This window comes from Lagopus leucura, unplaced genomic scaffold (assembly GCF_019238085.1).
Source record: "Lagopus leucura isolate 7727_CA_CO unplaced genomic scaffold, USGS_WTPT01 Super-Scaffold_100016, whole genome shotgun sequence".
Classification (NCBI taxonomy): domain Eukaryota; kingdom Metazoa; phylum Chordata; class Aves; order Galliformes; family Phasianidae; genus Lagopus; species Lagopus leucura.
In genome coordinates, this window is record NW_024962270.1 from 2,438,008 (window position 1) to 2,498,198 (window position 60,191).

The 60,191-nt window shown below is 46.7% G+C and overlaps 3 protein-coding genes and 1 non-coding gene across 5 annotated transcripts; 1 reads left to right on the top strand and 3 right to left on the bottom strand.

The window, feature by feature from the left end:
• Nucleotides 1-3,069: 3,069 nt before the first annotated feature.
• Nucleotides 3,070-7,274, top strand: CD40LG (CD40 ligand). The gene is made up of 6 exons (XM_042876602.1): nt 3,070-3,271; nt 4,359-4,496; nt 5,297-5,342; nt 5,593-5,640; nt 5,829-5,891; nt 6,738-7,274. Exons 1-6 carry the CDS (start codon nt 3,116-3,118, stop codon nt 7,103-7,105), a joined length of 819 nt encoding a protein of 272 aa, XP_042732536.1. The 5' UTR covers nt 3,070-3,115; the 3' UTR covers nt 7,106-7,274.
• A 2,975-nt stretch (nt 7,275-10,249) lies between these two features.
• Nucleotides 10,250-40,833, bottom strand: ARHGEF6 (Rac/Cdc42 guanine nucleotide exchange factor 6). Its single transcript, XM_042876425.1, is given in 23 exon segments — nt 10,250-12,315; nt 12,612-12,666; nt 13,470-13,569; nt 14,275-14,364; nt 14,853-14,946; nt 15,911-15,931; nt 18,150-18,227; nt 18,229-18,276; nt 18,357-18,490; nt 18,643-18,721; nt 19,472-19,558; nt 20,163-20,309; nt 22,062-22,121; nt 23,102-23,240; nt 23,995-24,117; nt 24,713-24,808; nt 25,809-25,903; nt 26,841-26,911; nt 29,049-29,250; nt 29,646-29,773; nt 33,974-34,058; nt 39,562-39,645; nt 40,637-40,833. Coding segments are annotated over 23 exon segments (2,322 nt in total). The 5' UTR covers nt 40,802-40,833; the 3' UTR covers nt 10,250-12,174.
• A 6,294-nt stretch (nt 40,834-47,127) lies between these two features.
• Nucleotides 47,128-57,939, bottom strand: RBMX (RNA binding motif protein X-linked). 2 transcript variants are annotated; one of them, XM_042876427.1, is made up of 9 exons: nt 57,856-57,939; nt 56,441-56,567; nt 56,147-56,253; nt 50,709-50,880; nt 49,521-49,637; nt 49,081-49,195; nt 48,860-48,985; nt 48,680-48,768; nt 47,128-48,181 (listed from the first exon to the last, which is right to left on the bottom strand). In XM_042876427.1, exons 2-9 carry the CDS (start codon nt 56,547-56,549, stop codon nt 47,874-47,876), a joined length of 1,143 nt encoding a protein of 380 aa, XP_042732361.1. In that variant the 5' UTR covers nt 56,550-56,567; nt 57,856-57,939; the 3' UTR covers nt 47,128-47,873. The 2 variants fall into 2 exon arrangements, with proteins under 2 accessions (XP_042732361.1, XP_042732360.1); XM_042876426.1 differs by having other exon boundaries at nt 48,680-48,783.
• On the bottom strand, nt 56,326-56,390 carry LOC122183111. Its single transcript, XR_006180101.1, has one exon. It is a non-coding gene; the product is annotated as a small nucleolar RNA SNORD61 (small nucleolar RNA).
• Nucleotides 57,940-60,191: the final 2,252 nt, after the last annotated feature.

Here is a 60,191-nt window from a genome sequence, read left to right on the forward strand (position 1 = left end):
TTTGTCAAGTGTAACGAGCTGGTGAGGTGAGCAGCATGTTTTAAAGAGCTAGTTACAAGAAACCGCAGCAAGCACCCAAAAAATTCACTCTCTTGTCATCATCTTTCACCTTGCTGTGTTCAGAACTGCTCCTGGCCTTTGGCACATCACCAGGGCTTGCAACCGGATATTTTCTCAGTAAACAAAACCGAGTGCAGTGGAGACGATTTGCTGATCAGCGGAAATACTGCAAGTAGGTCAATAGGAATGCAAGCGATGGATCACATTTTCCCATCGTCTCACCCGGGTTGGAAGAACTTCACTCGTTTGGGTGCCCGAGCAGATGGGCATGGTTATGTTCATGGGGGCTGGGGGTGAAAGAAAACCCTATTGGTTTCCCAGTGGTGGGATTGTCTCCAGGTGCAAGTGAACTTCATCTTCTCTGGGGGAATCCCACATAGGTAGGCACTGGGTCCTCCATAATCCCTCTGTGCCTCTCTGCTCAGTCCCCCAAGTTTCTACAGCAGGAAGTGGCCAACAACGTGCAGCCATGAGACAACCTGGCTCTGGCAGGAGCTAACGTGGATTTTGAGGGTTTTGAGCCCCTCATCCCACAGGTGTTGTGCAGAACAACCACAGGACCTGGTAATGGTGCCAGAGGAGATGGTTGGGGCTGGATTGCCAACACAACAAAATGTTTTCCTGAAGAAGAGCTACCAGCCTGCCCTCCTAACAAGGCACGCTGATGAATCTCTGCTGGGATCCCCACCGTCGTATTTTCCACACCATCTTTTTCATCAGGGTGCTGGTGATTATTGAGGCTGTGTTTCCTGGTTTTCAGAGCAAACCAGAGAGCCTCCATCAACATTTTGTGTTGGGGACCCCAAAGCGAAGCCTTTCCCTATCCTCACAGAGCTGCAGGTTTGTGCTATGGGGCTGGGATTTCTGGCATTCCCTGCACGTTTCTCTCATTTTTGTGAGATGGTGACAGGTGGCTATCCAGAAACATCTCTGAGAAGATTTCATCTGCTGAGGATGGCCAGGGCTCAGGGATTGCTGTGCAAAACCTTATTTGCTGCTCTCTGCATCACTCACTGCTGTGGTTTCACACTTTATTGACTGCCTCTGGGTCCCAACACTGGGGATTCGGGGAAAGTATTAAGTAACGACTTCTTGTGTCATTTTGTTTCTCATATGAAGACTTCCTCCAAGCATGAGTATTAAATTTGGAGGAAAGTCTGAAGTGCTTTGGAAAATGTCGCTGGTTGCCCTCTGGCTGAGGCATGGGGTGAGGACTTAAGAGCGTGCTGAAGGGCTGCTGTGGCCCCCAGTGCCATGGGGTTTCCCTGGGGGCAGCTTCTTGATGATGCAGGTGGCAGACCCTCCATGGCAGGGACAGTTCTGTCAGCTCAGAGCCCTGCCAGGGACCAGGGCTGGTATTTCCAAAGGTAATACCGACTACAGCATGAGAGGGAAGGAAAGCACTGGTCAGTAGTGCCCACAAACTGCATGGGGGCTGCAGTCCCATCCCAAACAGGGTATTCAGGAAAGTGATGGAGTCACCGTCCCTGAACATGTTCTAGAAACACAGAGATGTGTCACTGAGTGACATGGTTAAGTCAGCCTGGTGGGGATGGGTTGATGATTGCATTTGATGACCTTAGAGGTCTTTTCCACCCTCAATGATTCCACGATTCTATGATTCTATAATTCGGTGCTCCCCTCTGTGCAAGAAGGTGGCAGAGTCAGCATGGCAAGGGGGCACAGGACCCTGGAGATCCATCAGCCACTGAATTGCTGCCAGCAAAGACCCTCACACTGTCACGCATTTGTGATTTGGGTTATATTTGGGTTATTTGGCTATATTTAGGAACACAGTGACCTGCCAAGGTCAAATACTGACTGGGTTGCAAAGATGTTTGTGCTTTGCTACCAGCACTTGCATTTGTAGCTAAGAGCACCCTAACCACACAGGACAGGATGCGAGAGAGTGGGTAGATAGCAAAAGCGAGTGCTGGAGCCTATCCTGCTGTGCTGTGCAGCCCCATGGCGCTGGGAGCCCTCCTCTGCTGTCACTGTGGGTGAGAAGCACTGCTTAGCACCACCCTGATTCTGGCAGGATCCAGCCCTTTATTTGCTGCGTGCACATCTGATAAGAGCATTGCCTTCAGCCTGTTACTTTCAAAACAACTTTGCACGATAGTTTGATCGACCCAGCCCCCCATGCAGGCAGCCCAGCTTCATCCTCTTTGCTCTAGCATGGAGCAAAGCCAGTCTGTGGCAGAGGTCTGTGACTGGTAGCAGTGCCCAGAGTCCCCAGCAGCCCTTTCCATGCCCAGATTTGTGTTAGTGGGGGACACAGTCTGAAGATGCTTGTGCCTGTGGTTGCAGGGTGAGCACTTCACCACAACAGTGGAAAAGCTGCTCAAAATGTGTCTTTCCAAACTGATGGCCAAGCACAAAGACCCAAAGTCTTGCTGTCCAGGAGATGAAGCCATGCCCACACTGCGGTCCCAGTGCCCACAAAGATGTCCATTTCTCCAGGAGCACCCATCCTCGTTCTACCTGGGGAGACTTCACCTCTGGAGGGCACAAAGGAAGGACAGGAACCAGCACAACCCATCTGCCTCCCCCAAGTATCACAAAATCGTCCCTCTCACAAAGGAAACAGAGTAGAAAGCCTTTCTTCCCATTTTGAGAAATGAATGAGTTCCAAAAAGCTTCCCAATGCCTGGCAGCCCCCACCACAATTCGGCGATACTGCCCACTGTCTCATGGTCTACCTTGCTCTGAAGATGACTAGTCATGAGGCATTCATCCACAATAGGAAAAACCAACACTGGGGAAAACCAGGAGTGTTTCGGAGGCAGATATGAAAATTCAGAATAAGAATTGCTACCTGCTTCTGGTAGGACGGTAGGAAAAAGTATGGAAGTGCACCAGAGAAGAACGTCTAAGCAACCTCTTTTTTGCTGTGGGAGATGGTGGTGAACAAACCTACCCACTACGAAGGTTTTTTTCCAGGAAGTGTAGGTTGCTGCAACCTGTATCCCTTGAGCAGCGGCTGCTCACACAACAGTTCTCATGCTACTTGCAAGCAGCTCATTTGCAGGAGCACCAGCACCGTGCCCGGAGGATGAATGAAGCCTACAGCTCTGCAGCACCCCGACCCATAAGCAGCACCTCTCCCAGCACCATGAAAATGTTTATGTGCTTCCTTGCTGTATTCATGGTGGTACAGACCATTGGGACCGTACTTTTCTGCTTATATCTTCACATGAAGATGGATAAGGTAAGTGTTGGATAAGATAAAAGTTATCTCTGCTGGACTGGTGAAACCATTTGCCTTCAGCATGGAGAGGGCTGGTCACCCAAAGGAGGAACATTGGGCAAGATGTTGCTGACCACTGGACTGATGCAGGAATGGGGTTTATACACCATTTTATAGGTTCTCATTTCTGCTCTAACTTGCCACTAAGAGAAGATGTATACAGATGAAGAGAGCTGTTCCTTTTGTTAACGAAGTGAGAATGGATTGACAAAGAGGAGCTGCTAAGAGCAAACCTGGCAGAAGTAGGCAGTCAGGGTGAACCAGGGTGCTGTGTTAGCCTTCGGGTTCCTGGTGGTCGTGCTGGTGCCACAGCAGCACTGGGACCCTCATCAGGGGGTAAGAGAGTCCAGAAATGAAGTTTTTTGAGGTCAGGCTGGACAGGGCTCTGAGCACCTGATGGAGCTGTAGATATCCCTGTTTATTACAGGGGATATGCACTAGATGACCTTTAAAGATCCCTTCCAATTCAAAAAGTTCTATGATTCTGGGATCCTTTCTGCTTTGGGAAAATAAGCAGTGGATCTTAATACTTCACCCTTTTTGATGGAAGGTGCGTAGTATCCATAACCCTGTCCCACACGTGGGACTTCACTTAGCAAAAACAGAAAAGCTGAAAAGCTCTATTTGAAGTTGCTGTGACTGCAGCAGCGCCGCACAATGCTTAAAATCACCGATCTAAAGCTGTTTCCCCCAAAGCAGAAAACAAATAAACTACAGAAATGGAATAGATCTTAAACCCAGAATACAGATGCAAAGATAAGACTGGTATTAGCACCTTTTAAATGTGTTGTCTTGATCTAAATTAAGATGTAAGTGGGTGACAGCCTGGGGCGTAAGCTTCCTGGCCGAGCAAAGTGGGGCAGCTCCGGGTTGGGGCACCCAGCAGTGGATTTTGCTGGTGGATGGTGGGAGCATTTGGTGTCCCTCTCCTCCCCATGCTGAGTGAAGACCACTGACCTTCCCAAGCTGTGATTTGGCGAGGATGCCTCTTATCTGCATTCCCCAGCAGCAACTCACTGACCCTCTCTCTTCTCTCCCCCACCGGCAGATGGAAGAAGTGTTGAGTTTAAATGAAGATTACATCTTCCTGAGGAAAGTGCAGAAATGTCAGACGGAAGAAGGTCAGAAATCGACATTATTGGACTGTGGAAAAGTTCTGAAAGGCTTCCAGGACCTTCAGTGCAAGGTAGATTGCTGCTGGGTGGATACAACCCCTGCTGAAGGTGGAGGGAGACTCCTAGGCACACACAAACCGTCACCCAAAGCCTTCTTGAAATCTTGGGGCTACAGAACAAGTGCCCTTTTTTATACCTTTTTTTACATGATAATTTTACACTATTGACATCAATGAAAAATCTCATCCACCTTTTCCCCCAAAGCTTGGCCAGAGCAGGTCCAACTTCAGCATGCCCAAGGCAGGAGGGGATGGAGCTTCCATCCCGGCCTGAAAAACACTGATGTTCTGCTGTCTTCCATCTCTCTCAGTTGCTGTGCAGTGGGAAGGAGGATGTTAGGAGCACTTTCAAGCTCAGCCATTAATGACAGTGCATGGCTTGGATCAGCTGGAGTGAGTCCAGTGAGGCGCAGGAGGAGGATGCCATTCAAATGCCTCCCCATGGCTTAGGAACATCACCTCCACCTACTGCAGAAGTTTCTCATGTTTGGGTGCAGAAGAACCACCTTGCAGAGCATTTTAATTGCACAGCATTATTAAAATTAAAGACCTAAGAACAAAAGCTCTGCAACCCTCATGCTGCAAAGAGCAGGGCAGCCCACAGCCATACCCAATTCTGGAAAGGTGCTGGGAGATGTGATGGCTTCTGGTACCTTCTGCTGGTAACAAACAGAACCAATTGAATTTTGTCCAGAGCATCCTTTACGCACAGACTTTAATGGTGTTTGATTCATACATCTTAAAACAGTGTATTATTTTTTAAAAATGTAAGGATACATATCTTCAAGTATATATTTTTGCTGTTGTTGCAGGATAGGACAGCCAGCGAGGAGTTGCCAAAATTTGAAATGCACAGAGGTGAGTGTCATGGTGCTGCTGAAGGGAGGAGAGATGAGTGGCTGCAAGGGGCAGGGGATAGGAGAGAGGGTCGGGTCCTTTGGTCCCCTTGGTGGAGTCTATTGGGAGCAGCAGAGCATCTCCATGGGGTTCTGTGCATGGCAGGGGAGTTGGCACAGACGTGGACACAGTTGTCTTGCCAAGATCCTGCATTGACCAAAGTTGATGAAAACGAACTCAAAATTAAATCCTTCCCTTTTTCTCCTTGCAGGTCATGAGCACCCCCACTTGAAGAGTAGGAATGAGACATCCGTGGCAGGTAAGCAGCGGGCACATCCAGGTCATGTCATTGCTGAGGCCAGATCCTGCCTCATTCAAAGGGGAGGGGGCTTTGCAGACTGCCTCTGGGCTGGACGTGCACCATGGAGAAGCCTCAAGCTGGGAGTTCCAGGTTGTGGGGGTAGAGCAGTGCTGGGCCCCAGTAACACCAGTGTTTCCAAATTGCAGAGGAGAAGAAGCAGCCGATTGCAACGCACCTGGCAGGGGTGAAGAGCAACAGAGCAGTGCGAGGTAAGGTAGCACTTGTGGCTTTGTCCCCAGCACGGCCCTCAGCTACGTGCCATCCTACGTGGCTTACCAAGGCAAATAAGAGTTTGCAGGGTCAGCCTCCCAATCTCGCAAGGACTTCTCAATCAGAGCACCTTTGATTTAATTCTGGAGTAACTGCCGGTAATCGGCAACTGCTCTTTCCATCTCTGACGCAGCAATTCACCCAGAGCTCAGTCTACCTGTGGAAAGCTCTGAATTAGATAAGATCAAAGAATCAAGATGCTCGTTGCATTTTGAAACTCCCTGTTTGAGCACCTGTTGCAATTACAAAGCAGTCCCAACCTCAATGGGCTGCCAGGAGCTCTGCGATTCGGCAGTGGGGGGCAGAGGACATGTCTCCATGAGAGTTCATGTTCAAAAGCTGCTCCAAGGACACCACTCTTGCCCCAGAAGTAATGGCAGCAGCAGGTCTGCGCTGTGGGCAGAGCTCCTGGAGCAGCACCAGATGCTCATCTTTGTACCTCCTTGGAGAAGTCTTACCTCTGCCCCAAGCACTGATCTTTATGGTCATTTCCAACCCAAGCCAGTCTATGATTCTATGATTTCCATATGGTTAGATGAAGGAAGCAAAGCGCTTCTCCATTCACATCAGTGCAAGGCCTTGTGTCTCGCCAACAACTGCATCCCAGCATCAGGGATGGGAATCTGTGTCCCATGGTTTGGGGATGGTGTCATGGGATGGACAGGAACCCCCTTTTGCCCCTCTGGGGCTGGAGGCTGTGATGCCAAATGTCCAAGGGGCTGCCCTGCAAAATCAGCCTCCCGAGCAAGATCTATCCCAGCTCAATAGCCATATTTTCTCCCCAGTGCTGGAGTGGAAGACGACGAGTTATGCCCCAACAAGCAGCTTGATATCCTACCATGAGGGGAAGCTGAAAGTGGAAAAAGCAGGGCTCTACTACATCTACGCACAAGTCAGCTTCTGCACCAAGGCGGCGGCTTCGGCGCCGTTCACCCTCTATATTTATTTGTACCTCCCCATGGAACAGGACCGTCTCCTGATGAAGGGACTCGACACGCACAGCACCTCCACGGCTCTCTGTGAGCTGCAGTCCATCCGGGAGGGCGGTGTCTTTGAGCTGCGGCAGGGCGACATGGTCTTCGTCAACGTGACGGACTCAACGCTAGTGAACACCAACCCTGGCAACACCTACTTTGGCATGTTCAAGCTGTAGAGAGGAGGGGCCCAGCCCGACTCTGTTGAGCCAAGGGGCTTTCCCTGTTTCCCGTATTTATGTTCCCCTGCCTCTTTGTTGTTCTTGTTTCTTATAATGTATATTTTGTTATTTATTGATGAGGGCCAACGGGCCCTGAGAACAGGAAAGGAAAAAAGTTTGAAGCTGTCATTGTCTGCACTTTTCTTTTTTCTTTCATTGGTAGCGTTGCGTGTCTGGTCCACCATGCCCTGCTCTGCTGGCCCAATTACGCCCCATAATTTAGCAAACTCTACCAATGCTCTTTCCTTCCTAACACCGTAGGATGGCTCAGGGTGCTCCAGCCATGCTAAGTTCATGCATATCTCCTGTACCCATCTGCTTACAGAACATCAACGGAAAAAAAACGTTAAAAGGCTGAAGAACGTCTCCTCTAAAGGAATCGATCAGCCAGGCACTGTCCCTGCGTGTTGGCTGTTGGTGATACATTATTGCCACTCTAATCCTATTATGCTGAGAACTCCTTTTTTCCACTCATAACTGCCTACAGGACTCAGCCTTCTTGCTCAACATGGCCAAGTTTGCACTGGTTGAAATTCAACCATCATCAAAAACACTGTTGATGGCTGGGGGTGGCTGCTGCTTTCAACCCAGAGCTCTGGTAAGGCACTGGTGTCGCTCTGCTTTTGGTGAACCAAATTTGCCCAAGAGAATGCTCTCATACCAGATAGAGAGACCCTATGGAAGGGGCTTTTGCCACTGTTGTCAGGTTTGGACATGCTGCCTCTCTCTAGCTGTCCTCAATGGGAGCAGGACCAGGAAAGCACTGAGGTGGCAGGAGCACAAGGTGATGCACAGAGATTGGGAACACTCCTGGAGGCAACAAGTCTGCAAGTGGAGGAGATATCAGATCTGGGTGCTTCTTAGGGTTTGCATGGCATCATGAGGCTGTGGGCCTGGTCCTGCTGTGGCGCTCGAGTGCAGGTGCTGCCAGGTTGGACACATCAGTGGTGGATGCCCATTGCTGCCTCCACAGAGTCAGCGCAGGATTGCTCTGCCTGCTTGGTTTTGTCATAATTTAATTTGCAGTTTTGTGGCTGTTCTCCAAAGCCGCATAACTTTGTCTGAGAACGGAGCGTTCTTGTACCATGCCATGTATAAAAACTATTTATTTAACTTGAGCTAAAACTGCCTCATATTTATGGACAGAGGGACTAGCCCAAAGTGCATGGGAAACTGCACAGTGTGAAGGAGCTGCATGTGGCTGTGGTTGTGTTTTGCAATGCATTTTGATATTTGGGGTCCCCGTTCCTGAGTGTATCTGAAGCATCGTGCAGGCTGCAGAGCATCGCCAAGCCATGCACCCCACAGCACCTGCTGCAACGGGGCTTTGCACAACATTGTGCCCCATGGGTGGGGGTTTTGTCTGCTTTGAATGCTGCAAACCCTTCCTAGTGTGACCTCTTGCTGTCCTACACAGAGTTTGGGGATCAACAGGGCATCAGGACAGTGCAAGGGACACAGTGGGGACAGCTGGCCCCAAACACATTGGGACACAGTGGAGATGCAGGGCAGGGCTGGGTGCGTTTCCAAGCAAGGGCAGGAGAGCAGGAGGGCAGCATGAGGTGCAGCTGGAGGGGCTCATTTAGGGGATTTATAGCACCTGGCTGGAAGAGGTCTTTTGTTTTTGCCTGGGTGATGCAAGGTTCTCCTTCTTGCTTTGCAGCAGGTGGATGGGATGGTGTGGTGCACAAGGTCAGAGCCTGTAAGGATCTGGGTGAGGAGGGTAGCGCCCTCAGGAATAGAGGTGCTGCTGGGCTGGAAAGCTGTTAAATGCTATCTCTCCCTTCCAGCGAGTCTCCTAGCCTCGCACCGCTGCCTTTCCTGGGGCTCTTGTTTCTTGCCTCTGTTTCTTCACTTGCCAAAAATAGCCTGTGGGATGCTGATGAGAGGCTGCACGTGGGAGGAGAGGCGATGTGTGTGTCACCATCCAGCTGTCTGGCTCAGCCCATGGCCTTTTCCTGGGCTGCTTTGTTCTCCTCCCCTCCGTGGTGCTGCAGCTTTCCTCTCCCCGTGGAAAGTTTGAAGGTTATCAATACTCTGATTTTTCCCTCACTGCAGGGCCCCGCTGTCACTTACTGGGCTGTGGAATTTACGGTTTCTAAGCTGATTTTTCTCCTTCCTGAGCGAAGAAGTGAAAAGGGGCCAAGGGGAAGATGAATACATTGTGGTGGCAGCTGCCCTGGCACGTGGCACCAAATGGGCACCTCTCAGGCTGCCCCAGCCTCTCTGGGGGTCTAACTGCACACATTAAGCTGCTTTTTGGGTCTGTTCTCACACTGGTGGTTTTTGATATCCAGCTCTGTTGCCTGGAGGATGCTAGTGCTGCCCGTGTTATTTTGCTTGTGCAAAGGGACCTGGTGTAAGAGAAGGGGATAAAGGGGGTCCGTGTTCAGTAGAGAGTGGGGGGCTCTGGTGAAGACCTGGATTTGGCCCCATGGGGCCGTGGGAAGGCAGGTACTCCCTCCAAAATGAGCTGAGGGTTGCTTTGCGTTTGGTCTCTGGACCATTTGATGCTCAAGGACTCTCAGGTCTGGATGTAGCACTGCTCTGGCTCTGCAGTTTCCTGAAGTACCACTGAGTGTCCCACCAAAGAGTTTAAGATACCAGGGTGCAAGAGAGGACTTGTCCAAGCAGTAGACCAAAGGAAATCCTGTCACCACACCTAATCCCCAGAAAAAAAAAGATAAAGCAGTAACAAAAAAAAAAGAAAAAAAAAAAAGAAAAAAAAAGAAAAAAAAAATTAAAACAGGCAGGAAGTGGCTTATCTACAGCAACCAAGTGACACGATGGAGAAGAGCTTCTCTCCATAAAGCATTCCTGACAACAGGACACAACTGGGGCTCAGGGGATGGAAACGCATCTCCCTGCCCCAGCACCAATGGGAACGACCCCTAAATGCCATGGTGACCATCCACATCAGCATTTCCCTAGTGTCTAGTGTGTCAGAGTGCAGAACGCAGCATTTCAGTCCCTTTTCTCTGAAATAAGAGATGCCCATAGCAAGTGCTGCTGTACTTGCTGAGTGCTCAGCAGGTTCTCATGCTGCACCAACTTGCTTCCCTGGGTGCAGCCCCAGAGAGAGGGGAGATGGACACAAAGGGCTAAGAAGCAATTTTTATCCTTTATTTGTTGAAAATGTCAATTAAAAAACTGTCCAAAATAAAAACATGTTAGAAAAGTTGAACTTGCACAAGTAGTTACAGTAAATAAACCTACGTGACAAAGATAAAGTGGAAGGCAGCTGACACAACATCCATCTAAAGACAGACTCACTGGAACCTATTTACAAAGCACTGTAAACAAAGTAAATATGGAAACATTGCTGTCCATCCGGCATGGCTTCTTTTCCTTTTTATTTTATTTTTTTGGCTTCTAGCTCTTAACAAACGCCTGATCCAACCCATCCCAGTGCACCCTCCGTCACCTTACATCTTACAAACATGCATATATACACAGCACGGGTTTCAACTAAACTGTGGGCAGTGGGGAAACATTCCTACCCTCTCCTAGGTGTACAAATGGCCCTTGGTTTTCCTCCTTGTGCTGACTGCATGGTGTGAGCCCCAGCCCAGCCCACCTTTGGGCATGATGATGCTGGGGCAGACAGCAGTGCAGCCAAGCCCCAGCATACGCAGGAAGGTGGTTATGCTGGGAAATGGCTTACCAGCACAGCAGGGTCCAGCTCTCCCTAAAGACTCTTTGCTATGTTCTGTCTGAATTTTAATTGCAAGGAGAGAACTGTAATTATTGTCTCTGTTATATCCTTCATGACCGACGTAGGACTGTAAGGAGCTGCAGTGTGTCTGCATGCACAGGGACCGTGCTGCCATGTGATACACTGAAGGCTTATAATTAACAGGAGGTTAATTGTAAATGCTGCTAAGGAAGGAAGGAAAACATCAGTGATTAACTAGGGTGTAACACCAAATAAAGTGAAGATAACTGGATACATATGCATGTTGTCCGTGTGCTGTGTTCAAGGAGCTATGCAGGGATCTGGGAGGTGCTGCACGTCCTTGCCCCAGGAGCATTCCAGCTCTTGTCAAAGACTAAATATAAATACCTTTCCTATCCCAAAAGTTCCTTTTTTCCTATAAGAAAAGCCCCTTTGGGGCAATGGGGGAGAAGCGGCCATCCTGGCCTTCAGGCAGGAGCCTAATGTGGGCAGAAGGGAGCAGGGGACGAGCATATCTGGGGGGTGTTTTTGCTGTCAAGCAGTGTTTGCATTTCATATGGAGAAAAGCATATCCTGCGAGGGGAAGCACAGCAAAACTATAAACTCATATAATACGTGGACACTCCAAGTGAAAAGAAAGCAGGGGGTAAGAGTTCCTGGTCATGCTTAAGAAAAGGGGCTGGAGGCATTACCTGTTGTGCTAACAACGAGCTCTTAGGAGGCAGCACTGTGCAACACACCTTCCCGTGTGCTCTGACAGGTGCTCCAGGTTTGACTTCCCCAAGGAATTAAAACGCCTTTGTGTTAATTGCATGTTTTAATCAGTATTGAGGCCACGCAGGAACTGCAGTATTGCTGGGCTGTAGTTCACTACAGTCAATAAATGGGGAAGAAGAAGGTGGATGGGAATATCTTTCCCAGTCGTGATTATCTGAAAAAAGGAGCACGGTGCTTTTTGGTTTCTGCTCATTGCCATCTCAGTAATGTTTTAATTCAATAAATAGGTACTGGTGCTTTTGAAGAGAATGAAAGCATCAAGAAGTGATGAGAAACTGCTGCCAGACCCTCTGTGAGCGGCAGTCACTGGCACAGGCTGGGTTTGCTCCAATGAGGTATCAGCTGCTGCAGATGGATTGTGAATCACGGACCGCTCACTGATGCTTGAGTTGTGATAGACTGCTTGTTTGTTTGATTTCCTTATTGGATGGAAGAAAAACTATTTTTTTTTCTTTTTTTTTTTGGTAACAAAATTCCCCGAACCAACAAAATGAGGAGGAAGAAGAGGCAAAGGATCCAGTTCTGCTTCCCAAAATATACCTGAGGTCACACTGCCAGCAGCTTCTCCTCGAGCTCAGGCAATCAGCGATGATTTGCGTCCCGTCTCCTCCCTGCTGCACTCATCTGTCTGCTTCAGCAGCCGCCGCACCAGCTTCTCCAGATCCTTCCGGGACTTCAGCTCTTCCTCCAAACATTGCTTCATCCTTTTGTTCTCCTACGAAGCGGAAAAATAAAGGAAGAATGGGGTGGTTAACACCCATGTGCTCCACAAGCCAAGGTGCCAAGGTGCCAGGAGCATGTGGCACGTGTGACAAAGTGCCAGGGTTACTGCCCGTCTGGGAGTTGAACCACATGGGCTATTTGGGGTCTGATTTGTTCAAGCAGACCCTCAACACTGGCAGAAGGGCATGGAAGCAGCAGTGTGTCTGCAGCTGCAGGGTGGGACCAGATGAGATTTCTCCCAGACATCGCCCGGCCAACTCAGAGCACAAACAGAACCCCTGCAATTACCTGTTTCAGTTCCTTCACTTCGTCTTTCAGTGCATAAACTGTGTCAACAAGGCTCCTGCAAAAAGAAAAAATGCAAGAAAACAGAAATCAAACGAAAACATGAGCACAAGTGCAGTAAAACAGCAACAGCATTGGGAGCTTGGCGACTGAGGCAATGGTGCTTCCATCTCCTGTTTCCCTCTTTTCTTTGTATTTTCTTTTTCTCCATTACAAGCATTGCATGGCCAAAGGCACTGCTGCCACTGAGGTCACTCAGGAGCAAAAATTCACATCTCTTTTCTCAAAACTTAAAAAAAAAAAACAACCAACAAACCAAACCAACCCTGCTTTGCTGTCTTGAAGTTATCAACAAGGTCTGCGGTTTGGCTTCCTTGTTTATGCTACTGCAAAAAATAATAACAATGGTTTTTAAACTGAAGTGTATCTTGCAGAGCAGCCTCAAATCCATCAGGCTGTGATGCAAAAAGTAAACCTAGGAAGAATGCACTGCCTGGATGAGAGGAGGGGGCTAACACCACCACCCCAATACTGAAGCTATGGAGCAGCCTGGGAGCACTCGGGCAGCACTTCAAGGGGCAGCAGCAGACCACAGTGTCTGCAGTTGGAAAAGAAAAACAAACAACAAAGCCACTTGCTTGGTTCTGTCCTCCCTGACCCAGTTCACTACACCCAGAGGAGCGCTGGGACTCCATATGTTGGCTCTCAGGACCTGTGCGTGGGCTCCCAGAGGGACGCAGCCATCTCTGAGCTGCTGAGAATGCAGCTCTGTACTTAAAAAGGGAGAAAATAGCCACTGGAACAGCCTGGTGCTCTGGGGACAAGGCAGCAGCTTGGCCAGGGGTCTGCAGCCTCACTTACTTTTCCTCCGTGACAGTCTGACCATTGCTCCTCGTTTCCTCAATGATGATTTTCTCCTCCTCGGGAAGAAGGACTTGGGGGATGGAGTCCTTACGGGAGCCTGCATGCAAGAAGTGCTCATCAGGAAGAAAAAGGGAGATTTTTCCTGGAGCTCACAGCAGAGGCTGGGAGGGCAAAGCAGGGGCTGGGTGTGCTGCTGAGCCAGAGCAGCGAGGGACAGCTTCCAGGAGCACTTGGAGCACTCAAAGCTCCATCATTACTTATAAATGAAATGCCTCGGTGAGGTTCAGGAGCTCTCTGAAGAACACAGTCTCCCTTTCACAAACATGCCATTATTTGATAGTTCAGTGATTTAATTTGACATCTTACCAGCAGTGATAAATAGTTTTATTTCCAGAGTTGAAGATGGTAGATAGGTTCTTATGAAGCAGCTCGTTCTTAAATACGCAGCTGATGGAGAGATAATATTCATGCTTCCTTTCTAAAGCTACATGCAACCTGAGATTAGCATCAGGTTTTCAGTGCTGACAGCCACAGGCACTGACTAGGTTGTTTAATTCCTAACAAGTGCTGGTGAAGTAGCTGTGTCTCATCTGCCCTCCTATCTGCTCATTCTCTGTGTTTAGAAGAAAAACAATGGCAACTAAACCACTGAGTAGATGAAGCTCCCTTATCTCAAAGATTGAACACCACACAGTTTCCTAACATGAGCCTCACTGCTCACTGATGTAACAAGCTGTTTTTTCCCAGAGGGTTATCAGTGTCACAGGCAGAAGGAGCATTCAAGAACCTGCTGTGTGCCCACCTGAGCTGAGTGCCTGCTGGAAGCCCGCCCCGGTGCAGTACGCCTCGATCACCTTCAGGATCTGAGCATCTTCCTCCAGTGCAGCAGTACCTGGAACACAGCACAGACATCAGCTGCTGCAAAAGCCAAGCTCTCTGCGTTCATCTCTCCCAGCCTTTGGGCAAGAGAGTGTTGTTTCCTTGACTGACAGCCTTGGGACTTTCCCTAATTCCTTCCTGAGCTCCTTCACATTTTCTGGCCTTTGCAACATCCTGTGACATTGAGCACCATGACTAAATGGTGTGAAGGCACACTTCTCGCTGCCTGGCAGAACTCGGGGCCAGCACAGTGTCTCACTACTTTCAAGCAGCTCCTTGGCTTTGTGGCCACAACAAACCACAGCCATATCGTCTCGTGGTGGGAATCACACACTGAGGGCCATGGTGCTGCCTGGAGCCCCAGCTCAAGGTCTGCACACACCTGGAGTCGCAGCAGCACATGAGCCACGTCCTGCAAGGTAAGAAAAGCCCTTCTCAAGGCCCCGTGAAGATTGCTGAGCTCAAACTTCAGAAAAGAAGAGAGAAAGAATCAGCACTTACTTTTCCTAATAACAAACTCTTCATCTGATGCTTTTCTCTCAGTTTTCCTTTTTGGAAGAAACTTCTTCATGGTTTTTGGACTTTTGCTGGAGTCCTACAGGGAAACAGAGCATTGTGTTTAACCAGCACCAAAGGCAGCTCCAGCAGCAGAGCAGCTCGGGCTGAATGCAGCTATTGGCGTTCTGCACAAAGCATTACAGAACTACAAAGCAGACAATGACAGCACTGGGGGAAATGGTGTTCTTTGCTTTTCCCACGTACAGTTCTGTGTCCTCCGCTCCCTCTCACAGAGGTGGGAATTCATAGAATCATTCAGGTTGGAAAAGACCACTAAGATCCCCAAGGCCAGCCCCAACCCTCCCCACCATGCCCATCACCACGTCCCTCAGTGCCACATCCCCATGGTTCAGGAGCACCTCCAGGGGCAGTGACCCCATCACCTCGCTGAGTAGAAATGCTTCCTAATTGCACCTGCAGGTCTGGGACAGGACACGCTCCTTTAGCAGACATCCCTCAGCTAACAGCCTTTGGCCAAAGAACTCAGCCACATTCACAGCACTTTGGGTTTGCTTATCAGTAATGTGGCCTCTGTCAGAAAACTTTAAAATATTATTTCCTTGACACAGATTTCTAATTAAAAAAATAGCAAATGACATTGCTTATCAATGCACAGCATTTGCTTGAGAGTACAAATACCCCCCAACATACACAGAGAACAAACAAACACACACACAGTTAGTGTTTGCTATGGCTTCACAAGGAAGGAATACAAGCTCTTTGTCTCCTTCACTGAGTTACACGTCTTCCTGATTAGGAATTAGTATATTAATAGGTTACATGCAATTCCAATTTTAAGGAATGATGAGGCATGCCAGGAAGTTTTAGTACCAGGGTCCTAAATCCTTCTTGAGAGATCTCTCAGCATTTGCCAATTGCCACAGACTCTCGTGTTATGTTATGGATACAGCCAGGCAAAACGAGGGTTGCAAGCACAAGAAGCATGAACAGCACCAAGCAGTCTTTGCCACAACAAGCCAAAGAGATGTATCTACCCTTACCTTCAAAATATAAGACATCCTCTACAATGAATATGCAAAGAAAGAGAAGATGAGTGTGAGAGACTGATGATTTTACTGACCGAGTCCTTTAAATCCACAATTCTAAAACACATTTAAATGTTAGTGTTGTGATTAATTCGTCACACCCTCCACACTGCTTCTGCTATCAGCATGCAAAGGAGAATGGCGTCATGCAAAACTGAAAAAGTTACATGGGAAACGCATGGGAAGCGGGCATTAATCCACTCTGAACACATCCAAATAGAGAACATGCTTCCTGGGTTAATGGGAGGTTTCAGTAGATGTTGCTTGTTTAAGAGAATGGTGCTTAAAACGGGCTGACATCCATAGGACTGGTGCCTGGGGATGAAGGGCTGCAGTGCTCTGCCCGACCTATGGCAAAGCCCAGGGCTGTGGCTTCTCAGAGGGCACTGCATGGCTCTCCTGCGGCTCTGACCAGCAGAAGTTACAAATCCCAGTGCTAAAAAAAACCCTTCACCTAATGCAACTGACAAAAAAAGAAATGGAAATCACCTGTAAACCTTTCTCAGTTTGCTAACTAACCTGAATCCGGGCACACCGCTTTACCCACAGCACCTGCTCTGTCATTGCAAATGATTACTGGAAACAGAACAGGAAAAATGACCCAATTTCAATGGAAATAACAGCAGTGCTGTGCAGTACGCAAGCAGGTTCTGGGGTTTCCTGAACACAGCTAGGTATGAGGAAATGCACAAGACTGTGCCATCCCATCCTACACCATCAGAAGCCAATTAAAGTAACAATGGATGTCTGAAAATCTCTCATCTTTTAATCAAACTCCCCCACGCTCTTCCCTGCAAGAGACACTTGAAATGGTTCTATTTGTTCATTATAGAAGCAAGGAGACTTGTGCTGAGCTGTTAGCATCGCTCATTTTGTGCTGCAGCATAATCTGGGGTCAACAACTGCAATTGCCACTGCAGGGCCATGGGCTGCATGCCCAGGGCTATCAGATGGAAGTGGTAGAGAAGCTCTCAGCTATCACAGCGCTCTGCATCACTGCCTGCCAATGAAGGCTCATGAAGGCTGGGGGTGCTGTGATACTCTGCTCCCACCCACATCACATTTTTGGGCCTTCCAAGTGCTGCGTGCAGCCCCTCGGGGCTCCCTGCCTCCCGCACCACCCCTCACCTCCTTTACACCGATGGTGTGAAAGAATCCACGGCAGGGAGTGAGTGAGAAATTGCAAAGGAGACTGCGGTACTAACGAAATCACTCAATCTGTGGTTTTGGCCTCTATTATAAATAAATCTCACTCTTGTACTTTCACGCAGAAAAAAATGCTTCTCTAACTAAAGCCTCTCCCTAGATTTTAGTGCACAGTGAAAGCACAAGGCTGTTTAGTCTACATTAAGGATTTGCAACATGCAAAGCTTAAGGGTGGTTTCCCACCTGTTCATTTGGTTTCGGATTAATTTAATTCCCAAAGTGAAACGCATTGTTTTGTGAATTTTAAGAAATATATCAAAACACATTGAAGCTACCTAAAAATCTCTGCCAGGTACAACAGCCCCACAGCCCTCTGGCTGTTGCCCCTGAGAGCTGGGGGGGCTGAGCTGGCCATGAGCCCTGTACCCACCCCATCTCTATCCCCCTGGGAGCCCAGGCAGTGATGCTCCCATGCTGCTGTACCCAGAAAGGCCGGTGAGTCAGAACTGGAGTGCTCAGTCAGTAAGAGGAACGTTGCTGTGTTACTGGTGAGTAATCCCAAAAGTTTAACGCAAGGTAGGGAAGGACGGTGCTGCAGTTGCAGTGGGGGGTGAGAATGGGAGCGGGGGTTTATTTTGGGTTTCCCCACGCCGCCTCCTACCCCAGGCTGGGGGTTGTTGTGGGGGATGCTACATATCCCAGTGGGTGATGGGTGTGTGAATACGGAATCAAACATCATGGCTGCTGCACTGCCCTGCTCTAGCCACCAAAACAAAGATATAAATCATATAAAACACCAGGCCTGTCTCTCCATCCCTCAGTGCAGCTGTGGGCTTGATACCAGGGATGGGCTGATCCTGCAAACGCACACGCTCATGCTTCACTTGCAGCTCAAAGCCAGCTGCAGCAACCAGCATGCATCACTCATTTGCACAGCATTTTCTCTCAGTATCCCTGTTGTCTAAAGGAGCAGCAAAGCTTCTCTGGGGTAAGATGCCTGAACACAAGTGCTATGGAATCACGGTGCTCACCATGCACACAGCATTACCTCTTTGTAACTCAGCGCTGCCGACGGTCGGAGGGGAGGAGCAGGACGGAGGCAGCTCAAGCTCCAGGGTTTGAGGATTTTGGGGGGGCTCCAGGGGACCACGGATCTGTCCAGTGGAGCCAAATGTCTGAGAAAATGAATGAGAAAAAGCTCAGCCAGCATTGAGGAACAGTGGGCAGCAGGCAGGCTGGGAGAAGGCTTGCTTACCGAATGGGCGCTCCAGGACTGCGTTTTGGACACGGTGTTGCACGTCCCTTTGGTCAGCCTCTGCAAGTGCTCAAGCCACTCGTGCAAGTCCTGGCTGGTGCTGCAGGACACGGTGATGCGTTCCATCATGTTTCCTGCAGCAGTGGGTCAAACAACTGGCTTTAGCTGGGTTAGCACAGGGAGATGCCCAGAACTTGGACAGCACGCAGTACAAGAGCAAAGAGGAGAAGAAGGACTGGCACTGATGGCAACTGCAGAGGCAGCCAGACAGAAGCCACGCACTGACCTGAGATTTCAAACACGTGCTCATTCCCTTCAGCATCTTCCAGCTTTGTCAGTGTCATTCCTGTTAAAGGCAGCCTTCCCTAAGAGAAATGAGCAGGAATCAATGTCTGAGACTGCCTCTTGTGTGGGCATTGTTCTGCTCCTTTCTGCTGATTCCTTTCTTTGGGAATTGTCATTAGCAACTAATTTGTGAAGGCCTCAGATTGCAGGAAGAGGTGCCTCTGATGTATGGATCTAGATTTCCCTGCACAAGTAGGTTAAACCACTGAGCAGAGGCTCCCATGACAGCTGAGTCATCCCCAGCTCACCTGCCACTCTTTCTACTCACCCTTTTTACACAGAAGCCAGGACTACCAACTTCCCCTGGTCCTTCTGAACACCCTCCCTGAGCCTCTGCTTTGCGTGATGCACTGCCCGTTCACCTCCCTCCCACTGCTGGGTGACATCTCAAAACTCAGCCAAATCCTTCCCAAACCTTCAACATCTGCCTCATCACCTTCACATATGACTGTGAGATATCGTCCACTGACAGACAGTTTGTATAGGGAAAAACCCTACAGCGAGCTCAGGACACCCAACACACACTAAATGCTTGAGAACAGCATGCAGGACAGGCACGGTGTGGTTTTGTGTTCTCATTTCGCAGCACTCACACTTCCCAAATGCTGTCTAACCTGCTGGCAGCACAGAGGTGCTCACAGTGTGTTCTGGCACACGTGGCCCTGCTTCCCAGCCCATTTACATCACAACAGAGATTTGAATTTGATAAAGAGATATCTGATATCCTTTCCACGCCTGATGCCTTGCAGCTTCAAATCAAGCGTGCCTACCTGATAGATGAACCCGCTCATCCGTGGGCTTGCAGATAGCATGAGCAAAACATTGGAAAACAACAAGAAATATCGCTCTTCTTTCTCCTGCCAGGACAAGAATGGAGGTTAGGCCAGTCTGAAGCACTTCCCTGCAGCAAACCAAACCTGCCTGCAGTCTGAGAAGGACCAACCCCAAACCACTCATTTTAGCTTTTTTTTTTTTATAGCATCTTATTTCTGCATTGGTTTTTCTGAGCAAACAGTTCCATCTGCATCCTGCTGATTTTGAAGATATTACCGATTTCCCCTCTCCATCAGAACACCAAGATCTCAGGTCCACAGCACTTCACATCCCAAACAGAACTCAGGGACTGGACTCTGCAGGGCTTTGTATAACAGGTCATAGGGAAGCAACCAAGTTGATGCTAACAGGCAGCATCCCACCGAGAAGACAACAAACACACAGTATTAACGGGTCTAACACTACTGGTGGGTGCCTGCTGAAAGCACAGGTGTGACACTTGGGCAGCGGGTTTTGCCTGTTGCAAAATGCATGCAGGACGTGGCAACAGGTGACATTAATATGTGCCATAAAGGCACCCTCATCTCTCACTGCTCAGAGTAAGTCATGGGGGAAAAAGAGGAAAAGTCATGCACCGTGTTAATAGAGCATCAGGGCATGATGTGTTCAAGCAGGAGATGCACTCACCTCGCTGCTCCCGCTCTGCACCATGACCTGGGACATGTAAATGATGTTTCCCATTGTTTTTATGTCCTCTCCTTCCCAGCGCTGGATGGATTCGGAAAGGATCTGCAGCTCAAGTTGTTTCCTCTTCCTCAGCTCCTGGCACTGTGACTGCAAATCACCATGGAGCACTCTGTTAGCAAAAGGGCCAGCACAACCCCAAACCATCCCAACAAAGATGGTTTCACCCATCAGCCATGCTGGGCTCAGCACTCAGGGGATCGCACTGCACCGAAGGGCTACCAGTTCTACTGCTTTACCACAAAAGGAACCCAGAATGATGACAAAAACCCAGCAAAGGTCAATACTATCACTCATGAAAAATAGTTGCCATCTTGTAGAAGCATCGCTGCTTCAGCTCTACTTCACAAATCTTGTCAAAAAATTATACCACGCTGATTTATGGTGTAATGAATACGTTAAAATGTCAAACAAATTGCAAATTGCACTGAGCAAATTTTCTTTCCAAACCAGCCCTACCTCTGAGAGTACAGGGTCACATTTTCCAAACCAAGCGAGCCACACAGCTAAATGTTTCTCATTTTGCTGGTGCTCAGAGAGGTTCGTCCCATTTTGCTGAAGCAGCAAAAAGAGTTATCCCTGCAGTGGTGCACAGCCCCCAGAAATCGGATGTGCAGATATTCTCTTATCAGAATCTGCATCAAGAATTTGGCAAAGCGTTTCAGCAGCGCAGTGGAGCAGCACAAAAGGGAACTTTAGGAGCTGCACAAGGCTGCTGCGATGCTTATAGATGCTCACAAATTCTTACAAGTGCACAGCAGTTCCTCACAGACTAAGCAGAGGCAGCACACAGCAGGGCTCTGCAGTCCCTGCTTTCACCTCTCTGACCCCAGACACTGTGGGACCATGAGAAGCATCCCTGCCCATCAAACCTCAAACCCACACCGAACCCCTCTAGTCCTGCCATCATTACATTGCGTTGCTCAGTGCACAATTCAAGTAAAACCATCTATCACTTATGTGCATTTGTCACGTATGGGCATTCCTAAAGATTTATGACACGTTACGAATTCACAGAATCATTCCCCTTCTAGAATAAATGGAATGGGAGTTGAGTTTCTAAGTAAATGTAACATGATCACCCTTTCCTGTTTTCTATGAACTTTCTCCTCCCCGTCTTTTATCTGCACTGCTAAGCAATGAAACCTGCATCTGCCATGCTAAGGAAGGAAGTTGGACCACATCTGGAGTGGTTATAGTGAAAGGTATTTAGTGACTACAAAGAAAGAGAGACGATAGCTTTTATAATAACTGAAAAAAGCTTTGCTAGATGAAACCTTTGTGCATGTGGATGGCTTTCGCTCCTCTTTTTCGTTTCATTGTACCAAGACTTTGAGGGGAGTAGGTAGCACAGAACACAGAAACAGCACTGGTACGTGCCTGTGACTCATCATTTTGCTGCCATTTGTCCATTCCTCACTGATGGCCACAACACCAGGAGCCACATACACATGCGTCTTGGCCAGGGATGCCCATGGGGCACATCTCAACCAACAGCATCAGGTGGCACATGATGAAGGTGCAAAGCAAAAGGAGATGAAAAGGCCCCAGCACTGCCCACACACAGCTCTGCAGCAGCACTCAGAGCTGGAGATCTCTGTTGCTGTGAGCCAGCACACAACTGCTGAAAGACACGACCAAAGAGGCACGCGATGCTTGCAACCTGAAATTAAGAATCTTTATCAACCATCTTTTCCATCCCAAAAGACCTTTTTTTGTTGTTTTCTTTTCTCTCTCTCTCTTTTTTTTTTTTTAAATGAGGAGACAAATGTCAGGCTTGACTCATTCTTCATGAAATGCACCCGTGAAATGGAGTGCTCTATTTTAAGAATCGCCACCTACCACAAGAGACTTGAAGGATGTGATGGCTTTCAGGACGTCTTCATGATCTGCATGCGCCTCCTAGTGAAGGGAGAGAAAAATCCCTGAGCCATGAGCAGCCACAGCCCTGCACCATATGTGCCCCATGGCCCCAGCAAACCCAGAGGCAGCCCAAATCCCCCAGGTACCCCCACAGACTAACTTAATGAACATAAGGCAGACAGAGTAAGAGGAGAGAAAATCGATTCAAACATGTAGGGTGGATTTCTGGTCTCACATTTATAAAGGAAACTTCTATTTGCATTCTACTGCACCATCAAGCGTGTGATTTCTCCCATGCAAGGGAATTGCCATCAGGGGTGCAATTCAAGCCCTGGGTTTAAGACACATCTTGGGCCAGAGAGGGGGAAGCAGGATGCTGCCTCTTATCTCTGGCTGCTGCTGCTGCATGCTGGTATGCTCCCAGCACCCTAGGCATTCAGGGCCCTACATCGTAAGGTCTTCACCATCTAGATCTCAAGCCAAGCATATCATAAGTTAACCAGGGTGTGATGGAGCCCCTCTGAGCCCAGGACAAGAGCTGCCCTGAACAGACCTGTCCCACCTCCAGCTGTGCAGAAGAGTACAGGGAACACTGTGGTACACATCCACGCTGCATACATCCACACTTCTCCCAGGGCATCACAACTTAAATCCTACTGACTCACGCAATAAAACCTCCACTCCCACAGCTTAGAAGCTAGGAGAAATAAATGACGTCTGTGTCCCCGAATCCACTGTTGACCCCCCCACAGCACCCTGCCAAGAGCACGCAGCTCCCTGCCAGGCTCAGCTCTCCCCTGGCAGCTACGTAGGGGACCTCTCCCACCATAGCGCAGGGTCTCCCAGGCACAGATGTGGATTTGAACAATCACGGCTAAAAGTCTGCTGAGTAATTATCTGCTAATTAACACTGGAAGAGGAAAAAGCCAAACCATTTTAAAGCAGCCTATTGGGTCTGCTTTACTCTTGCCCTGGCACCCAGGGGCACGGCCTGCCTGGTGGTCCTGCATCCCACCTACCTCCATGTGCCTCTCCAGCTCCTGCAGAAGCGTCACGTATTTGTCCAGCCTCAGGAAGGGTTTGCTGAGGCTCGTGGTTAAGATGAGAATGCCTGGGTTGGCCGCACCCTGGCTCTCCATGAACTTCTCCAGCTCATCACTATAAATAGAAGCAACAACAAGAAGCAGGGCTGTGTTTTGCTGCCTCACACGCTCTCCTGATGGCTCCCAGAGCCAATGCTCTGCTCTCAGCTCTGCTTTCTTAAAGGCAGTCCACCCTCCCCTGCAAGGATACCCTGCAATGAAGTGGGGATGCTGCATGGGGGTGTGGGTGCTTGTGCACAGGGCTTTGCCAGGCTGAACTACGTTGGATTTCAGCAGGTAACTAACTATATTGTGAGCTTCCATTACAGAAAGGGAGGAACTACACAGTATGACCAGGGTCTTGGTTGTGACACTGCTGCAGGGAGGACAGCTGAGCCACATCAGGGATGACACAGCTGCAGCCTTTCAGCTCAGCATGCTCTTTAGCAGAGCCTTACACACACTCAGGTGTCTGCTCAAGAGAAGGAAGGTGCTGTTACTGCAGAGCAGCCAGCCAGCTAAACACCAGCTCAGTCATTAAAGTGGGCAACTTGGGGTGATTTAATGAATATCCTCCCTTTGCAACAATGTGCCTAAAGTATTGTAGCACAGGGGAACATCTTCCCGTCTAGGTGAGCACTGCAACCATGGGTCTGAAGTAGCACCCAGATCCTTTAGAATATAACAAGCACAAGAGATGCTATGCAAGGGCTGAGACAGGCAAATGGAAAGCCCAGAGCCCTAGCAGTTTTCCCAGCAGTAGGATCCCATGCTGTCTCCTCACCCTGTTGGCAACACCTGGGGCAAAAGCCATGTCCTCCATCACCCACCTGTGCTGCGTGAGGACATTGACAGCAGAAGGGTGGTTCGCACAGTACGTCAGGTACAGGGAGCGGAACTGGGCCATCAGGTTCATAAAGCAGCCTCCCACACGCTGCTGGTTCTCAGGGAGCCTAAGAACATCAACACGCCGTTATTGAGCTTCTTCATCTGCACCCTGCAGCTACGACACGCTCACCTATCTGCCCAGGAGCCACCTGCTGTGTGGGGAGGCTGTTGGTCACTGCACAGCCAGAGCACCCACACCTCTCACTTCAAGGAGGAGGAGGAGGAGGAGGAGGAGGAAGGTACTCAGGTGGGACTGAGGTTCTGTGGTACCACTGAGCACCAGAGCTCAGGACACGGTGACCCAGCAAATGAGATGCTGCAGCCCACTGCAGCTGGCTCCCAGAGCAAAGCACCACCTCTGAGCATTTGCTCTTTGCTCACCGGCAGCCCCCATCTTCATCCCTTCCAGATCTCATACGCTGCACGTGTCTGCACATTTGGGCTGGTGATGCTTTCTCATCAAGTATTCAGCAGACACCTTAACAGTAGAAACGTCAACTTCCTTTCTCCTTCCTAGCAAAGCACTACCTGCTGCCTTTCTTCAATCCTGCTATTTTCTATATTTAACAAGTGAGGAGGAGTGCCCATGAACGGGTCTTTCTATTATTTTTAGCTGCTATTTAATAGCTTAACAACCCCAGTGCAGTGGCATAAGCTTACTTTGCAACATCTTCCAAGGCTTGGTTCAGGGTTTGCTGAAATGCACTGATTTCCTCCACGTTTCCCAGCAATGACGCGATGTCCACAGCACTGAGCCTAGAAGAGTCAAATCACCAGTCAGCACCAAAGCAGAGCTCTCTGCATAGCCCCATGGTGTCTGCAAGCAGCCCTTCCAAAAAGGACCAAGGATTTGTTTCCCAAGACACATCACAGGGAAACACAAAATCCATGATCCGTAAGCTACAGACCACAGACTCCTAGAGAAGATGTCTGCTGCCAAGGATTACCTTAATTGGATTTTAATCACCTAATCATGCTAATCTTCTCACGTGTTGAGCTGTCTAATAGACACAGACAGATGGGATTTCTTCCAGGGGTGGGGAGGAAGGTGTGTGCGCAGACACAAAGACAGCTTTGTCTTCATAGGCTCATATTATGGGTCCCCTACATGGGGAGGGTCCAACAGAGCAGCCCTACAAGCAGGGATTGCTTTGTTCCTTAAGGTGGGAATTTTCCTCGCCATAAGCAGCACGTCTGCTTTTGTCACCCTGCTTCTGTCTCTCTCACTTCAGCCACTCGCTGCCTGCAGTTTGGGTAGGCTGAGACCACGGAGAATTTCCACAGCTGGAGACATCCCAACATGAAGATTTGGGAAAGGAAGGCAAGATGTGGAAGGAGTTTAAGCAGAATGCTTCTTGCTCAGCAGCAGCTCAGGCTCAGCGAGAGGCAACCCCAATCAGAGGAACGCAATGAGGAGATGACTGGGGCTGAGAAGTCACAAGACAAATGACAAGGGAAGAAGCCATGCAAGGCACACCGCCAGGAAGCATGCACACAGCAGCTTGCAGATGGATGGGAGCAGCCAGCCCTCGACCAGACAGAAATGCCCATCTCTAACAGCTGAGCACCTGCATGACCGCTGGGGAATGGGAAAGAGCAGAAATTTGTACCAATGTTTTTGTTTTTTCTAGTTCAAAGAGGCGTGGGGCTTTATTAGATGGGCAGTAACAATCCCTAAACATTCAAAAGCAGGAAAGTAATGAATTGTGGTTGATTTTACAGAGTTCTATCCATCTCAGATGCCCTTATATCTTACTTATCATAAGACTGGAGGGGTCTTAAGTAAGTTCCCAGAAGTGATTGTAGTTCCTTCGCATAATCTCGTTCTGTTTCCAGAATATTTTGCAACACCTAGGGTGAGAGACAGAGCACTGAGGATCTTGGTACTTGGGACCAGTCAAAGGAACACAGGACATCAGCTTCAAAGTGTGGAAAACCACAGAAGTGTATTTTATGCCCATAAATACATCTAAATTTGTTAACACAGAACTCAGAATGCTCAGAAAAGCCCTGGGGACCCAACTAATGGATTGTGCATTGCAAACTGGGGGAGGCCTGGACAGCAGGTGTTAAGGGTGGCTCCTTCTTCTCTGGCAAGGCATGAAGACAATGTGAATCCAGATCTGAGTTTAAGATTTGTCCCTCAAGAGGCTCATGTCTAACCCTGCATGCATGCAGAACTGGCTGCCAAGGTATGCAAACCAATGGTGTGTGTGTGCACCCTGGGACCACCGCTTGCAAGGACACAACAGTGGCCAAAATACGGACAGTCCAGACCAGAGCACAGCTCAATGGCCACTGCAAGGCCGAGATCAGCCTTATCCTGATGCTCCACCTCAGCAGCCGCATGCAGCACACCTTGTTCATACAACCAACTGAGTTGGAAGGGACACTTAAAGGCCATTTGCTCCAACTCCCTGCACTGAACAGGGACGCCCACAGCTCCATCAGATGCTCAGAGCCCTGTCCAGCCTGACCTTGGGTGTCTGCAGGGATGGGACACCACCACCTCTCTGAGCAACGAGGTCTGACACTGCTCTAAAAGCTGCCACCTCCACTCTGATATCTCAGCTGCCCACTTGAAGTCTCACTTTGTGACATTTTGCAACTTCCATTTGTGGTTTATCGTCTCGACAGCCCCGAATGAAGGAAATGGCAACAGCTGCATTTAAATACAGAGTCTCTTCCTCAATTGTTACAAATTGCTTCAGTGATTTCTAAGGGAAGGAGCAAGAAGATTAATAATATGCTAGTTATTAAAATGTATGATCAGCACTTTAAAACTCACCACAGGGTAATAATTCTTTGTCAGCTGAGTGCTTTCAAGTCCTTTTAATGCTTTGGGAGAGAGTGGTTTATCTGTACAGAGAAAAAAAATATATCAATAAATGATAGAGCACAGCTCACTCCAGCAGGAAAAGTCACTGCTGCATCATGTCCAGCAAATATGACATCACCCATGTAACACACAGTGATCTGTTTGCTTCATAAAAACAGGGAGCAAAGGGACGGACCCTGCAACTCACAGGGCATTTGAAGCCACCAGCAATCAGTGAGCTGAACCCTGCAACACAAGAGCTGTGAACGAAGGGAGATTTGAAGAAACAAAGCTCACACAAACCTGGCAGTCAGTTCTTGTCTTGTATTTCTTGTGCATCTGCCAAATGGCTGTGGATGCCACGCATGCATGCACACACACTCACCTCCGCACAGATCCCTGCTCTGGTGCTTCTCCCCCAGAAAAGCACATTCCCTGCAGCAGACCCACTACTGCAGGCTGCATTTGATCCCCAGAGATGCTGTCCCTGTGCTGAGTCTCTCAGAGGTCCTTTTCCCCCATACACACTTGGGAAGGCAATTACATTCACACCGATAGCAGGAGAGAAGCTGGAACTGATAAATTTAGCTGCTGGGAAACGGCAGCATGACATACTGTCTAATTATTGCCGTTGTAGAATTTCCTGTCACTTCCAGCCAGGAGCTCTGTCCCTGCTTATCTCCACCCAAAGGGCATGCTCAGGACACAGCACAGTGCAATGCAGACACTGCTGAAAAAACAGCGACTCTATTTCGAGTGACGCGTCTCGCACTTTGGAGGCGAGGACAGCAGCTCCCCAGCTCACAGCAAGGGCTGTCCCTGGCACCAGGGGTTAGCTGGTGCTCCCTGCACCACTGCAGTGTGAGCCTGGAGAGAGCATCCTCAGCTTTGTGCCTGCACCCTGTGAGGATCCCACTGCCACCTGAGATGGGAGGGCAGGGAGGGAAAGGCTTTGTCCACCTTCGTGGAGAATTTGTCCTTTGCCTCCATGAGGTGCTGCTATTTCTCCCTCCCAACCTTCCCCATGGAACTGAGTACTGCTCTCCTTTTATAAAACGCTGCTCTTCTCCACTCACGGACTTAATTAGTGATTCCTGGCTTGTGCCAGATGAGCCCTCAGTCTGCTGCAACGTCCTGCTCCAGCTCAGACATCATCTCCCAGAGGGAAATAGCGGGAGATGAGATACCCTAACAAAGATTGTTTCATTTAGAATGAAATAAAAACTGACCTATTTCTGAACACTCACTCATTAGTTTTGTTCTTCCTTCCTTTGCTTTTTTTTTTTTTTTTCGCTTGCAAGAGTGGGAGCAACAATACCTAATGGGGGCTGTGCATTTTACAGCCACTCTTCATACCACTCCTGATGCCTCACAACAGGTCTGCATCTCTGGGAAGCCCTCGAGACACAACAAGAAATTAAAGTTGAATTTTGTCAAAAAAACAAATCTGCTGTCACATAGCAGCCTGAGAAGCACTACAGGGTGAAGCTGCCTGGCTCGCCAGGGGCATGCTGCGTGCCATCCTCACCCCACATCTGGTTAAAATCACACTGCAGAAGATGTTAAGGACACTTGAGACACAGCTCAATAAAGGCAAATGTCATCAGGCGGATCGTTCCCTCACTGTCCCTTTCTCAATATCGCCCGTAGCTTCGCAGCAGAAGATGCATCTGGGGGGAAATGTGCTCTGTGAAATCAGCCATGGCTATGCACAAAAAGAGGGGACCGTTCCTTACGGCCATATAGTTATTGTTGCTTTCTTTGCAGAGACCGTGAGCATCAATTCCGCTCCTGCCAAAAATGGCAAGCTCGAAGGCAAATGCACTGCCTGATGGAGGTTTCTAACAAAAAGCCAATTCTGTGCTTCGACACTGGAGTGACCTGAGAGCTTCCGTAACAACAAGAGGCAAGCAGACCCACACAGCACCTCCAGCCCTGTCCTGCAGCCGTGTGCTGCCAGCAGAGCAACAGAAGGACGCAGGAAAGAGGGCGAAGCAGCTCTCAAGTGATGTGAGAGACAGGGCTTTCCCCTCCTCACGCTATTCATACTTCCATTAGCACTGCTGCCTTAAGCACACTGACATCCTTAATAAATAGCAGCAATTTCCCAAAGGCATAAGGATCTACGCTGCATTATACTGCTGTCATTCAATCAGCCCTTGAAAGCAATGTGCTTACCGGTGGATTTGATTTCTCTGACGTAGTTGCTTGGGAACCAGCCTGTTTTTCCATTCAAGGTCCCTTCCCACCAGCCCCCTTCTTCTACCCGGGTGACATAAATAATGTCTCCTTTGTTAACGGAGAGTTCATCCTCATTGGTCTGCTTAAAATTGAACCTGGCCTTTACCACCAGCTGATGGCTGCCATTCTCGGTCATCTCCTAAGGAAAGAAACATGGAAAAACATCAGTGGATAGTCCAAAAAAGCAGAATCCACCAGGACGAGCCACTGTTCTTTGTTGTTACAGCTGTTTTTTTCAGTATTGCACTCCACACCAGCAGAAACATCTTGCTCTTGTGTAAGCACTCCGCCAGAGGATCACAAGGTCCCTCCCAAGAATTAATTCAGTCTCACAGTGCAATAGGAAATAGATAAGCATCAGCCTCCTCATTTCCCAAAGAGAAGCCTGCTCTGGGTGCAGAAGACTCTCAGCACCCGGAGCAGCAAAGCCATGATGGAGATCAGGACACACCGTGCTCGAGCTTAGAGGTACCACCCCCATCCCTCTGCCCCCGCAGCCATCACACCCTCAGTAGGATATTAAATGAAAGATACCACAGCCTTGGACTGCCTCCTTAGGACCTTTGCTGACTGTGAGGCTGTGCTGTTGGAGTCGGTGTGGGCACCTCCAGCTGCAGAGCTAAGAGCCGATGGATGCGAACATGGCCCTTCGGACGGCTGGTCTGGCAAAGCAAAAACAATGGCTGAGTTTCACCCAACTGACCCCAAATCCTCCACATGGCTGCAAAGCAAAGAGTGAAGCCCACAGAGGAAACAAGGGCAGGGACAGCAGCTGGAGGAGCATCAGTACCTAATGGGGATGGTTTTTCTGGGCTGGGTTAACTCTTCCGTGATGGAAGAAGATGAGCTGCAGTCCAAAGGCACTCCCAATAGGATGAGAAGAAATGGCCTTAGGTTGCTTCAGGGGAGGCTCAGGTTGGGTATTTCTTCTCAGACAGAGTGGTGAGGCACTGGCACAGCTGCCCAGGGAGTGGTGGGGTCACCAGGCCTGGAGGTGTTCCACAGCCGTGGGGATGTGGCACTGAAGGATGTGGTGATGGGCATGGTGGGGTGGGCTGGGGTTGGACTGGATGATCTTAAAAGTCTTCTCCAACCTTAACAATTCTATGATTCTACATATTGCCAAGGCCACTCATCCAAATGCAATCTTCCTTTTGAAATTCCTCTTAAATCAGCTGAAAATAGACTAATGCTTAGCCCAGTGCTTCTGGGATCCAAGTAAGCACTGCTGAAGGTGTTTCAAAGGTTGGCTCACAAGTGAGTGCCCTCAGGTCACCTCTGCAGCTGCAGCGTGGGCTTCCCTGCAGAGTGGGGAGGAATGTGAGCAGCTGTTCAGCACAATTGGTCTCTATTCAGACAAGTCCTTCTGGGTTCATTATACAGCTGAGAGATTGCTGCTGGTGGAGCACTGCCAGGAGCCACGTGAGAAAGGGATTTGGACTCCTCCGAGGAAGGACAGGAGCATCATTCCCAGCACAAGGAAAGGACCAACCCATCTTACAGTTCTCAGAGCTGCTTCCTTCAGAGCTCAGTGCTCTGCAAACTGGTCTCTGGGCTTGACCCTGGCAACGCATGCCAGATATTGGAAATCATGATGCTGCTCTGACACAGATCTATGTTTCACAATGAGCAATTTGCTTTTATATTGATACCAAGGGTGACCACGAGACTTTTTACCCTCTGGCAAGTTTCTTGGCATCCTGATCAGTGGCCTCAATGCAAAGAGCAGCATCAGCCCTAATCCTGCTCAGATGCTGCACAGAGGTGAAAACAGGGCTCTCCAGGCACTATAATTTCCAGCAGTCCTCTATCACTGCACCTCGTACCACTGTGTAGGAAAACAATCAGATCCCCTCTTCTCTATGTGCCACCCTGCAGAAATGAAGCAACAGGAGATGCTGTCATTGCAGGGAACAGCATGGAGCACTTTGAGGTATCCCTTGTTGCTTTTGTTCAGATTTAAGAATGTATTCCAGAGAAGGTATTCTCCATCTAGCAGCATAGAGCTAGAGTGCCCATGGGCCATGAAAGAGCAGAGAAGAACAGAATGCTGCCTGCAGGCATCGCTGTGCTGGGGATGTGGGTCCGCTGGATCACGTTTGAAGTTCCTCCTTGAAATGGTTGCAGCAGGAGAAGGTGATCAAGCCACTGAGAGTGCCAGAATCACAACACACAAACTTAAGGCTGTTGTGCCCCTGTTATCCTCCAATCTGAATGTCAACATGGAAAAATCATTCCAAAGGGGAAGTTTGGTGGGAGTTACAGGAACTCAGCCGGGCTTTCATTCTCCCAAGAGGATTTTTGTTTGAATAGAAAAGATACCTCCTTAGATGGACCTGGAGCAACACAACCTGCAAGCTCTTTGCAGAGGGAACTGCTTTCAGCTTTGTCTTTCTACAGTGCCTTGCACAATAGCTCCAGGTCCACGATTATGACTTCCAGGCGCCGACAGACAACATGCACTGGTCTGTCCAGTCCCTGCTCCAGCAATGGACAAAATTCACATTAAATCAAACATGCCATCAGTGAGTCAGTGTGTTCTCTCTTGCCCTATTCATTACACAACGCCTGATGACCACGCTGTGAATTCCCAGCTCTCCAGACTGCTGCAGCAACACCAGAACCTCTTGGTATGAAAAACCCGCTTAGCAAACACAGGATTTGTCACTGCTGAAGCACCCCAATATTTCAGCAAGAGTGGTTCCAGCTGCTTCCAGACCAGGAGTGGCTTGGCCGCCACTTTGAGATGTTCTTTCCTTCATTCCTTCCAAAAAGAGAGGGCGTAGAGCATGAGTCCAGGCTTCTCTGCTTATTCAAGCCATCAGCCACAGTCCCACGGAAATGACTTGGTTACTGTAGATTCTATGCTTCTTTCTCCCTGCCCCTCCCTATCTTCCAAAGCTTTTATAAATATCTGCAGCAACCTAGAAACAAATGTAAAACTGACTTTGACAGTTTGGCAGGGAAGTGTATCATTTATATTGCATCATGACAGCGTCCTATTTTATGCCTGGTCCAGCATGGAACACTGCTGCCATATGTTGCTTCAACTATGGTTAAAATAGCTGGGTTTTCTGCTCACATTCCTACACTATTTTAGGCAGGAGAGCCTTGCCTGCTCCATCACAGCTGCTTTTCCTCCCCTACCCTTTCTTTCAGATACAAGCATCAAGCTCTGTGTGGCTGTTACTTGACAGACAGCTTCTGAACCCTGAGTTCACACACCACACATGATGCCTGCAGTTACTTGCTCCGTGAGGACATAAGGATTTGGGCTTCAAGGGGATGGATGCTCTGCAGCATGTTCTTGTGCTGCTTCCCCAGCTGTCTCTCGCACAGTGCAGATGCCTTGCAGAAGAGACTGTAGGTGCAGACCTGCTGAGGATGTACCAGTCTGGTCCTGCTGCCCCGGAGCCCCAGCAGTCAGACAAACCCATCCACAGTGGTGGTTTGTAGGACACAGGCTCCTGTTTCTCAGGAATGTGGCCAAGCCACCAAAAAGCAAACTTTTCAGACATGTATTTATTTTACCCTGTACTTTTCCCAAGGGTGCTCTCTGCCTGAGCAGCTAATTATATCACAGGCATTGCGCTTTTTAACATTTAAATAGAGAAAGCATATGCTCCAACAGATGTTTGCTATGAAACCAAGAGGATCCCAGCTCCCCCAGAGCCCCTTGGGGAACACGTGATAGAAACTATTCCATGGCAAAGCCGTGTCCTGAGCTTCACCCAGTGATTGCAAAACCCCATTCGGGGCTGCTAATTAGGGGACTGCTGCAACAACAGGAGTCAGAAAGGAGCAAAGCTGTGCTCCCTCTGCTCCAGCCAAAAAGTTGGTAAAGAAGGCAATGGAGAAACCTTCCTGTGAAAGGAAAATGCTGCTCTGGGTTTTGAATTTTTCTACTCTTAATCACCTAATATGTGCCATCCAGCAGGGAAATTGAGCTCTCATGCTGCTGCTGTTGGTTTTGGCGGTGTGCAGGGCTCCTTGTGCTTGTATGTGTGTGTTTGTAGGTAAATTGCCTCTTATTTAGTTCCATGGAAATGACAACAGATACGAAGCGCACAATAACACTGATAGATGAAATTTTCAGCTACAAAACATCCCACCAACATCCACCTCTGAGGTCGTGGGCCAACATAAGAGACGAAGCACTACTTTCGGAGCAGCCCTCATATGATGAGGGCAAGAGGCAGATGCTATTCCCAGCTTAGTGCAGTCCCTCAGCCCCTGACCATTGGGACAGTACAGCCCAGCTGAACACTGGGGATGGAAAAAGGAGGAGGCGACTCGCTTCGCTTTGCTCCAGCAGCAGCTCTGCACTGAGGGAGACAGGAGAAGTCGTCAGCAGCAACTGTCAGCGCTTGGCTCCCCATTGTGGGATCCACAAAGCACGGAGAGGAACATCGATACAATCGAGTGAGCATCTGGCAGTGATGTTTGTTTTGACATTCAGTAAAGATATTCTGCAGACGGATCTGTTTTTCTGTTCGGCTCTCAAGCACGCTGTCTGAAACCTGACATTTGCATTCGGGAGGTATGCGCTCATTTACATCGAGGCTCCTTTACACTGACCTACTTTGAGGTCCCTTCATGCTATCAGAACTGAGTAGAGGTTCCTGGCTGTGAAGCGATAATCTCGCTGTGCAAAGTGCACCCAGCAGCTCTGAATGCACCACCCTTAGAGCCCGAGCTGGTGGCAAAGTGAAGCACTGACCCACCGGCATCAGGCACAGTTCTCCAAGCCTCCAGAATCAGCACTAACTGTGAGCTATCAAAAAAATAACCCCTCCTCCCCCCTCCCAGCAGACATATAGACAGCACTTGAAAAGACAATAGAAAACATGATTTTTCCTTACCTTCAGTAGCTTTATTTACAGCTGTCAATGTACTCAGGACCTTGGAGAACTGTTCTCCGCTGTACAAATCGTGCGGCTCAAACAGCTGCGAGAGGAGAACGTGGTCAGTTCAGCACAAAACATCTCCCTCTCGCCTCCGAGCCTCCCACGTCGTTGTGATGAGCAATCAGCTGTGTGCCTGCAGGGGTAGGGCTCTATGTTTCCCACGGGGCGGTGCATTGCTGGGGTTGGGGGCATGCATTGGCACCCGGGGACCGACCTGGGCTGCTGCAGAGAGCGGATCCTCTGGGATAGCTGCAAAGGTTTCTGCTGCCTTGAAGGCAGGAGAGATTATGCTGCTATTTTTGTTGTCTAAAGCTAAAGAGATTGAGGCTGTACATATACGCACACATATACACACATTTTTCCCAGCAGAAGAAACAAGCAGAGAATTTTCTGCTCTTGCAACATGGTAGATATAATACTATGGCAATACAGCGTAGGTAAGGTGTTTACAGTTTTTTAAAGGGAAGCCAGAAAAGATCACGTGCAAAACTCTGAAGGATTTTGTGCTGCTCAGACACAACGGCAATACAGAAACAACAAATTAGCAACAGCTGTTAGTGAGAAACTGAACCTCAGAAATCACTGCACCACAAAGAATTGCAACTCCCAAAGCATTATCATCCCCTCCAGCACGTGAGAACTGCCCTCCATTCAGACAAACCACACCAACCTTCTTCATAACAAAGCAGAGCTCAGTGACACAGAGGACCACTATGTGCCAACCCCAAGCCCACGCTGTCCCACAGATAGAGACCTCAGATCTGCAAATCCTACAGATACAAAAGGTGATTCTCAAGCTCTCTTGCCAAACACAATATACAGATACTTCCAAAGCACTGCAGAGTATACTGTTTAACAAGTACAAGAGCATTCACTGTCTTTAGGGCAGCACTGCCTTTAGAAGGGCCCTTCTCTGCACTCCTGGCCCATCATGGCCCATCAATGTGTTCTGAGGGGAAAGGCCAATGCCTTTCTGAGCCCAGAATGGTGATGCTCACCGCGTGGCTTTCTCTTTCCATCCGCACAGCAGCACAGTCCAATCCAAGCAACACAAAGGCTGCTCTTTATGGAGAGTATTTTTAAAAACTGACTCAGTCACTTGATACCGAGAGGCTCTGACCGAGAGCAATTCAATCCACGCTCTGGGAAATGCACAGTCTCTCCAATCTCAACAGAAGCAGCGCAGCTCCCACTGCACCCCAGCACCCAGGAACGTGTCCACGATGGGGCTGCTCCGAGCTCACCCCACCTTCACACCCTGTACCAGCACCATCTGAGCATCACCCACAGCCCCCAGCAGCAACACCAGAGCCCCTGTGGCACAGGAGATGGTAACACTGACCCCGCTGGCAGCTGCTGGAGGATGCAGAATCCCAGCAGTGCCGTCACCTCCTGCCAAGTGGGAGCGCAAAGCTGGCGGTGAGGCTGCGGCGTCTGCGTGCATCTCTCTGGTGTGTCATTTGCTCAGTCGTGCCTTTTTGCTTCCACTTCGGTAAATCCAGAAAAACGAGTCCTGCCCTGAATGAACGGCTGCTTTTTTTTTTTTTTTAAAGGACCAAAGTGGGAAAATGCATCCTCGACCTTTTTATGCATAAAATAATGCTGCGAGCTCGGAGCCATCACACTGATTAAGTCCCAAGGATGGTGGCAAAAGACATGTAAAGACATGTACAACAAAATCCTGGCATGAAAGCAACTTTGGGGACTTTTCTTCATGGAGAATTTGTCTGGAACGGCCTGTATGGAAAACTCTGGATGAGCTGCTGCAATGTGAAAGTGCTCTGCAGCGCGTTCCAGAACAAACTCATCATACAGAAAAGTCCTCGCTTAGAGCTAAAAATCACTTTTTCCAGCGCAATCCATCCCTAATTCCATTCTTAACGATAAGACAAGCTGGGACAGAGAGGAAAAGCCCTTCTGCTCCGAGCTCGCTCGTACATCCGCGGTTGCCATTTGCCGCTCTCGGTTACAAAGAGCTTTTCCTGCTCCACGATCCCGGACCGCGGCTCCCCGCGGTGAAACGCAGCGCAGAACGCGCACCGCGCCGCCGCGAGGAGTGAGGGGAGCGCAGCGTCCGGTGGAGCCCAGCGGTGGGCATTCCGCTGCCGGAGGAGCCTCTCTGCTTCTCCAAACCAAACCAAACCCAGAAGCCGACAGCAGCCCGCATCCCATCCCGGGAGGCGCGGAGAAGTTTAGGGGAGCCGGGCTGCGCGTCAGCCCTTATCCGCACGAACTGATCCCACGCTCGCACGCAACCGACGCTGGGCTGGAGCCGATCCGCTACGGCCGAGACCCCCGGGACCCGGCAGCCCCGCAACCTGGGTGATGCAAAGCGCGGCGGTACCCGTGGGAACGGGCCAGGCGGCGGGACAGCAATGATTGAGAGCGGCTGGGGACAAAAGAGGGAGAGGTGATGCCGATAAACCGAGCCGGTGACAGACCGGGGTGGGGGGTGAAGTGAGCAGGGGGTCACGCGTGGGGAGCCCCGAAATCACGCGGAGGGCAACGCGGTACTCACGGCGGCGGACGGGCGGGCGAGCAGCCCCGGGGCATGGCGGCAGCGGTGCTGCTGCGGGGCCGGGCCGGGCGCTGCGGCTCTGACCCGGAGCCGGATCGCGGAGCGGGGAATGGGGAGGAAGGGGAAGGGGAAGTGACAGGCGGCGCCGCCGCCCCGCTCCGCCCCGCTGCCGGCTGCGGGAAGGAGATGGAGGGGAGAGGGGAGCGGGAGGTGGGGAAGGGAAGGGAGGAAAGGACGGGAATGAGGAGGGAGGGGAAGGGGAAAGAGGAAAGAAAATCGAGAAGGAAAAGGAAATTGGGAAACTGGGACAGGACAGAAGAAAGGGAAAAGGAGAAAGGAAAGGGGAAAGGAGAAAGGAAAGAAAATTGGGAAAGGAAAGGCACTAGAAAGATGACAGGAAAAATGAAGGCAAAAGGATAGAGAAAAAAAAAAAGGAAAATCCAAGCTGCATAAATGGTATTTACAGCATTTTTGTAAGAGCAATGCTACAGCAGAGCGCAGGGATCCGAGCAGCTTGAGGTGCTGACATGCTCAGAGCACCGTGTGCTCGGCGCACCGAACGCAGCCTCTGAGCTGAGCTGTGTGTGCCTGACACCTCGCAGTGCAGGGAGGGAATGCCGCCCTGTGGGCAGGGAGGGGTAGGAAGGGAGTGAAGCTGGAGCACGGTGGGGTTGGGGGGGGGGGGGGTGGGGCAGCAAGAGGGTGATGGGTTTTCATCCTCACTCCTAAACTCTTGGTCCAAGTGGAATTTGGTGAAGGTTGCAAGCGCTCTGGCTGCAGAAACAGCCGCCCCCAATGGCAATGACAAGCTGTGTGCTCTGTGATCCCCCTGGACAGTCTGGTTAAAGCCAGATATTGATTTATGTTGCAGAAACCGTTCTTAGATCACAACATCCAGCCCCTTGCCAGCAGTTCTGTGGTTGTATGCAATAGAACACTGCTGCTGAATGAAGATTACTATCCTATACTTCTCCAACAGCAAGAAATGCTCAGCTATTCAGCTGCTGTCACTGTATGCACAGTGGTATCAACAGCAAAAGCAAAGATGAATCATTCCCATTTACGCCCTCAAGATGAAGCCAGAAGCTTTCACCCCTCTTTATCTTTCCCTTTCCCCCAGGCTCCATCTGGCCCTGGGACAGATTCTCCTGCCCTCAGCCCACTGGTACTCGGCCTTGCTTTGGCAGGACTCACTCTTGTCCTTTCCCTTCCCTTCCCTTCCACTGAGTCCCCAGTGTGTGTCTCATCATTCATGTAAAACTGGAGACAGTGCTGCCCACCTTCCTGTGCCTTCCATCCATTCCCTAAGATTGAGTTACCAGGACAACAGGACTGGTGGGAGGACAGCACGTGTATGGAGCTCTGCAGGAGTAACCCCTCTGCACATCCCCACTGCAAACGGTCTTCCAAACAGCAGCTGGACAGAGGTCTGTGACACAAGGGAGAACCAGCTCAGATCCAATACCAGACCATTTCTTCACACCCCTGGTACAGGAGCTCTCTGGCGCTCTAATACAGCTATTGTTTGGAAAGTTTTGGGTGCAAAATTCAAACTCAACAGGTCTGAGCTTTATCCAGCCCTTGAGGTCTTGCAGCGACCAGGATGGGCAGCCATGTCAGCTCTATCAAAACTGCTCAGAATATTTCAAAGACTGAGTGGGTAATCAATCAAAAAAAGAAAAAAAGAAAAAAAGAAAAGAAAAAAAAAACAACTTAGAAATCTTTTCCTAAATTAAACCAATGAATAAATAAAAGCGAGGAGCAGAGCAACCCCCAGAGCTGGATGCACAGTGCTGCAGATCCCTTATATCTGAAAACTGCAAAGTGACTCAATATCAACCGGCTTAAATGATGAGATGCTGATACACAGCGGCTGAGAACTGTTTCTATCTCATCTTTTAGATGTTCAAGACTTCTGTTCTCTACATATACTTTCTGATTAGCTTTTAAATAGAAAAATAATCTCTCTGAGGAGCTGAGATCACATGGTGCAGCACCAGCAGACCGGCAGGCTGATCTCTGAGCGATAGGCCCTGCGTGCCTCCATATGTATCTGCTCTCACGCCTGGCTGTTGCAAAAGGCTTTTAGAAGTGAATTATTGGGAAACAACAGGCCAGTGAAACAGCTCTGCAATGAGCAAATTGTCATGCTGGTTAGCTAAAGAGATCTAAGAAGAAAGGCTCTTTTCTTGCTTGAAGCTTCAAAGGAGGACAGAACAGTTACCATGGGCTGGACTTTGCATCACTGTGCTGTATGAACGTTTTGCAGAGCACTCACTGCTCCTGGCAGAAGTTCTCTTCAGGATATAGATTAATTTCCCAAGGTTATCATGTTAAATGGGACACTGACAGCTCTTAATTACAGATTTCTTGCTTACTGTTGGAATTCTACTGTGATACAAAAAATCTAGAACACATTTTAAACCCATATGCACTTAGTAAAAAATACGTAATGGCAAAATGAGCTGAACTCATTTTGATCTGATGCATTGACCTGATCCACTCTGATCTTGCAAATACAACCCATGCTTGGCACAGAACCTGCAGGTGCAGGTTCAGGAATAGCGTCGTGAACAGCCTTTGTCTTCAGATTATTTGCATGTATGAGGATTGATTTCACGTTACATTTTCAGCAGAATCACACGCAACAAGGGGGTGAAAAAAAGCTGCTGTATTAGTTCCCCTTTATAGTAAAGCAAAGCTAAGAACTGCAAGCCCTTGTCTGCAATAATGGAGAAAAAGAGGTGAACAGGTCCTCACCACCCAATGGTTCAGACAGAATCTGTTACTGCTGCACACATTTCCACCTGGGCATTTGGATTCCTCCGAGATGTGGAGGAACCTGACAGCTCACAGCCCATGCGCTCCATTCCCATTACATTACCCATCCTCCTATTATGCTATTAATACAGAAGATCAGGAACGACTGCTGCTTTTGTCCCTCTGGTACCTGGCTTTCATACACTTATTAAACAAGCATGATACACCAACGTGATGTAAATAATACTAATAAAAGGTGACTTACCTCCACTTTAAGAACTGCACAGCCCCTCAAGAACTCTTGAATATTACCGATGCAATCAGCTTCGTTTTTAGGCTCCAGACAATACTACAGAACAAAACGCACAGAGATGGTTGCGTTACCTCCCATACAGCCTTGTCAGAAGGCCTGCAAGAATATTGACATGTGTGCTTTGTGCCGAATTAGGGAAGCTTCTGGAGGGGGCGGTGGGGGTGGCAGGCAAGCTGTCGAACCAGGAAGAAAGAGCCACTGGAGGAAGTGATGCATGAGTCGAAATGGTCGGCATCTTGTTTTGAATGTCAACATATGACAATGCCCTGAACGGCAGTGGGAGCTGATGACTTTTAAGAACACAGTGTCCCAAACCATCATCTACAAGCAAAAAGAGCTAGCAAGAGTGATTTCTCACAAACTAAATAAAAGGCTGCTATCTTACAGAGGACATTTCATTCGAATTCGACAGCTTTTCTGTGCTGCCATTTCCCATCTCTCAGACTCCTTCCCTTTTTTTCACCTGCAGTTACCTCGCACACTGTGGGACCATATGAACACACCTCAGGAAACTGATAGCTACTGACACGGCTTTGCTACCAATGGATTTGCTGGACGTGTAACAGCTCAAGCTGTTGGGCATAAGGTTTATGTACTCCCAACCCAACCCTGTTCTCCGCTGCACTTCCCAATTGGCAAAACATTTTACAGTCAGGTCTGAAAGCATACATTTACACTGCTGTAATTCGTGGTATTTACGTAAATACAAACTGCATAACTTATTCAAAACCAGGACATTTCCACCTCTGGTAGGCCCAGTATTTCCTGCCACCACATGAACATGTGTTACCTCAGCCAACTGCAGCCCTCTGCGGTCGTTCTTCTGGATGGCAAGAGAAAAAAAAATCAAGAAACTAAACCCAAGCTGCATTTTGCCCTCAGCCAGAACTAGTAACGTTTGCATTAGTCATCAGTGCATCACTAGTGCTTATACAGCTTACCAGAGAGGCATATCCCAGGCTGACCCGCAGTTTTACTGAGCAGCGCGCTGGATTCAGGCCAGCAAAACACATCTTACAGCAGTTACCTTTTCTGCAGACCCCGGAAGGAGCCGATGGATGAGTTTGCAGAGCACGGTTCCATCCTTCAGAGAAGTTTTCAGGAACTCCTCTGGATCATCAACTATTTTCTTAGGGGAGTTCAGAACTCCTAACGAAATGAGCCACGTTACCACTTGCTCTTCTGGATTCATTGCTGCCCCCCGCGCGGTTCCGTGCTGCAGCTCGCCCTAACCCACATCCGTGATGTCACCTTCCTGCCTCTTTTGCTGATTGCACGGCTCAAATGTGAAACTTTTTTTTTTTTTTTTTGCTCAGCACCAAAGCTTAGAAATCAAAACTTCAGTTATTGTAAGGTAAGAAACATCTTTTTTACAAAATGGATTCTAGTGTGCTGAGTGTGAAGGCAGATCTTCCACTCCACGACTGCAAGTTACTGGAAGTAGAAGTACTTCATGTGGATACTTACAGTCCACCAAGACCTCACCTACTCACTTTCTCCTTCAGACAGATGCCATGCTACCATCTGGTTCCATCTTAACCTGTGGCTACTGACCGAAGTGGAAAATGTAAATTCGCCTGAGCTATTTAAGTATTACAACCGAACTTCACACTGAAGATGACTAGGGAAGAATGCCACACTAAATAGTATCAACTTTCTGTGGTAAGCCTTGCTAGTAAAACTGCCTTTGTATTGTAGTTACAGGATCTAATCTTTGAAAAAATCTAATCCAAGGGGTCAGGAGAAACAGAACAGCAAGAGGAGAAACTACATGCAACAAATCTGAATGGGTTTGTGTCTTTGCTTTCCAGGTCTTATAGCTATATATATATATATATATATGTATTTCTGACCTCTAGCAGGATAGGAGAATGTTGTGTGAAAAAACACAAAGCAGCAGCCAGTGTGAATGGTACAGCAGCCTGAAGCTGCATCACAGACCTCAGTGCCATCTGGTAACATGCATGTACAGCAATCCGTATGTGTGCAAAATGTTTCAAATTTATGACTAATTACAAGACTCTTCAAGGTCGGTTTTTTTTTCCCCAGTTCTTGCGAGCACTGCTGTTAGTAGAAATGAGTACTGGCAGTTCCACGTTCATAGCTTAGCTTTTCTTCTCCCATATGCTCATTCTTCTACTGGGGTCAACGTACATGCCTGTGAACAATGTATGTAAATAAAAGACACTACAGTCATCTAGAATGGAACAGCTTCCAACCTGCACAAAAGCGTTGCAGTAGAGGGAAGATTACACACTTGCTTCACCAGGCAGCGTTACACATCTGAACACGGAATGCTTCACAGACTGCCTCCTCCAAAACAAACCTTTTGTAGATGGGCAGTTCTAGAGATCGATGCCTGTTGTGCATGCAGCTATTGCAGCCAAGCACGTATCGGGCTTATGGTTTCAACTACTACTACATGAAAATATTTCCCACATCTTGAACACTTACCAACAGTTCAAAAGTCACCTCTTGCATATTCAGAAAACCTCCGAATTTCTACTTCAGATAAGCCACTTCAAATCCAGCTTACACACATTTCAGAAAAGCATCAGGACCCAACCAGAAATCTTCCAGTTTATTCACCCACACTCACAGCAGAATTAATTCTGTGGAAAACCCAGGATCTGAAGGTACAACCCACCAAGCAAGGAACAATTTCTTGTCTGGCCTTTGGAAAAGATTACTTAAACGGAACAAATGCAACCATCAACCACCTCTTGTAGAGTCAATCTCTACCCCCAAAAGAGCAACAAGCTTTCATTTGTAGCCTGATTTTCATCAGTAATGACTACGTTACAGTCTCAGTTTAAAAAATAAGTAAATGGGGAGGGGATACACATCCAGCTAACAAATGTCATATACAGTCAGTTACAGGAAGAAAGACCGCTGTTCAGACATCCAGGAAACATTCTAGAGCATCTGTACACAAGTCACTTTTATGCACTGATTTTTAATTTTTTTTTTCAGTAAACACCCAATGCAGATGGGGACTGGATTCTTACTCCTGCATTATGTACTAATGCTTTAAACTGCTGACTTTCAATGACGCCTGAGGCAGAAAGCATGAGAATGCACCACTGATGTAAATTCCGTGTCATTTTGGGCACACATCTATCTTTTTTCATATAGCAGCTCATAGGCTGGCATTGCAGTTCAGCTAAAATGCTAGGCTAAATGTTTCAGCCTAGACGTACTCCAACTACAAGCTCTCATTATTACAGTATGACTGCTTGAATAAGCACAATACACTCTGAGACCACACCTAACAATAAACCACCACTACGTAATACTGGTCAGCAATCATTTCTACCAAGAAATAAGAATTTATTTCAAACAAACAATCATTTTATTTAACAACTTATTTATTAACGCTGGAAAACAATGCAGTTTTATCCATTTAAAGGCAGTTTACTCATAGTACCTGCAATTTTTAGCTGAACTTTAAAGTGAGACTCTTAATGCAAAAAAACAGACATGGTTTTAATGCCCTTGAAAGGGTACACGTGCTTTTTCTTCATTAGTTACTCACTGAGAAACCAAGAGCTGTTTAAGTTTTGTCTGTTGTAGAAATAGTATAACATTTATAAGCCTTAACTAAGTACCTCTGCCAATCTGGTTAGTTTTCTGCAACAAATACTCATGCCTGAGCATTACTCTCGCGTGGACTGGCAAAGCAGCACACAGGTAGGGTAAAAACGCATCAAAAGCAGTATTTTGAAGAAAACATCTTGTTTCCATAGAATTATGCACTTGTTAGGATGTACACTGCTGGCACCTGCTGGAGCTTTCTAAGAACCAAGTGCAAGTAAGAAAGAACGCTGATCATTCTGGTAACTTATCACTTATACTGCCTCAGTACATCAACACTTTATTCCTCTCATCCAGAGACAATTAGGAAATTTTCAAGTAACAATACTGTAAAACTCCTGCTGGTTTCTTGGTGGGGAAGTTTGGAGCTATTTAGTCCTCTACGTTTTAGAGGACTTTAACTCACTTTCCTATAACTGGCTCCTCTTTCAGGAAAGAGGAAAAGCAGTGCGTGTAAAGAGGAACCCTGTGTATTTTTCTGCTGCAGAATTTACTGATGCATGTTTACTGCATAAAAATAGAACACCTGGCTCTTGGAAGATGTAAGCTACAGGAGACAAAAGATTTTCATCTAAGAAACACTTAGATACAAGAGACTAGATGGGCTACTTTCAAAGAGAATTCCTTAAACTGTAACGTAACTCTCTGAAGCAAATACTGGGTGACACCACACTCAAAAGTCAATTTTGCCAGTTGGATTTTGTTGTTCTTCAGTTTTCCAGTGCATGTCCACTGCTGCACTGCCTTCCTGTAGTCTGAAAGAAAGGAAATTCAACTTAGTATGCTCTCAAAAAGCAAGAGACAGACAAAGTGACATCACTGAGTTGTTGCATACACAGTGAATGTATTTTGGTTATTTCCAAATTGTCCCAAGAATAAAAAATACATCAACAGCTTTATCTTCATTAATTCCAACACAGTCTAATAAGCACCTGTAAGTGACAAAACAAATCTAGTAAACTGATAAAGAAGGTCTTCATTTTAAAAGAGAGAAATTTTCACTTGCCAGGAGTAACTAATTTCCCACTTCCCAGAGAAGAGGTGCAGAGAATTAACAATAACATGGCATGTAAGTACAAAAACAAATTGACAACATTTTGACATCACCTGCATGATGATTTAGTAAGACCTTTTAAAGTCACCCAGGATGCTGCATATTAAGGATAGTAAGCCATCTTTTTGTTAGCAAGACTTATGGTCTGGATGCACCAGTCTCAAACTTTAAAAACTGATCCCTACTAATTTTTTGGCAGGTGGAGGAAGAGCTTACTTTCAAGACTTATTTCCTGACTCCACCCCAGTGCTCAATAACTGACACCAGTGATTTTTCCATGAAAAAAGGCGCCCAATAATTCAGTGTCACTTCCAGAAGGATTTGATTTGAATACTTGAATGCAGCCACATTCAAGAGCACCACAAAGATGAGAAATTAACACTCGTTTGTTGAAATTTTTTTAACAGTAACAGCAAAATAGAAGGCTGGTGAGTTAGCAGCTTTTACTTAACTATGTACTTTATCCAACTCAAAGCAAAAACTACAGGTGGTGCTTCTGTATTTCACACAATCACAGAACCATCCAGGCTGGAGAAGGCCTTCAAGATCATTCAGTCCAGCCACCAACCTGATTTACTGGGTCCTGTCACTGTATCATGCCCCTTATTGATCTGAAATAAAATCCAGCACCCTGAGATTGAGGAGGAATTTGTCAGGAATAAGTACAATAATTAATGGCATATTCTGACAAAAGTACTGCGCAGAGAAAAAACTGCAAGCAACCTGACGTTACAATATCACACAGTACACAGTAATCTCCTTTATACAAGATAGATCTTACCTAAAATCAAACATGATTAGTCAGATGAACCACAGTATCAACTGCAGCATTTTCTTTTCACTTTTTTAAAAGCTGGACCTCAAAAGTACTTTCAAATAGCAGCAAAATATTTTTTAATATTTATTAAGTACTGGAAAATGAATTTAAAAGTTACAGTAAAAAAATTCTGGCAAATCTTCTCAAAAAAAAAAAAAAAAAAAACAAAAAAAAACCACACCTAATTTGTACATACCCTTCAGTCTATGTGTTTTTGTTTTTGTTTTTTTTAAACTGGCAATGAAGACAGTAAGGGTGGTGTGGGGTTTTTTTTTGGATGATGATTCTTCAGAGAAAAAGTTTTCCTGAACTCTGTTAGCAGGACAGCAATTACTGCTTTCCTCTTTTGCTGGTTAATAGCAGAGAAACACAACAGTTGCTATTACACACGAGATCTGAACAGTATCTACTTGTTCTGCCACTCGCAGAAGATTAATTCTAACATGGTACAATCCAAGGCATGAAACTACGAAGTTTTAAGCTTCTTTTGACACAAATGGAAAGTACAGTTTAATCCAAGGACCCTTGCTGTTATCCCAATCCAGATGTTTTCATCTTATTTTTTAAAGACTCCTAGACTAAGTATGGTGCATTCATACATAAATGCACTTTATGGTGTATCTGTAACCATATTTTATGATCAGTGGTTCCCAAGTGGACCATTTTCTTTAGGGGGAAGTCACTCACTGAAATTTCTAACTTGGCAATTAAAAACCCTGCTCAGATCTGCTCCTACAAAATTTGCTTTCAGAAACGAAAGGATTACTTAGCCACCAAGGATGTCCACCCCAACACAGATCCATCAAAAATCTTCCATACAGCTACTACAGAAACACAGCAATTACCTGATCTACCAGTACAGGCATCATTCATCTCTGCCACCAAACCAGATGAACCTGCTTTACTTCAGAAGCATCTTCCAGAAGTTATCATCCTGTAATCAAAATAAAACAAGCTGAGAAAAATACATTTTACAGCACAAGTCAATTTCCCCATTTCCCCGTGCTTCCCCCCATTTCAAGAGTCACAAGCTTGGGTTTGCAGATTAGTCTGTTTCAAGTTTTACTACTTCTCTTCTAAGTGGTGGAGGATTCACTGGTTTGGAATGGACTGGAATGACTTAGTGATTGGTTGCATGGCTTATGGATTCTCATTCCTTTTCAATGGTGCACTGCCATGTAAAATCCATAAGTTGAACGACAAAACATACTGAGGACTAAACAGAAGTAAAAAGCTTTGGTTTTGCTTTTAGTTGGAGGTCTTCACGTATACTATATTCAAGAGCATCATTTGAACTTCATGGCTTTACCTGAGTCATAACTTGTCACAGGTTCTGCCACACGTACCAGGTATCCCTGTAACGCTGCGTCAAAACTGAACAGTCAGGCATCCAACTAAATGTCAAGTTTGCAATGGCTTGCTTCAAACTCCCAATAGCTGAGATGGTATCTGTCAATCTAAACCAATTCCTGACTTCACAAGTCTTTTAATTTTCTTAAAATAACAGCACACGCAGTCTGTTTGAGCGTCTTCACTGAAAGAAACTGGGCACAAAATACCCCCTCCCAACCCTACTTCACAGCATTCTCTCTAAAGCGAGCTGCATTCTTATCTTTAGTTTCAAAACTGGTGCCATAAATGCTTTTATCCAAGAAGAAATGTTGAATTTTGAGAACTTCTAATGTATTGAAGTATTTCATTTCCTTACTTTTTTTAAATCTAGACAGCACTTCCATTGCCATGACGTGCAGCTTGTTTTACCGTACTAGAGGAAGAAACTTGGTTCAATTTTGACTTAGACTGAAAAACTAGTTTGCTTTGCTTACCATCTTTGCTGTTTCACAGGCATTTGCTGCTTTAAATCAGCTGTGGAATGCTGAAAGTTTCACTTGTTTTTAGGAAGCCATAAGCCTTTGAGAAGTTGGAGAGAAAGACTTCTTTGCTTATCTTATTTTCTCCTTTGGAATCAAAGATGTTCCTTTAAAAGTGAAACACTACAGAGTTGCAAAAATTTGAAACAGTATGAGTAAGCATGGCTTTGTAGCTTCTTTGATGAATTGGTCAAACCTTTTTATTTTTTTTTAATTTTTTTAACAGTATACTGTAGCTGACTTACATGTACATGGTTCATTTGATGGGGAGAACTTTTTAAACTCCCCAGGAAACAGGAGGAAGGCAAAAAAAAAAATAGTATTATCCACATGTTTTTTCAGGTGGATTGACTTTTTTTTTTTTTTTTTTTTTTTTTAAACACAAGGATCTGAAGGCATTTTCTACTGGGAACACTGACTCCAGGGAACACTGACTTGGAATTCTAGACAAAAATGAACTTTCCTGTGGAACATCCCCACCACCCTCCACATCACAAACAATACTTTAAGAGCGAGATGCTGAATGCGTGGAACAATCCAGCTCCTTTTAGATAGTTGGATGTCGTGTGGAAGATCTTAAGAACTGCTTATTCTGTTCACGAGCAAAGTCAGATGGGAAGTGTGGCATTTCAGGGAAACTTTACTTTGGAAATTACAACACTAGTACACAGCTCAAATTTTATACATTTAACATCTGCCTTTCGAAAGAAATGTTAACAATTTTGAAATGAAATTAAACACTGGTTTAACTTTTCTTCACAAAAGCATAAAAGTCATGGAGGGGAAAACTTAACAGGCAACAATAAAAAAAGGTAAAAACAACTTTTCCTTTTAGTAGTCCTCTGGTAGTAAAGATAGAACTTCCACTTTTTTTTTTTTAATTTGTTTGAGAAGTAATGTCTTGGTCCAAAAAAAGTTAAGAGTGTTTTTAGTATCTGCTTCTGCCTCCACCTCTGTCAGATCTGCTTCCGCCACGGCCACCACCTCTGGGTGCTCCGCGGCTTGAACTACTGTATGAATCACGAGGAGGTGGATAGCCCCTTTCCATGGATGGGGGAAGACCCCTGTCTTGTCTTCCAACACGATCACGGCCACTTGAGTAGACATCACTTCTGCTGCTTGAGTAACTTTCTCGGCTTCCATATCCATCACGTGTGCTGCCGTAATCATCATATCGACTGCTTCCACCATAAGATGGCGGGGGCCCTCGTGCAGGTGGAGCACTACGTGAGTTACCTGCAGGGTCAATGGTCAGGTAATATGGCAACACCATAAGTTATATAAACAATTTCAATCTGAATTTACAGAATTGCTGTATTAAATGTTTACGTTTACTCTTTTGTATGCATTGAGATGTTCTTTATATAATCTGCCACGTTAATGGTATTTTAAGTGGGAATTGCGTATCAGGCAGTGAGTGGATTTAACAGACTTTGAAGGAATGAAGACGGTGTTTATGCAGGCAGGCTCTTTACTGGGCATTCCAGAACAGCTTGTTATTTTAGAGAAGAAACTCAGCCACATTTTCCAGAGATAGCTGCAATTCTGAACCGTAGACTTTGCTTCTTTAACTTACAGCTTAACAATGGGATCAAATGATAACCAACAACTGCACTTTCACTGTAGGGGGAAAAAAAATGCGCCACTTCCCCCTAAAACAGCATCAACCTAGTAAAAGTCAGACTTCACGACACCCGTACAAATTACTGCATGATCCTCAAAATGGATTCTTACCATAACTCTCATACGAATCTCTGTAGGAACCTCCACTTGGATGATCTGAGTAGTCTCTGTCACGTCCACCACCATATCCGTCACGATCGCTGTAAGAGGAAAGGCTACTGAGACTCAGTATAAACCAGTCCGATCACAGCAGAAGCAAACAGACACAGACAGAAATGCAGTAGTAGATACCTATAGCCCCTGGAGGGGTATTCATCACGTGAACTGGAATGACCATAGTCGCGATACGCATAGTCGCGGGGAGGTGGCGCGTAGTCCCGTGTGTCCCTGGAACTGGGGTAATCTCTGCTCGAGTAACTACAACAAAATTGGGTTACATCAGAGTAATCAGGGATCAAAATCCTCTGACGAATGAAAACATTGAGCAAATCTAAATCATTAAGAAAATTTACCCATCTTTAGTGCTATAGCCATCATCTCTTGGAGACATGTAGACATCTCTTCGTGACGGCATCGGTTCTCTGCGTGGAGGACCACCATAACTGTCTCTTCCACGTGACACAGGAGCTTAAATAGAAGTTGTAAAATATAGTTGCACTTAACCACACAGAAGACTCAAGGCAATTACTACTGAATGATTCACACAGACTTAGAAGCATCACCCGCAGCCTACATCCACAATACTTTTCCGCTTATGGAGTCTTAAAGCAGCATTAAAAGGAGCACAACAGATCACACCAGAGAACGATGAGAACTGATAGATAATAAAAATGATCAACTAGCCCACAGAAGATTTAACTTCAAAAAGAAACCAATGCTTTCCATAAGTTCCTGATGAGTAAGGCATTACAAGACACTGACTAGACAACAAAGCAGTTTATCAAGTTCTTACCTCTTCCTCCCATGCTGCTGCTACGCACTGGTCCCGAAGGTGCAGATCTTTTAGGTGGAGGGCCTCCACTTCGTGGAGGTGGACCTCTCTTCATGGGAAGTGGCCCTCGAGAAGACCCTAGAAGATAAGCCACGTACCACCTTGTTACTTCTGTAATACTTACCCGCATGCCCCTAAAGCCTCAACTCCAGTAATCTAACTGATCTTACACAGTAGTGGTAACATCAACAGTAAACCTCTAACATTGGACCCTAAAAACACCTTTATCTTGTTTCTCAGTCATTACTAGATGCTGCTGACAGAACTGAAAGCATGCCAGATAAACTTTTTTCACAGCTTAAATTCCTGTTCAGAACTGTCTTATAGAAGTGATCTAAAAGCCACAGTGTGTGCTGCGAAGGAGAAAGAAAACTCTTTCCTGTCATCAGTCTCAGCTTAAATGCTCGAGTTACTGTCCTCAGAAGACAAAAGCCACTTGGGAAGACTCTTTAAAGAAGATCCTACATAAAGAGGGAACAGAGATACCGTAGGACCTACTATATAGACCTTCCAAGAATAGAGTTTTCACTATTTTCAGGTTTTTTTTCCCCTGCACTACAGCTTTTACTATTATAAAACACATGCTGCTTTATGTGACTTGTTTTAGTACTGAAAAGTTGCTGAATAAGTAGGTATATCTAAGTTAAAGCACATCCAGTATCGAGTTGTGTACTATCCTTCCATTTCAGAGAGCTTCAACTCAAAAATGTCATGAGCAACGTTTAGCTTTCCTAACTGTCACTGTGACTCCAATCATTTAAACAGCTACAGTTTAGTGAGTTTAGACCTCTTGCTAGTAAGAACAGAAAGCACTTCCCTTACCCTGGTGGAAGAGAATCACTTTTTCACCTTGAATACAAGAAAGCTTCCTTTCTCACGTGCAGGGCAGTTTTGTTTCTTTCATAGCCAAAAGCCAAGTAGAGCGTTAGATGTAGAAGGGAATCTTCACATTTGAAAGCCTTTTTCTTAAGGTGTACTTGCCTAATCAAAAATTTGACTCAACTGCCGAGATTACATTTCATGATTTTAATAATGAACAAGGAGTGCACTATTCAGCTGTTTGACTTTTTCCAGTAGGATTATTGTCATCTTCCAATGGGATTGTCTTGTATGTTGTCCAAGTATATAATGAGATAGGTGAATACATACCCAAGTGACTCCCTCTTGAAGGTGGTCCTCTCGCGCCACTTCCGCCTCTTCCACCTCTAAGGCCCCTGGGAGGACCTCTGCTTCGTGGAGGGGGTGGTGGCCCACGCCTACCACCACTTTCAAAGGATGGCTTGGTTGCTTGTTCCACTTTAATTGCTTTCCCATCTAATGACTAAAGAAGAAGCTGCTTTACTTATTGCTCAGTCATGTTTGTATTTCTTAAATTAAGCCCTTCTTGCTTCACTATTATAGGGCTTCCATTTTATAAAGTTAGAGCAACTCTAGAACAGATTCAGTCTTCAGTATTAGTCCCCACGTACTCAGCAGCATGTTGGGCCTAATTTCTAGAGTACTTCATTCTCGTGGTATTGATGAAAAAACACAGAGCAGCATCAGAAAGCACTTTCAGTCAAAATAAAAGTGTCCAATAACTACGGCAGCCCCATGTCATTTATTGCGTAAATGAAATATGATTTATGAGCTCCAATTTACTTCCAATTGCCACGGACTTTTGCACCAAACTGACCGCACCAGTAGTTACAGGATTAAGCTGAAGATATCTTAGCTTCAGTTGGGGTTTCTGGCAATGGGGAGGCCGTTTTAAGTACATTTTCTTGATGTCCTGATTAAACGGTGATCACTGAAGTATTTAGAAGTAATTTCAGCATCTACAAAGCAGACCGAGTATGGCAATTCAGCCCTTTCCTACCGTTTCAAGGTGAGTTTTCAAAAAAAAAAAAAAAGAGGTGACTGACACAATTTACTCTATTACTTGCTTTTCCAGAGTGAACTTTTTTTTTTTTTCCTAAGTGGATGCTTTTTCTGGAGCACAGACCTGCAGTAACAGGAACTCTGCAGCCAGCTGTTATGCCTCAAATATGAACATGTGTTAAGACATACTGAGTAACTCAGCAAGTGTATCCATGACATCCTCTTTCAGACAATACACATTTGGTCAGGAGAACAGTCAAGATAGAGCTCTATTGAAATTAGTTTACTGCACATCTTTATTGGTAAATGCAGCTTGACTTTTTGTAAGCTAAATATCTGTAACTAACGAATAAGGCAGTCTTGTTAATTGCACATTATTGCAATAGAAGAATTCCTGGTAAGCGTCTCAGTCTGCACTGCTAGTGGTTGTTTATGGAGGTAAAACTGTATCTTCTTCCTTGTCCAATGAAATCTGCCCCTTTCCAACATCATCCACTCTAGCAGTGGACATATTCCACCACTATACACAGTTGTAGTTACTACTGAAAAACTGAGAGCGTATATCCAAAGGTTTGACTCAATCCATCTTGAGAAAAAAAAGATTAGCAACATAACATTGGTCTTGCTTTTGATGTAGCTTATGTAGTTTCTCAATGACATTCGGCATGACAAGCTCAGAACATTCCAGGAGCACGCATGAACACTGCTAATCACTGGAACTTAACAGTTGATACCTAGTTCATACCTAGTTTTGCTATCTCTCATATTCCAGACACCTTTCTCACAATGGGAAAGGTAGGCTTAAAGCCTTAAGTTTTGCTACCATGACCGCAGGAGTCCTGATTTATGGCAGACTACTAACAATTTGTTTGGATTTTTGAACCCAAATATCATCCCTTCCCACCAGCAGGGGTTCTGAACACCTGGATGTCAAGTCCAACTTGGTGTTTTTAACTTCTTGTTTGTTTAAGCTCCGGAGGCATGGTTTTCCTAATGATTTCTATTCCTTATTTTCTTCTGCCTTGCACCTATGCACATTACTGAGGCAAAACATAGTTGCTTTTAAAACTGCTTTTAAGCAGCCTAATTCATGTCTTATGTCAAAAATAAAATCTTTGTTTTTGCTGCTGTTAACCAGAAGGTACTTGTTTTAAAATGTAAGATTGGAATGGGAAAACCATCTTCTTTTATAGGTTTTTCAGTCAAATGAAAATTCATCTAACTGATGAGACAGAACTCAAGACAAGTTATCTCAGAGCAAGAAATTTTCAATGGGTCCAAAACACCATCTGTCAAAACAGGCACTCATCAACTGGTGTTTATAATCTTGATTCCAAGTGTTGCAACAGTATTTTTAATACGAAAGGGGCACTATTTTGTGGTATTATGTTGGTGCTAAAAATAAAGTCTACTATATATGCTCACTTAAGGATAGTAGTAGATTTGCAACCACAATTTTAAAAACTTCTGCATGTGCAATGAACAATCTGTACAGTCCTGAAATGTGCCCAAGGAACCTGAAGCAAACAATTAGAGAATTGTCCTGTAAACTGCTCCATGTTGCAAAACAGAAGTTAAATGAGGTGTATTTGTAAAGTTTGAGTAGCTGTAATTCAAATATTCCAAAGAAACTTGCATGAACCAGCAGCCTAACATCATGCTGGTGTTTCCTCTCTGATGCACTTCACTGTTGATGCTGCTGCAATTCCATCGTCACTTGTGTGTTTCTTGACAACACAACATGAGCACTTTTCTTCATCAAATACATGGAAGAACCAAAGATCATTTCCTATCAATCCAAGCTTTTCTGTATTATAACACTTCTTCACAGGAAGATTTGGAAGTAAGTTTGTTCATTAGAGGACAATAATCTTCCGTGGTGGATAGTAGTATTCACTTCCAAGCTCTTAACATGCTCCAACTGGCTTGACAGGTCTTCAACTGGAAGAATGGAATGCTTCAAACGGAATTTTATCTTTGGCTTGACCCAGATGTTTCCTCTAACATCACATCCTCTTTAGTTACAGATTTTTGTACTCAGGACTTCAAATATGAAGAACAGAACAGCTTAACAGGAAGTTCACTACAGACTTGGGAGTATTCCCTTGTACTCAGACAAGAAAGTGCATTTTATGACACAAGGATGATGACTTCGCTGCCTTGCAATTAAGATTTTTTTCCTAAAGAATTTGCTGTAAAATGCTTTACGATTTCTACTGTGCCATTCAGGCTATAACTGATCCAATTTTGCAGAGAAAGTAATTTAACTTGAGAAATTCCCCTTCCCCCAAAACCATTATCTCCTGACCTCCTTCCTCAGGACTAAAATTTTCAACAAGCAAGCTGAGACTCATTCATGCCTGTTCCATTTCAGAATGAAATATTTAACCCCATTTCTTCCCTCAACTCCAGCAACTGAAGATACGTTCTGATGTTCTTGCAGAATTCAACCAATTCCACCTCTTCTGCTGGCTGCAACTTTGAATTTCATTGGAATGACAGACTGAGATACACACTGCCCATACATCACCTGTTTCCCCTTGGCTAGGCAGGTCAAGTTTCTCATTACAGACTGCCTGAGCTCGTCTGCACAGTGCTTCTGCTGCTGGCTCCTTTGAAATGCCTGGATGTTTCATGAGCACTCCATCACTTCCAAACAGTCAGAAGAACTCTCATTTTGGACAGATTAGAATGAATTCCTCCCACAGGATGCCTCAAGCATCACTCCTCTTCTGACACAGAATGCAGTCTTTTTGAAGTATTGGCATCACTTGTTGTCCAGAAGGCTTTCTCATGAAGTACTGCCTCATAACATTCTTGCCTCTTCCACATTCACAACTAAACCAAGCTAGATAGGTACAGAATTGGAACTATACACAGCTATGCTTGCAGGCTTACACTGAAGGCCATTCTTGCCCAAATCCTGAGTGAGGATGTTGTTTCCAAACACTGCTGTTCAAATTTCAAAGATGATGAAAGTATGTTTAGATTTGCAGCTCTGAAGACAGAAGCCATGACAGTGATCACCCACAAGTCAGTACTTCCTAGTTCTCAAGTGATCCAGACGGCACATTCCAAAATACAGGCAAACTCAGATTAGCTACATGCCATTTAATGCTTCTTTACTGAACATTACTTTTATGAACGTTTCCAGCATGAATATACAACATTTAAAGACCTAGAACAGCTGTTTATTTTCTGAGTTTCCATTTATTTTCATTTAAATGCTGCACTCCATGAACAGTTGTTAGGATTATGGACTGAACTCCTTTTAATTCCACAATTTGTTGTTGGTGCTCAAAGTTACTGTCTGTGGGGGTTCAATTGAATTATTAACTCAGAGGAAAATCAGGATTTTGAAACTGCAGTAAACAGGTCTTCAGAACTGTAGCAAGCTACACAACGGAGACAGATTCATTAACAGATGCACCTTTAGGGATGCTTGGACTGGTATAGAAAGAACATCTGACTTATCATTCTCCACACTAAGAAAAATGACTAGCTTAAAGTGGAAGCAAATCTCCATGCAAAGTTACAATAATCATCAACAGATTGTCCTCAAGAACTCAGAAACTAAGCAGCACACACACCAGAAAGTCTGCTTTAACACAAAACTAGGAATAACTAAGTTTAATTATAAGCATCATCTGTGAACACTACAAACTCATTTTCTTATTCCATAAGTGCAGGTATTCGCTATGCTTTACTTATGGACTATGCTGAATTGAAAGAAAACCATCAGTCATTATTTCGCACTAACAACTATCAAAAGCTCAAGTGCTATTCAACCATTCTAAACAGAGGCTTTCTTAACCTTAGAAGAGATGCTGCTAGCAGGAAGCCCAGTTCAGCATGACCTTTACAAGTGAACTCTTCTGACTGCACATGACAGACAAGAGTCTGAAATTCAAATCAACTGACATGACAGCTTACACCATCTAAAGAGAGCATTTCTTTGAACTGTTGTTAATCACTAACTCACAAACCAACATTCAGCTTTTCAAATATACCAAAGCAATATCAGATCACAACAACCTACATTCCTCCAGCAAGCTATCCTGACGTGAATCTCAAATTCTGCTCCAAATTCAGTTTTCCTTTTTAAAGACATAATATTTATTAGTTTGGTACTACTTTTTTTTTTTTTTTTTTTTTTTTTTTTTTTTTTTAAGCGGTGTAGTTCTGTTGCAGGGTATGAACAAATTCAAGTGCTGGTTAACTGCAAAACAGTTTTACTGTAATTGGCAAGAAACGCCACATATATAAGGATACCTACAAATTAACAATGCATCAACACACCACAGTGAAGGCAAATCACATCAAACCCATATCAGGGGAAACATTCCTAGTTTTCAGGCAACTCACTCCCCTAAAATATGATTTATGCAGTATTACGTTCAAATACAGTAAGTACAAAACAATTAGAGGAGGCATGCAAGAGTGAAAAGCTGTCTACTAGAAAGCTCTCCATCGCTAACTAAAAAAGAAATTGATAACCAAATGACAGCCAGGCTTCACTTTCTACTGTCAAATCCAGAGTCGGATGAAAGTGAGTCCAGCTTCATGGAGACAACAGGAAATAAAGACATCCTGACAAATTTAACCCTGTGACTTGTCTCCAGAATCTTCTAGTCCATTATCTTTCCAAGTCTTATTATGAGTTAAATTAGCTCCATAGAACAGCACTTTTGCTTAGCAGCAACAGCAAAGATGATCTCAATTCCTACCTTTCCATTCATGTCTCTGGCAGCATCTTTAGCATCTGCTGGACTCTCAAACGTTACAAAAGCAAACCCTCTTGACTTGTTGGTTTCACGATCTTTCATCAGGAGGACTGCAGTGGAAATAAAATCATGTTACCCTCTTCTGCAATTAAGCAACAAAACTTAACCTTTATTTACCCTTTAAGCTCAGAACTTCTTAGAGAAGATGATCATTTCATAAGATCAACATTATAAGAGTCATCATAGCTGTCTTCTGTTGTTTCAATCAAGATGGCAAGAGTATCCTTTGTTTTTTACCTTCCACAATGCGTCCATATTTGCCAAATACAGCCTCAAGGGCTTTCTCATTTGTCTCTGTGTTCAGGCCACCGATGAACAGTTTCCCAGGACGATCTGCTTCAACCATTTTGATGATACAAGAGACCTAAGAAAACATACAGTTGTCATTAACAAAACATTAGACTACAGCAGATCACTGGACAATAGCATGGAATATTCTCTCTTCCTCAAATTCAAGCCAGTTTTCTTTGAACAAAATGCCAAAGAAGAGATGTTAAGCACAAAGGGAAAAAGAATAACTACAAGGTTGAAGCAGTTATTTCCAGCAGAAACTCCAGAAAACAAAGCAGGGCTCTAATGAGAACAGTTCTAGAATAGACAATGGTGGGCACTGAAAAGCTAAGCTTACTGCCTTTTTTTGCCCCCGATGGTCATCTTAGCATTCAATCTGTCACACTCCTGTCACAGATTCTTTCTTCTATGAAAACAACTAACTTTAAGATAAAATCGAAATGCTTAAAGTCAGGTGCGCCAACATTCAAAATTAACCCCAATCTTTTATGGTATTTTAAGTACATCCACACTAAGTCAAAGCCGAGGCCTACACAACACGACAGCCTGAACGGATACCAGCCCAACACGGCTTAGAGGAGCGGGACGAGAAGAGCCGGAGATAAACGTGCTCTCGGAGCATCTGGCGTTCCGCCCGGCCTTGCAGACCGCCGTTACCGCACGCCTCAGGCCAGTGGCGGGAAAGCCCGGCGCCCAGCTCGCTCGGCACACAGGCACAAACGGCTCCACAAGGCGCCGCCGGCGGCCAGGCCGCCCCAATCGCGCGGGCGGACAAGCGGCGGCCGCCCCGCTCCAAGCCTCGTAAGCGGCGCACCGGGCCAGGAAGAGAGAGGAGAACAAGGAGGGGGCGCCGGACCCTCCGCGTTTTCCACACACCTCCACAAAATGGCGGCCACCTCTAGCAGGGCCTTCTTTCCCTCCCGGCGCCAGACGAACGTCTCAGCGCTGAGCGGACCGCGCGCCCCAAGCCTCGCTCCGAGCCCTCTGCTCGGGCCCCAGGGCGCGCCCGCAGCAGCCCTCCCTTTGTCCTCCTCGAGGAAGCGGAGCCCGCGCGACGGGACCGCTCCAAGAAACCCCTGCACCTAAAATGGCGGCCAAGCGCCTCTCGCGCCGGGGACCCCGCGCTCCGCCAAGCCGTCCTGCACCCCGCACGTGGGCCGGCGGGCAGGGATGGAAGGCGGCAGGCCGGGCTTCACCGCGCCTCGCCCCACGTCCTCAGTGACGGGCGGAGTGCAGCTTCTCTCCGCGGGCAGAACCTTTCATCACACCACCGCTTTCCACATTCAGCTCTCACTTCGCAGGGCCCCGTTCCCCCCTCCCCGCAGATCCCGGGCCCGCTCGGCTCGCCTCGCAGCACTCACCTCCGCTCCCACCCTGCCCCAACTGCGCAATGGGAGCGAACAAAGGAGCTGCGGCCCTTTATAGCGCTGACGTCACCGCCGGCCGGGGCCCCGGATGCACGCGGCGCCGAGCCCAGCAGGGGGAGGCCGCAGCCTGCCGGGCTTTCAGCGCGGCCGCTTCGGGTCCGGGCGGCGGCGGCGGCGGCGGCGGCGGGCGGCGAGCTGCGGTGCGCTGCGCTGCGGTCGGGAGCTGCCCGGGGTTCGGAGCGCGCCGCTGTGGGTAGAGTGGCCAGGCCTTCATGAATGAGCGGGACTTTCCGGTTCTCGCTGGAACAGTTGTTCTGTGGTCGGTGATGCTTTTCCCTTTGTCTGTTTGCAGCTCTGCCTGGGAGGTGCGGATGGGATTGCTCTGAAAACTCACTTTACAGCTTTGAACAGTTAAGGTTGGAAAAGACCATCGAGACAATTTAGTCTAACCATCAACCCGTCACTACCAATCCCAATCCACATCCATCCTTTTCTTGACTGTTTGCAGGGATTGTGACTACCACCTACCTCCCTGGGCAGCCTGTACTGCTACCTGAGCTCTGTGAGAAGGAACTGTCAGTAATATCCAACATGAACCTCCCCTGGCACAACTGAAGGCCATTACCTCTGGTCCTATTGCCATTACCTGGGAGAAGAGGCCAACCCCCACCTTCCTAAAACTTCCTTTCGAGAAATATTAGAGAGCTGTGAGGTCTCCCCTGAGCCTTCAGTTCTCCAGATGGAACAATCCCAGTTCCTTCATCTGTTACCCACAAGATTTGTGCTCCACACCCCTCACAGCTTTGTTGCTGCCCTCTGGACGTGCTCCAGGGCCTCCATGTCTGAACACAGCACTGGAGGTTCTCAATACAGAAACAATCACCTCCTGCTCCTGCTGACTACCATTACTGGCTCTCTTGGCCACCTGGGCACACTTCTCCCTCTTGTTCAGGCAGCTGTTGATTAAAACCCAGATGTTTCTGAATTAACTATTTGCCATTTGTGCTCAGTTATAGTTCTGTTTATAACTTCCAGATGTACTGTTTACCTGTGATATAATAAGAGCAACATCCTTGAATGTTTGCCATTTTGCCTAATTAAGGTGCTTGCTCAAAGTTATAGTTTTGTTTATAACTTCCAGATGTACATCTTATCTATGATAAATATCCTTCCTGACCACAAGACTTCCATAATAAATCCTTGAATAAATGCTGTAAAATTGTCACATCCTGAGAACATCAGACTATTCTTTAATTTTTCAGTCTCCTCTATTCAGTTACTGACGTTCAACTCTTCTGTGTGTTAGGAAGAGTAGAATGCAACACTGCACCAGACTCCCAGCAGATCTATTGAAAATACAAGGCAGCTCTCAAACACTTCAGCACGTAGTGAGTACTCGAAGATTGTTACCCTTCCAGCATAGATGCTAAACATTTCTGGGGGATATTACTGGGCATGGGAAACGGGGAAGATGAGCTGTCACAAAGTGGGAGGGCATGGCATGTGATGATAATGCAGTGGCCAAAAAACAATACAGCTAAATTCCTGTCCTGGAGGCTAGGTTGGATGGGGCCCTGGCCAACATGATCTAATGCGTGATTTAGTTGGTGACAACCCTGCCCATGGCAGGGGGTTGGAACTACGTGGTCTCTGAGGTCCTTTCCAACCCATCATAGGATGGCGTGTGAAATTTCTTTGTCTGCTTCCATGCCTTACACCTGTGTGTTTGCTAACCGCCTCCCAGGTAATTGGAAATAAAAATTGGAAACTAAACTCTCTTTTTCCTTCTCTGATTAAAATAGTAAGATATTTAATTAGCACTGTAGTTTAACACAGCAGGCAGCAAAGCACATACAGTCTGATGAGGGAGAGAACTTAAAAAAAAAACAACAAAACAAAGTAGAACTTGTGGGTTGAGATAAAAACTATTTACTAAGATAGAAAAGGAAGTGGGAAGAAAGGATTACAGTAATGATTATTGTTCACCACCCACTGACTGTTGCCCAGTCAATCTCTAAGCAGTAGCTGCCTGCCTGGCCAACTCCTGACTGTTTTTCAATATTTTTTTTGCATGATGTCGTACGGTATGGAATATTCCTTTTGACCAACTTAGATCAGCTGTCCTAGTTCTGTCCTCTTCCAGCTTCTTGTGTCCCCTCAGCCCCCTCACTGGCAGGAGAAGCTGAGAAACTGAAATGTCCTTGGCTCTGCGCAGCACTGCTCAGCAACAACTGAAAACATCGGTTATCAGCGTTGTTATCAACACTGTTTTTCTCCTAAAGCCAAAACATAGCATCATACCAGACACTGTGAAGGAAAAAATAAATTCC

What these genes read in the sequence shown, in the direction of transcription:
- CD40LG (XM_042876602.1), top strand. Translation starts at nt 3,116, where the DNA reads ATGAATGAAGCCTACAGCTCTGCAGCACCCCGACCCATAAGCAGCACC. An exon ending in AAAATTTGAAATGCACAGAG is followed by an intron (nt 5,343 to 5,592) that starts GTGAGTGTCATG and finishes TTCTCCTTGCAG; the next exon opens with GTCATGAGCACCCCCACTTG. An exon ending in GAGCAACAGAGCAGTGCGAG is followed by an intron (nt 5,892 to 6,737) that starts GTAAGGTAGCAC and finishes TTTTCTCCCCAG; the next exon opens with TGCTGGAGTGGAAGACGACG.
- RBMX (XM_042876426.1), bottom strand. Translation starts at nt 56,549, where the DNA reads ATGGTTGAAGCAGATCGTCCTGGGAAACTGTTCATCGGTGGCCTGAAC. An exon ending in TTCAAGAGGGAGTCACTTGG is followed by an intron (nt 49,638 to 50,708) that starts GTATGTATTCAC and finishes CTTATCTTCTAG; the next exon opens with GGTCTTCTCGAGGGCCACTT. An exon ending in TACCCCTCCAGGGGCTATAG is followed by an intron (nt 48,784 to 48,859) that starts GTATCTACTACT and finishes GAGTCTCAGTAG; the next exon opens with CCTTTCCTCTTACAGCGATC.